General features: G+C 42.3%; 1 protein-coding gene across 1 annotated transcript; it reads right to left on the bottom strand.

The window, feature by feature from the left end:
- Positions 1-8756: 8756 nt before the first annotated feature.
- KCNJ16 (potassium inwardly rectifying channel subfamily J member 16) lies at positions 8757-32525 on the bottom strand. Its single transcript, XM_040530647.1, has 2 exons — positions 31392-32525; positions 8757-13516 (listed from the first exon to the last, which is right to left on the bottom strand). Exon 2 carries the CDS (start codon positions 13438-13440, stop codon positions 12151-12153), a length of 1290 nt encoding a protein of 429 aa, XP_040386581.1. The 5' UTR covers positions 13441-13516; positions 31392-32525; the 3' UTR covers positions 8757-12150.
- Between the last annotated feature and the right edge of the window lie 20057 nt (positions 32526-52582).

The raw sequence follows: 52582 nt of genomic DNA, 5'->3' as shown, positions 1-52582 counted from the left end.
TGGCTATATTTTGAAATATTAAAGTAAATGCTTTCAGTCATTGCTACTGCAGATGGTGGATGTGGGAAGCAAGGTGAAGAAATCTCAAAATAATGAATTACAAACAGTAATCCATACCTAACAGTAACTGTATATAACCAGAAATCCAACAGCAACCCAAGAAGTTCTGCCAAAGAAAACTTATTTCCAGCACCATATTCCATGTGGTTTGATTTGCACTGAATTAAGATGTTTAATTTAAAGGATCTTTAATTTCCAGCTAAACTTTTAGACACAATAAGATACAGCTAAAAAAAAAAGGGGGGGGGGGGGGGGAGGGAAGGACAACACGAGGTGGGGGCAGATCTCCCAGCTTTCAAAAGATGCTTACCACTACAGAGTCAAAAACCCTAAAAATGATTAGGAAAAGTAAATCTGCTATTTAATGTACACCTTGCACGTTCTTTGCTTTCTGGAAGACTTGCTTTAGAAAGACATTTGTATAACCATTTAGTCATCTATTTTCACAGTTTAGGATTATGGATAATTTTTTTGGAAATGCAGTAAACTTGAGGGACATCTAGAATCATTTGTGACATGGCAACGTTGTTTATTATAACTCCTCCAGTCCTCAGTCGGCTGTGGCAATTTGTCCTCAAAGGCAATGAGGAACATATGTTCAGATTAATGAGAATGACCTTAGAATAAGCGGTAAAACTGCCCAAGGATTTGCATATTAATACAGCTAATATTTTCCTATTAATCTCTGTAATCATTTTCCATAGTTCCCATTCTTTGGATATCTCAAGGGAAAGGGAGTTAATGGTTAATAAAACTAGCCAGAGTGGTGAGAACATGCCCATGGAGCTGACATAGGGAACCTGACAATTCCTGGAAGGAAAAGGGTTAAGAGCCAGCAACTTACACATACAACACTGTGTGACTACACTTTCATTCTCTTCCTTACAGCTTCAGTTGTTTAGTGTTACTGGCCTGCCAGATTTTCTAAAATCAGGATAGGCTCACGCTCAGCTGAACAGAACAGGGTAAGAATATCTTTGTTTTTCTCTGGCTTGCAAATTTTTAGTTATGTGAATATTGTATGGAAGCAGGTGGGCTACCAAGGGAGCAGGTATTCACAGGGTTTTCAACGCATACCCTGCTGTGGGCTGGCACCAGTCAAGCCACCTACTCGCTTGGGAGCCCACGTTGTGCTCAGCCACCTTCGAAACATTCACCTGCGGAGCCCTCTGAGCTCAGAGACGCAGCCGGGTCCCTTCCCTGAGGGCAGAAACAAAACATAAATCTCTCTCCCTGGAGGTTCTGAGTCTGATGAGTTGATCCTTGCAAATGGTTGTTAGCCAAGGTGTGAGGGTGGGGAGAGAGCTGCAGGTGAAGATGTGTTTCTGGTCCGCTTCTCCACCCCTGCAGCGTCTTGCCCACCGACCCTTCTGGCACAGCAGCGGAGCACTTAGCAAGCACAGAGGGAGCTTACTTTTAGGTGTTCTGTGCAAGACGAGCAAGGGGCAACGCTACTGGCCCGTGTTTTTCCTAATTCCAGCACTGCTGTAAGAGAAGGGGTGTGGAGATATGCTTTGGCCTTTGTCACTGCATGTGTGCCACCGTAGGTGGAAATGGGGAAAATTTCCAATGGGATAGGGAGTGGTAAGAAAGAATAAAAAGTAAAATGTAATGGAAAGAGATGGAAATTTTTCATCTTTTCTAAGCAAAATTAACACAAAGTATTTCTGTAACTGTCCTGCCAATCTATTTATATTACACAACTCGGTTCACCTAAGTGATTCAGGTGATGCGTGGCAGTTCCTGAGGGAAAGATGATGTGAAGTAGCAGGATTCTAGATCCAGAAGTGACTGAGATTACCTCTGTTAAAATCCTACATGGCCTCCCTGCATTGCAACATGCATATTGTATTTCTGTTGATGGTCATTTTTGTTATGTATCACCGTATTTTACTGCCAATCAGTGTAGCCACCCTAGTTAAAACTGTGCATTGATAAACTCAGAAGCACCTGGTTTGTGTTAACATTGCCCTGTGCATATATTACTGCTCTCCTTACTTTCTTAGATTTTTTAGTCTATTATATTAGCTTAGATGCAAAAGTCCTCAGTGTTTTCTACCAGTTTGTACCAGAACCTCAGAATTGGCCTGGAGTGCGTGGCCACGCGGTAAATGACAACATCAGAGTTTATTTTCTCTCCCGGAAAGCAAATAAACTTTGCTGAAAACAGAGAGTTAGATCATTGGCCATTGTGGAAGGAAAAATACAGAATACAGTAGAAAACAAGCTTGAATTTCCTGAGGAGCCAGCACTGTGCCTATTTACATCACATGCGGAACTCCATCTTGATGGCCGTGGTGCAGACCACTCCCTGATAGGAGACCGGGCGACTGGGCCGGCTGTTCCAAAGCATGTCACCTCCAACTGGGCACAGCAATTCCCTCTTCGACTCCACAGCGGCACCCACGAGGGCCCCAGAACCTCTAAAGCCATGGTCTCGGCATCTTTTCTCCCTGCTGGGGAGCCTGGCCGGGAGCTGCGCAGCCAGGGCAATCAGGGGAGTGGATTGCTGGCACAAAATGGCTGCCCAGCCCCACTCGTAACTCCCGCATGGCTGGGAAGGAGGTAGACGAATTAAATTAGCTGGCACCTTCCTAAATTTCCCTCAAAACTAAAATTGAACAGATGAGTAAAGCCATACCAAGCTCAGATTGTTGGTTAAGCTTCCTGATATTGTTTTTGACTGATTATTTGGACCGGGCCTTCAAGGCCCACCCACTAAAACACCTCTGTCATTTGAAAAATCTGTCGTCAGAGAGGAAATAATCTTCGGCAAGAAAATGCCACAGCTTCCTTTCTTTTCCTATCGTAATCTTGCGCTGCTTATTTGCTTTTCTGATGTCATTTTGTGCCTCCAGGCTAAATTTTGCCTTTCGCTTGTGCAGACGCAGAGGGGAGGGAGGATTCCCCACCCACTCCTGGGCATCCTGCATTAAATTTTGGGCCGAACTGCATGTCCTGTGCTGTTTTGGCCTTTGGAACGGATGGCCCCAGAAGGAGGCTCCCCCAGTTTTGTGCTGGTAGATGTCGTGCCTGAGAAGGAATGAGCCATGCATTTCTTTGTAATCTCCCTAATACTTCAAAAGTTGGCTTTGATCCTCTAATATTATTTGAGCTAATGCCCAAACCTTATTAAGCAACCTTGTGACAGAGACTGGAGGGAAAAGGATTGTGCCATTTCTCATCAAGTATTAAAAAATCAGTACAGAAATTCATGAAACGTCGAAGTTGCTGCAGCCCACAGTGGAGATAAGATCCGGTGACACCATGGCCTGCCGCTGGCGTTGCAGGCCCTGGGACTCCAGAGTTTTCCTGGGCCTGTGCTTGCTCTTCCCATGGGAATGGGTGCTGCAGAGAGTAAGGGGTATAGGGGGGCCAGGCTGGCACAAGTCAGCTTGTTGGTGGCATAAAGCAATCCACAGAAACACACTGTTGTCAGACCTCGGCTCACAAAAAGATGGTCTGATTACAAGAAGGCCACGTTCCTTTGCTGAGTCCTGAGACAGAAACCCGCCTTTATTCACAGCAGCACTTAGATCTGTGTTTCGCTTTGACCTAATCACATGCTTAACTTCAGAGCCGACTGCCTACTGAGGCCACCGGTAAGGGCTCGGGCAGAGGGACCGCTCCGCACTCGGGTTCTGACTATCTTGGTTTGACAAAGGCCAGGGATCACATGTAGAGGCAATCAGTGGCAAAGAGTAAAGAGTGAGAGAGGCAGCCAGAGAGACAAAGAGATAAAGAGAATGAACAGAGGCTCGTCATATCGCTTGTTACAGTACTGGAAGGTGCTTGTGCTCTCTGACAGAAAAGGTGACATAAAAACCTTTGCAAAATAGAGCAGAGCCGGGCACAACGGGATGGCTTTGTTCATCCTTGCTAATGGGATGGCTCCAGTGCTTAGGATCGAGTGCCAACAGCGCCAATCATTCCTGTGTGTTTTGTTAAAAAAAAAAAAAATCCTCCAAATTTTCAGGAGTTAGAAATCACCCACCAGCTCAGCTTTCTTTGTTCACCATCCCCGGTTCTGGCCACCAACGCCACCAGGTAACGCCAGGGTGGGTGCACAATAAAGGTGAGCAGGTCTGGAAACATAAGTGAACACTGCAGAGAGCTGTTTGCTTTGCATTATTCACACTCTTCAAGCTCTGGCAAATTGCTTTTCCTCTGACCATACTCCACTGTAATTTTTTCAAGCTGAACTGGTTTGGATAGAGTAAATATCTGTTCTGAATCCTCATTAGAAATTTCAATTGACTTTGAATCTTTTTGGAAGGTCCAGAGAGAAATAGAAGACTTTCAAGCATCTTTGTGCTTTTGGTGTCTGGAAGTGGCTTCTCTCACAGGAGAGAAAAGAAAAGAAGCAGATCTATTTGAGTAATTTAATCTGTATAAGGTAATTTACCACAAGGCAACACTTCAGTGCTCAGTGCTTTTTATTTTCCAGCACACAAGTATCCCTGACCTTGCTCTTTCCTAACCTCAGTTGGGTTTCAGTTAGCTCTGTAAGAAGAAGCCTCCCTAAGGAACAAATCTACAAGTCAAAGTCATGACTTCCTTTGCTCAAAAAAGGATCCAGAAGACTGGATCAGCTGTATGTATCTCCTCCCTTTATATGGTTAGGCTGTTCCAGCGCTTTCATCATCTCTGGTAAAATTAGCACTATAGTAATTACCCTGGGCCAAATACACAGCTGGTGAAAGTGCACATATTTCAGAGGGACGAAACTTGAGATGGAATTGGCAGGCACTGTCCCACTTATTAAGGCAAATGTAAGGAAAGTGATGGGAGTTGTTTCAGTCCCACATCCACATGTGTAGACATATGCACTCAACATGCAATTCTGCTTTTACCTGCTAGAGCTTTGCACCCAAGTTCCTGAAGACTGTACCAAGGGTAGTCTGTAGGGTTTGGTCTTCTGCGCCATCAGCCATAGGTTTGCTGGAGGGTGCTGGGAGACAGCTTGTGGTGTGTAAAGGTGTGCAGGGCTTATGCCTCATGGGGGATTCAGCTAAAACGGGATGGTGAAGGACTACGTTTGATGGTTTTACCTGGTACTTCTCCAAAAAGAAGGATAAAATGGGAGGAAAGGGAAACAGGACCCAGTGAGGCATGGGTATTGGGCCCTCCAAAAGGAGTGGCCGCCAGTTCAGGAATGACACTGTGCCATACCCTCTTAAATGAAAGAAATGACAAGGGAAAGGTGAATTTTTTGCCTATGGAAAAATGAGATCACTGAATAGAAGAGGTTTTAATCAGTATATGCAATGAGTAATGCAACAACTGCAATAAGGTTACCAGATTTTTTTTCCCTACTCACATCCCACCATGGGTCCCTCTGGAAACTGTGCTGTTGATATTGGTGGGGTCAGCTTTACTCAACATGAGTAAGGCCCTTGACCTGCGTGGGCAAGGAAGCTTCCCCCTAGAGTACACTCACCAGGGTCTTTTCTGATTTTTATTATTTGAAGAACTGAAATAGGACCTACCCATTTATCTGTAAGCCTTATTTTTCACACCCCACTTAGGGCATGCCTATCACAATGAAACACTTATCGGTCAAAATTTGGAAAATTAACAACATGCCCAAAAGGCAACTCCACCCAGACAGTGTGCTGGACACCCAGTATGGGTATTGCCCTGAGGCACAGCATGCAGCGGCGGTACTGGGGAGGCTTCGGGGCTGTCTCCTCTCTACTGCTGTTTTGTGTGATGGTCACATATAGGCTGTCAGCTCATTTTGGCACCTGGGCTAAGCAGGAATCGGGCCGAATGAACGTCAGACCAAAAATAGTTCCTGCCCTGTCAGGCGAGCCTGAGAGACACCCTGTGATCAAAGATGGGGAAACACAAGGAACAAATACAATGCCCAGTAGTCGCAGCGGACCAGCTGCCTGACAGTTGTGGAGCTTCCTACACACGCTGCTGCGAAGGAGGGTTTGAAGAAAGGATGTGAAGGAGAATGATGATATAGATGGTTCAGCAGATGTTTAATTGGAGCTACTCCCATGCGTGAGAGAACGCACGAAGCTGTTCAATGGAAAATGTGCGTTCAGAAGTGGACATGGCACTGAATATGAGATAATTATTAAGGCATTTCTATTTTGGAGTCCTTCTGTGTGTAGCTTTGCATAATAAACGTAGCGTTGCCTTTCTACACGCACACACACTCCCTGGTCCAAACAAACAAGCAGCTCTTTGCTTCTTGTCACTGATACCTCTTGAAGTAAGTATCTTTGGCCACAAATAGATCATTGCCCTATTTGAAAAGTTCCTAGTGGACCGTGGCCAGTTTTGACTGGCTATATATACCTAAGCTGGCAAATCAAGCAACCTCTCAACTTTTGCTTCTATATATAAAGAGGAATGATATAGAATAAATCAGCCGGACGGAGCACATGTCGTATCAGTTTTTGTACCAAAACCATTTACTTTCTGAGTTGGATTTACTCTACTGAGCCTCAGAGGGCAGCTTCGGAAAGCCCGAAAGTCTGGTCCCAGGCTTCCCTAGGATGGTCGGGCAATATCAGGGGCTGGCTGACAACAGGGTAACGCCACCTTTCCTCGCACCCTTAGGAACAGCCGGGACCCCACTGGGGACAGCACACCCGAACCGTTTCCACTCCAGCTGCCGCGACAGCACCGAAAAGCGGCCCCCTGAGACGGATCCCCAGGGCCAGGCCGCGGCTGAACACCCGGACCCCGCCGAGTTCCTGCCCCCCGGCCCCAGGCGCTGAGGCGAGGCCCCGGCAGGGGCCGGGCCGGGACCGGGGGGGCCCTGGCGGCGGCTCCGCAGGCCCCCAGCAGGTGGCGCCCGAGGGCCCCGGCCGGAGCCGCGGAGGGAGCGGGGCCGGGCGGCGCCGGGCGCAGGTGGGCGTCGGGCCCCGGGCCCTGGGTGCTGGGCCGGAGGCAGCGAGCCCGGAGCCAGCCGAGAGGGGCGCAGAACCCCCAGAACCTCGGCCCAGCGCCTGGGCCCTGTAGCTCCTAGGCCCTTCTGGCACCCCGTTTGTGTACCGAAGGAAGCAGAGTGTGAAGCCTGTGTGCTGGCTGATGGGAGGCGATATGACAGCTGCCAACAAAGCCTAGCTTTCTAGGGAGCAACAGGAGGTCAAAAAGGAGTTATCCAACTTGCTACAGTTTTCGTTTTTCCCCCCTGATGTCTGTCTGGTTCCCCCTTAGTCATCTCCTCAGCCCGTTGGACTGACCCCAAGAAACGGTTTAAACTCCCAAAGTTGCCCTGGTGTTGTGATTTTAGGCCCCATGAAAACGTGGACACACATTTTTCAGCCCAGCCTAACCCCCCGAATGATCCTTGTTTCATTTGTGTTCGCTTCTGCCGTGCTCCCTCTCGCCCGCCTGGAAGCGAAGGTGCTGTCAGCTGCCTTCCTGTACAGGCCTCTGATGCCAGCCACAGACACCAACTCTTCCTGTTTGCAGGTTTCCAGCTCAAAACCAGCAAAGATTTAAGAGCTAAAAAAAGCTTACAAACAAATTTTTCTTCCCACACAGGCACTGGTACCTGTTATTTCCTGAACTACGGGTAACTGTGTAAATGTGACACGTCTTTTTAGATGGGCAGCTGGAGTCAGACCTCCTGCACAGTGTTTGAGAAACAAGGGATAAACAAAGGGATATGTATTATGTCCCACATCTGAAAATCAGCCTCACATAAAATATGCACTAAATGATACATGATAATGATACATGATAATGGGGAAGGAAATGCCAGCTGCCTTAATGAATGGTGGTAGGCAAATCTGGAAAAATAAATTATATAATAATCTCTTATTATATTCCCTTTGACATAAACTAATCTTGACCCAGAACAATACTGTTACTCTCCAAGAGAAAATAACTGAGATGCAGCTATAATCACGATACATGAGTCCAATGCAAACTGGTTTGCGTTTTCTCTTTGTTGTTACAATTTTGCTTCATCTGGTAAATTTTGTGGAGAAGACAAGAACAGAGTGAACTACTTCCAGCTACGGAAAGAAAAGCCAATTGCTGCCCTGGGTGGCTGGGAAGCAGTCGCTGAGCTTCCACCCAACGCGTTGCCTTGCTGCTGAAGTCACCGAGTGCACATGCAGAGCTCTGGGCACGCAGGAGGGTGCTCGTGCCTCACCTCAGCACCCAGCTCACCCAGCACGCTGCTTTGGGGTGGGTCGGCAGTTTCACCCCTTGCAATGGGAATGGGTCAGGGGTAAGGTTGTTTCTCTGCCGTGATGACACGTGTTACTACTTTTGATGGGTTTCCGAGAGGCTTGCATGCCTTTTTTTTTTTTTTTTTTACCTTTTTACCATGCTCAGCTCTGCAATGGGAATGACTAAAAGAAAGCCAAACAAAAATCCTTGGAAAACATCCTCATCTAGAAATAGCAGATGGATGAGGAAGATTCTCCCTCCTGCTTGCTCAAAACTGCTGTTCACCAGCATACACTAAGTGTCCCTTCTAGGCCCGCTCCTGGGCAAGGTGGGCTGGCCCTCCCCAGGTGCCAGATACAGGGGCTTTGTGAGGTGGGCTCTGCCTTCCACGCCTCATTCCCGTCTCACCCAGCTGGTGCTCTCAAAGATCCTTTGTCAGGTGAGGAAACTGCCGGCTAGTTTGCAAGCTTGGGACCCAGCTGCCATGGGTGTGTGTATGTCTGCGAGAGGGGCTTTGTGAACTCACACCTAACAGCAGGCTGCGATGGCTTGTGCCTCCATCAGAGCTCATGTTAAGAAGCTGCAACAGAATGTACTTATGACTTTGTGAGTTTGCTCATGATTTGGCATCTTTTAAAGTCAAAAGACTACTCTGTGCCTTATAAATTTTTCCATGACCTCTTAGTGCATAAGATACGGAAACTTAAAACAGTGACTAAATGGAAGATAAGTAAAATGTGCTCTCACAAGGTGTGTGGTAGAGGCATGTTCTTTATTTCTGTGTCTTTATTCATAAAAATGCAATGCATGCTTTACTATATATTATAACACATAGTTTTTATACTCTGATAAATGAAATTAAAATATCAAACAGAGAAACCCAGAAAAAGCCAGACGGGTTGAGACCAGTGGTTCAAATAGTATCCTGTCTCCAGCACGGGCTGGTATCAGATGCTGCAGATAAAAGTAGAAGAAACTGTATCGTAGCCTGTTATGAATTAACATGCCCAGGAGAAAAGTTTCTTCCTGACCCTCATCAGTTAGTGGTTGACTTATACGCCAAAGCATACATTACTATACATACTCACGTATATTTCTATCTATCTATACCAAGAAGCATGTGACCAAATGCTAAATCAGACTCCTGGTACTTTCACTTACAGGAAAGTCATTCCAAGGAAAGAATTTTCTTCCCCGCAAGAGGCTTACACGGTACATAACTGGGAGAGGGAAAGGCAGCTGAAATTCACAGCTTAATAAGGGAAACTACCTTTACGAGCAGCACCTGAAATGTGTACCTTTTGAAGATACTTTGGGAATTCTGATTACATATCTCAGTAATATCTCAGATCTCTGAGTAGCTTTACCTGTGTAATTAAGCAAATACTCACACATGTGTAAGTACTTGTAAAGTGACCTAGTTATGCAGACTTCATATGAAACATTCCCTTTTTCTGAAAATCATAGGATCATACAAAAACGGGGTTTGAAAGTTCAAGGCAAACCTGACCATTCTGTATCACTCCTGACAGCCTTCTAACAAACTCCTGAGAGGTACCAGCACCAAGATTATACACCCCATAGATCTGTCCTCTACTTCACCTTCTTTAAGATAGTTCTGCTAATGTCTAACTTCAATCTCTTTGGCTTCAGTTTAAGCCCATGTCCTCCTGTCCTACCCACCAGATACAGAGAACAGATCATCCCTCTCTCTTGATTTGCAATGTTTGAAAACTCTTTCTCTTTTTCCTAACTCCCTTCTGTCTTCTTTGGACTGAAAGCCCTTCAGTTATTTCCCTACTTCCTTACTGATATGTTTTCAGTATCTTTGGATTCAGTTTTTCCATGTCTTTCCCAAAGTGCAGTGCCCAACATTGAATCAAGTAAGCCAGCCAAGAGCTTTCAAAGACAGAGTGTGGAAGGATGACTTCCAACATCTCAATGGCTATATTCTATTTTATACAACCTGGATGGTATTTTTGCAATACCATATAAATACTGAGAGCCTTACACATTTTCCCACTAAATTTCTTCCCATTGTTTAGACTATTCCCCAATGCTTGCCAGTGCTCAAATCTAGGATACAATGAGATGTTTTCTACTGCAGTTATAGACTGATGGTGATGATGATTCAGCATACAAAATAGGCTAATTAATGAGCTTAGGAATAACTACCTCCCCTCAGGCTTGTTAATATATTTGGTTTTATCTAAAGGGATCACATAGGATCCAGAACACAAGTGCTAGCAAAAAAAGAAATGCAAGATACATTAAAATAATGCAGTGCTACTACTATATGCAGTAAGTTTCACAAAAGAAAAATAAAACAATCAGCATGCTGGTTTTCTTTTCATTAAATGTGATTAGCTCATAAAAAACTTTGAATTAGTCAGCATGATGTGAATGACTCGTCAGACCTAATTTTAGCAGCTTAATGTTAGCCAGCATTTCAGAAACAGTCATCTCATCTCCTTCAACAATAAGCAGAGAGGGATGAGCAGTTCCAGGGTAAGACCATCCTATTGCCTTCAGCTCCCTAAACACCCAGATTAGGATGGGATGAACTCCCCTGTGAAGACAGAGAAAAAGTTGCAACTACAGAGAGCCTTGACCAGCCTTTACACTTCTTGCTGGCTGAGGTCAGGTGAGATAAAATCCATTTAAGGCAACAAAAAATTCGGAGATAATTATTTTTAGGTTAGCATGATAATTAAACATGATGCAAATTAACCGTAATCATCAAGGGGGGGAAGAAAAGCGTGATGAGATAATGACAGCGATGTGCAGAGCATGGAACTTCCATGATGCAGGCAACTTCAAAACATTGACATTTTCCCTGTTTTTCCAAATTGAGCTGACAGCTGAGTATGTTGAATTTCTCTGTAAAGGATCGTTTTTACAGTCATTTCAGATGAATAAAAATATTTCATTTTGACAAAATTATGCTGTTTGGTCTCCAGATTGATCCTTTTCTTTTTAAAGAAACATAATATACTAAAAAGAAAAGCAAAGCTGACATTCTGAAATGAAAAGACTTTTTGATTTAAAAAAAAAATAAAAATTGCTAAGCTCACTCTAAAAACAGGGTGATCTTTTCTCCAAGGCTTAATATGATTTTGGTAATTTTGGTTTCAAACTTGAGGTCCCATGTTGGTTTCTGAATGGTGTAGATGAGCCAGTTTGGCCAGCCCTCCTAGCCATCAGAGCCACATAACAAAATCTCCACGCAGCACCAAGCCAGCTGACGCACTGCATACCTCAAACTGCTGAGGGAGTGGCATTTCTGGGAATGGCTCACGACAAGGAAATGAGAAAAGCTCGCCGGGATCCCACTCACAGCCCTGGGCAGGGTGTCAGCAGGTTTCCAAAACTACCCAGTAGCTCTGGGTTCAGTTATTCTCACCAGTTTGCTCCCTCCCACAAAGAACAGCCCCGCAGACTCACCAGTGTAACCTCAAGACAGGGGCTTCATTTGAACTGCTAGAGAGGTGCAGCTGGCACACCAGAGCAATCATTTGCTGTGATGGTGGGGGCATTTCAGAGCTTTCTGGAGGGATTGGGAACTGGGCTTCCGAATAAATCAGGCAGAATTGAAAAACACGACCTAGAGAGCATGCTTCCTTGTTCTTGTTCTCTGCCTAGATCATTTTCTACCTCTGGGTATCTCCAACATTGGTCCCTGCAGGGTAATAAAGTTTAGAATAAGTTTGCTCAAGTACAGTAGCTGTCTAGTCAACCCAAATGTAAGCTGCTTTCTTGTGCCAGTACTAATCTGTTACTGATACCCACGCTAACCATTGTGAAGCCCAGCACTGTGTTGTAATGTAGGCATGCTGTCAGTACGAGGTTTATAATGTAAATAGTTGTGCATATGAGTTCGTTGTTTACATTCTAAAAGCTGTGCTGGTAGAAGTTGTTGGAAGTGTTTTTAATTGCAGGGAAAATCTAGATTTGTGATTCCAGTGACAGTCTACTTAAGGTCACAGCTGCTTTCTGATAAGAAACTTCTCCAGAAGGCTGACAGACGGTTGTCACTGGGTCTTCTGGATCTTCACAGCTAGTGATGAGGGCAACTGCACTAAATGACTTCTGGTTTGTACTAAGTGACTTGATCTCCAGTGCTGACGTCTCTGCTTCTTTTTCCAATGTCTTCTCTGTTCGGTTCCATTCTTGCTCTTTCCGATCCAGTTGCATGGCACTGCAGTGAGGAGCATAAACTTCTGTGGTTTCTTCAAACTGTAGGCAATCCACTTTATAGTATTTTTTCTTTACATGTAAGACATCATTAAACCTATAGCCCCAAAGAATCTCTCTGGGCACGTATGAGCTTCTGGACTGATGGGAAGTTCCTGTCGAATCACCCGTGTAGACAAATGTGACCAAGATTTCAAAGTTGTCCTTGGCCAAAGCTTTCCGGTCCAGACCATACAAGGGGCTCTCACTATCAATTTCATGTACTACTGTCACTGGTGTAACAAGTATGATCTGGTCATTCAACAGCTTCAAGTCCTTGTACTCCATCGTCATTCTCCCTTCCTTATCTTCCTTGTAGCGCAGCAGCTGAGCTCGTACCGAGCCCTCAACCATGTGGTTTGGCCGGAAATCACCAATGCGCCACATCAGGCAAAATTTGTCATCCCGTAAGCCTACGACAGCATAGTAGCTGAAACGAATGGTTTGAGCTCTTTTTCGAGCTGTGGCCATTTTAGCCAAAGCTGCTCCAATTATGAAGGTGTCGATAATGCAGCTCAGTACTGACTGCAGGATAACCATAAGGATCGCGACAGAGCACTCTTCTGTAACACAGCGGTAACCATACCCAATGGTCGTCTGGGTTTCCAGGGAGAACAGGAATGCTCCTGTGAAGCTACGGACATTTGCGACACAGGGCGTTATTTCTTCGTCATTGAATAAATCTCCGTGTTGGATTGCTATCAGCCAGAAGACCAGTCCAAAGAACAGCCATGAAAGAACATAGGACAGCGAGAATATCACAAACATATGGCGCCACTTGATGTCCACCAGTGTAGTAAATATGTCCACTACGTAGCTCTCCCATTCCCCAAAGATGTGTTTGAAGTACACATTGCAGCTGCCATCTTTGTGAAGAAATCGCTTCTGCAGTCTTTTCATCCCCGTTTCAGGGCTGTCTTTACAAGAGCCTTTGTAACTGATCTTATTTCCCTGTATGTTTACAGGCCTATAGCAACCTCTCTGTTCAGTCATCTTTCTCATGTCTGCCTCGTGGCATCAGTTTAGAGAACACACTTGTGGTCCCAGGGGCTATTTGTTTTCTTTGTTCATTGGAAATCTATGAAATAAAAGAAAAAGTTTATTTTTGTTTTTAATTTCGTATGCCAGAACTCTGTAAAACCAAAACTAAATATACACACTCTGTGGCCATCATGAGCAATTTTCTGAAAAGTACAGACCCTGACATTCATTACACAACATAGCTCGAAAACTTAGAAATTCAGCTAGAAAATCAACAAGCTAGAAACGTCCATATCAATCTTAAAATTTGTTACCTAGATGAAAACAGAAACCAAAACCCTTTTGGGGGACCCCACTGTGAGTATCTCTTCTAATGTTCTGGTGAAGTAGGGTTCAAATCAGGATGGGCTTTCATGAACACTCACAAGAATGGCATGAGCCCTCTTAAAGTTAGCCAAATATTTGAGGTAGTCAATTGTTCCTGTCTGTTGCATGTTTGTTTGTTTTTCTCCATTTGAAGAAGTGCCTAGGAAAACACCCTCATTTATCCATGAGACTTCAGTGGCATGGACAGACGAGTTCAGTGCTAATGTGTTTTCACCAGAAAATGTATCGATCACGCAATCATTCATCATTATTTGCATTTGAGTATTGCCCAGAAAAACCTGGTCATGGAATTGAATTTTACTGAGCTAGTGGTTCAGAGACATATTTGTTCAATTTGTAGAAAAGTATTTACATTTCAAATGAAAAAGAAACCTCTCTGAGGTCCTGGAAACCCTCACAAATAATTCCTTAAAACAAAACAAAACAAAAAATCAATCTGGCAGAAAGTATTTACATTTTTATTAATGAATTTGAAATAAACATGCAGTATGCTAATAAAATTTGTGGATAACACAAATTTAGGAAGCGATGTGAATTAGGAGATTCCTCTGTCAGATCAGAGGAAATAATGGGTGTATTTGCAGATTGCAACCATATGAACTTCAGCAGTATGAAGTGCTAGGCTATACGTTTAGTGACTAATAACAAGAACTTATGTTAGAAACTGAGACCTCATCAATTGAAATCCAATACAAACGCAAAGACTTAGCTGAAGTAACCAGATACAGGATGCTTACGAATTATTTGTAGGATACAGCACAGAGAAAAGTAAATGCCTTTTCCTACAGGTCTCCAACTCAGTCTACTATATCCTAACCCCTAACACACAAAACACTGAAAAATCAGAAGTGATAGAGTATATAGTTAGAGCAATTCAAAATTTTTGCCAAAGGTCTTGCTTTTAACTAATATTTTTGAAGAAAAAAAAAAGGCTTTTTTTTGAGGAAAAGCTGTCATTATTCTCCAAAATTGCAAGCTTTCAATGGAAAAATGACAAGTAGTTTTCCCATTTTTAAGCTGGTTTCATCTGACAGAAGTTCAGATGTAGGTTTACAATGAAGCCAACATATTCATGGAAAATGAATTTACAAAAATGTTTCCCAGTGGTAGTCTTTTTTCTCAGCTCTTCATTCACTTTGCCTCAGTATAAATGACTGCACACAGTTTAAGGCAGAAGAGAGTCAGGCCCATGGAGTGTAATATATATTGGATGGACTAGATTAACAGACCTAGAACTCTTCTCCCATCCAAGGAACAATGACAAGCATGCAAAGACACTATTCCAAAAACACTTAAAAGCCAAACACAGTTTCCATTTCTTTTTTCTTTTCTTTTTTCTTTTTTTTTTTTCAGCACAGAAATGAATGTGACATATGGTGTCGTAGCCTCAGAATGTGGCCTTCATTAAAAAACACAACATTAATGTTTCCAAAAATACTTCTTGGAATACAGTCTTTGGAAACATTCATATGACTTGCTTTACTCATAGCTTTAAACAAACACTGTAGCCTAGTCCATTGACGACTCTTGACCTAACATTTTATAAGTCATATTTAACAACAAACAAAAACTGGAAACTGTTGATTTATTTTTTTAAGAACCTCATAATGTGAGGTGTGAAAATGAAGCAAATTGTAGTCGGGAGCCAATATAATCTTAAACAAAAAACATACTTAGGGTTATGCTGTTTTTCTTATTAACTGATTCAAAATAGAGTTCCTTGAAAATACTCACAAACACCTTGGGACTCTAAAACAGACTAACCAGTTCACAGAAAAAAGGCTACTGAGTTGATTTCACCATCTGCTGTTGCCATCAGCAAATAATCATATTTTAAAAGTGGTGTTTTGCTGGCACCATCTTCAAATTTTGTTGGTGCTGGCAACAATGATAGACTGTCACACATACAACTATGTGGAAAAGTCCATTCTGATTTTATGGCAGTCTGTGACACACTGGAGAGCACTTTTGCATCGGGAACTCTGACCCCACTTAGGGTGTCTGCTAAGTACAGGTCGTAGTAACATATAATCTTGTGAGTGTCTGTGATGGGGACTTGACTGGTGCAAATGAAGCTGTGCAGTTAGATGCTGGACTGGATTTTGCAAAACAGTTAAGAACATATCTATATAACAAAAGGAATGTGATGCTAAGCCTTTTAAAACAGGACCAAATAAGCTAGCCCTGGAGCTGGATGGAGTAGAACAGAATCGGTGCAGAGGAAAACTACCACATATATTGCTCTCAGGATCTGAGTTAATCTTTATCCGTCGTGTCGAAAATTGGCTTGCTCAGAGCCATTTGGCATTGCACAGTGGAGACGTGCCCCAAATGACCTAAAATCCCAAATGTACTTGAAAGTCTTAGGAAATAGCCTCCTCAGTCACTCAAAAACATCTACAAATGTTGCCCAGTATTTTGGGTGTGCTTAAAGGTGAGCCAAATCTGAACTTTTCCAGGCTACCTCTTAAAGTCTCCCGAGTGCAATAATAATCATGCATCATAATTAATAACTCTTTTATATTGTCTAATGTTGCTCAGAACATTTAAGTCTAACAAAATATCCTTCAATGTTTCTGAATTATGTAAGCTTGTATTACGATCAGTACTTCATTCATGGGGACACTTTTTAAAAGGCACGTGATTTTCCTATTTCAAATGAGAAGCAGGGAGGCTGTGGAGCCAGATGTTCATTGCTCACTCTACTGAGACATGCTGCCTTTCACAGAGCCGTCTGAAGACTATTATTATTACCAAATTTTAAAGGGGAGAAGACCACAGACTTGTAACCAGACTTATGAACCTAAATCTTGGAGCCATTTCAAAAATCTTATTTTTTCAAAATGGACAAAACATTTTACACATCCCAAGAAACCCGTACGAATCACTTTAAAGGTCCTACTACCTGGTAAAGATTAACAAAGGGTATGGGGGAGGATTTAAAAACATTCTCTGTTCACTAACACTCATGGATCAGTTGCTGCAAATGATTCTCAGATGTTGCCAGGAAGTGTTTTCACCTTCCTCTTACAATCACAAACCCTTGCCCTTTTTTTTTCTTGCTTTTACTTTCTGTTTTTTTGTGTGTGTGTGTGTGTTTTTTTAGTTTTTTTTTTTCTTTTGTTTCTGGGCATGTTTATACACATCATAAGCCTCCTCTTGCATACTATTCTGTTGTTCAGAGCAGGAAGCATGTTGAAATTTAAAGCAGTTTTAGTAACCATCTTTATAAGCATATTTTCCCCAAAGTACAAACCAATCAGAGATAAAAACAGAGCAGTGAAGCTGTATAGGATAGAAGGAAGACAGAAATAGAGAAATCTCAAAAATTTCATTAGAGTAAATGCCAGAGAAGGTTCAGAAGTTCTTCTATACATACCGGTCTCAGAGTTCAGAAAATCAGCATGTATTCTTGATTACCTGAGCCAAGGGTAGGACCTACTGTGTTGGATACTGAAATACACAACTGCTTTAGAGCCCTGTGTTCATACATACGGATGCCCCAAACTGGTATTATCACAAATATCTCACCCCAGTGAGATATGGGAGAAAAGTAAGTAAATTGCTATATTTAAAAGGCCACAAAGTAGTACAGTGGCAGAACTAGGAACAAACTCAATACCCGATTACACAGTGGAGAGCTACAACAAAGCAAACACCAGCAGAAGCAAGCCTTTTTCATATTTATCGTCTTAGTCTAGTTCCTCTTGAATAGAGCAGCTGTACCACAAGAACTTGAACTCGATTTTCATCAACTGTCAGAACAGCAGTAACTTAAAAGCTTTAAGCATCCAGTTTAGACTTAGAGATTTTTAAGGGCTTTCAGTAAATGTAATTCTCAATTTTGTCGTGAGTTCAGGGTTTAGCGTTTTATGAGGATAATCCCTATACTGCACCTTAACCTAATACCTAACGAGTTGTTGTTACACCCGGTTTATGACCGTATTTTCCCATTATGTAAACAAGTAGGGGCAAATTTTTGTTCGGTGACAACTTCAGTCAACAGCCTGTTTGTAAAACATTAAGCAAAACAATGTGAAGATCTTGGTTCCAGAATAATTCTGTTCTGAGAATGAGATTAAATCAAAAAGAAAACAACTTGAAACCTCAAAATGAAATCGGGTACTCTCACTCTAACTCCACACACATGGACGTGGATGTCTCTCTAGCGTTGGTTTAGCAATCACCTCAGTTTTCTGCTTCATTTTGGAAGTGGCCTGAAAGGTTTCCAGTTTTAGTCATTGTTGTGTAACCCTGGAAGGCTTTCAGCTCAGAGACCAGAAATGTGACAAGTAGAAACCTTTGGAGCTACCTTGGAACTGACTCAAGTACTTGTTCCTTTAAAACAAACAAACAAACAAATAAAACCAAACAGAAACAAACAAACAAACCCCACAAAATCTAAATAAGCCCATTGTAGGACGGCACGTAGGCCCTTCTTTCCTTCCTTCTTTCCTTCCTCCTTCTCTCCCACTCTCCCTTTCCTTCCCTCCTTCCTTTCTTCTTCCTCTCCTCTTCTTTGGAAAGGGACTTAATTTCTAATATGTGAGCCAGTTTTTCTTCAGAAACGTAATCCTCAGAGCAGGCTTTGAATGCCGTGATTCACCAGGTGTGCATCTCACGCCTACCACAGGCCTCTGCCACATCCCTGCAAGCAGTCTCCACCAGGTGTGCTTCAGGACACACCAGAATGTGCTTGTAGATCTGCTGCCTGCATGGCTTGTGAGCCTGATTATCATTAGCCCACAAGATAGATTTATCTCTTTGGTGCAAGCTCTTTCACTCACCTCCTCTGGCAGAGCAAAAAATCTCACTGACACCCACAGTTTCAGAGTGTCCGACACCCACGTTCTCTAACAGCTCAGGCCCAAAGCCTGACAAGCTTCAGGCTTGTAACTTCGTTACAAGTCTCTTCTATATTTAATGTTCTCGAGTCAGATCCCCCACAGATGACAGAAGGGTAACTCAGTGAGAGGAGGGGAAATGCAAAGTCCCCTGCATGGACATGGCACAATCCCAGACCCAGAGCCCTGGGAGGCAGAGCTGCAGGAGGGGGGCTCCCACCGCAGCTCCCGCAGTGCCAGATCAGTTCAGGCTCCTGTGCTGGCTCGACAGGAGGGGAGCACACCCCAGCTGGGGGCTTTGGGCACAAAACTTCCTTATATCCACAGTGGTGTCTATGAAGCCATTGGAGCAATGCTTCTAAGTGGCTCAAATTTCCCTTTAAAATTAAAGTTTCCTTGTTCTGATCACTTTAGATCAGATGACTGAATGCAGCAGAGGTTGTAGGGCCGCAGTTCAACCAGCAATGGGACTCTGCCACATTTCCAATATGCAGTTCTGAGAGCATCATCGTGTAAGTAACACCCTTCCTCTCCGTCATTTGTGAATATGGGTCTTTCAACAGCAAAGATTCCACACACAGAAAGAAAACCAAACTTTAAATAGGCTAGGCTTGGTGCTTGAGAAAAAGGATATTTCTTGGACTTCATATTCAAAACCTCAGTGCAGAGAGAAGACCTAAAGTATCAATACAAAAGTATTTATTAAAAATCTTAAAAGACAGACATAAATAGCACAAAGCAGCAGACACTTGCACACATTTTAAAGTCATGCAATAGTGCTGTAATCTACACTGGAACAACTCACAGTAACAGATATATTGACATTTAATTCATCTAAGTGAAACCAGATCTACTAAAAAAAAAAAAAAAAAAAGAAAGAAATTTGGCCCCTTAAGTTTGAGAAGGCAGACTCTGACAGTTGCTTCTTGATGAAGGCTGGTTACCAGTTTCAGAGCCACAGGACAGGTTTAAAGTGAATGAGCCCCCTGATTACCACTCAGAGCAGCTCCCAAAATCTGTAGAAAGCTGAAAACGTCTATTTTAATTTATTCGCACTGTATGCACTGCTTGGTTTTAGCCAAGAACAAGCAGTGGAAACACTGAAATACCAGGAGAAATGGAAAGTGCTGGCAACTTGAAACTCTTGATTTCAGGCCTCACTGCCATTCTTTGTCTCAGACAATTTGGCAGGGGCGAAACCTATAACTGCTCCCTCTCAGGACTCTCTTCCTCTTTTTAACCCTGCGCTCCCAGCAGCTCCTGCACCAGGATGGTCGGACACGGAGCTCTTGCCAGCAGGACACCCACGGTGGCCTCCGCTATTGCAGCTGTGGGTAGGTGCATGCTGCATGCAGTGTCCCCGTGGGCACAGCGTGGGCCAGGGCTTCCCTGAGAAGCCAAGACCCCGACCACAGCAGGGAAACAGTGGCTCCCGAGGCCGACCCTCAAAGGCAACCCTGGTGTGTGTCCAGGGCAGCCCACACCTGCAGCGGAGCAGCAGGATCCACCCAGGGCCACTGTCATCTGCCTGAAAATGCCTCCGGCCAGTTCTCATCCCATCATGTACGAGCCACGTGCGCTTCAGTACTGGGCTGACAGGACACACCAGAATGTGCTTGTAGATCTGCTGCCTGCATGGCTTGTGAGCCTGATTATCATTAGCCCACAAGATAGATTTATCTCTTTGGTGCAAGCTCTTTCACTCACCTCTATCTTTTCTTTTTTTTTTTTACCTCTTTCACTCAGCCTCTATCTGGGGTCAGGCCCCTGCAGCCTTAGTTCTAAAAAACAGGGCAGCTGGGGCACATCCTAGACCTGAAAATCGACCAGCTATGCAGACATGGAACAGCTGAAAAGATGTATTTTAGGTCCAGTCTTTTTCCGGTGGAATTCAGTAGCCAACCTCTCCGTAACTTCAGCATGCAGAATCCCCTGGGCTTTAATACACGTTAGCTGTGAGGCAATTGAATACAAGTATTAGCACTAATTACGATTTCCTCCTGCCTCCTCCCCTGACACACTGAGCTGACACACGGTGAAGGTTAATTTCAATAGTTCTGCAGCTGTCTGCGGTGGGATTTCTCCACACATTGAGCCTTACGGGTTACGTTCAGCACAGAAAAAACCTTCAAGGAACTTTTCCACCGTATCTCGTTGGCAGGGAACAACAGAATGGTTTGTTGCAGCTCTTAATAGACGTGATGTAATGTGTTCAGCAATAGGTAAGTGGCAGGTCATGAACAATGACAGAATCAGATTAGATAATGCCGACCACTTTCAGCTAACAGGGCCAACACGCTCAACTTTGATATTTGCCACAGCTCAGTGCTGCTATATCTCTTCTCGAAACACAGCAGGCTATTAATTAGATATGAGTCTGGGGGCAGGCCAGAGCTGTATTCTGAAGGGGTTCTCCCACCTGCAGGGACTGCTTCCTTGGCATGGTGCTGTGCAGCACTGCTCCCTGAGACAGAAAGCTTGCTCCTTGTTTTCTGTTTTCTGGGTATGTTGTAAATCAGATACCCAGGGAAGGGTGTGACACAGGTTCAGTGTCTTTCCAGTTGCGCTCTTTACTCAAATATGTCTCTAGCAGAAAGGTGAGGAGGTACAGGGCTGTACCTCTTGTGGCACTAGTTAGATCCTGCAGCCCTATGTACTTCAGTGCTCCCTGCTCCTCTGTACACTTATCAAAAACAACTGAGAAAAGAAAAAGCTATGTGGCTTTAACCAAAGAGTTACTCAAAGATCAGAGAACCCCTTACACTGCCTGTGCAAGTTTTAATCCTGACAATTTAAAAGGTGGCAGCTTTGTCAATGGAAAGCCTTGTGCTGGTGTCAGTGGAGTCTAGATCAGATGCCTTGCCATTGTGTTTCATATATGGAACAGAATAAAAGAGAATCCCAAGTTAGCATCATGAGTGAGCTCTGCTCAATAGATGAGAGAAGACGTGAGTAGGAAGCATGAGGATCTCCAATTTTTTAAAGTCTTTTAAATGCTAGTAAGAAGTTCCCAAAGACATCTTTTGACGCCAGTTATTAACTTCTAATAGCTATCAGGTGCAGAGGGGAACACCTGCAGGTTTCTACTGAAACCAGCTCTGGGCTACTGTCTTCTCAGAAGCTGTCTCATCCCACCTAATAAAATATCTCAAATGCCAATGAAATCACCAAAGCCTATAACATTTTGAAGCTAAAGTATGATCTCATAGTGACCATTTTACATTAATTCAGTGAGCAAATTGTGGGGACAAGGTAAAAAAAAATAAAAATAAAAAGCAAGTAAATAAAATGAATCCTATCCACACCAACTTTTTAGGAAATATCACCAAAAAAATCCATCGCCTCTGTCTGTCTAGTCTTTTCCCAAATTGAAGAGGTTGAGATATATATTGGCTAAGGATCAAGTCAAACAATATATCAGATTCTTTTTAAGATAAGCACCAGAAAATTCTGTAATGGACATTAACACGTGTAGTCATATAAACCAGACAATCAAATACTGTGCCTCAACAAGTCAATTTATCAATCATTTCTAGGGCCAAGAATAACTATTTGCCTTTCTGAGCAGCTTTGTATGAATTTCCTTTCATGTGTGACTATAGATACAGCTGAAGCACACCTCTGCTGTGTCTCCGTACGATTTTTCTCAAGTCTGGTAGAGGCTATCATGTCGCTCAGTTCATAGCCTGTGACTGGAGCTGCTCAGCCAAGGCCCATAGTCCAACGTGGCATCACAAGTTTTAGGTACTTCATCCAAACCAAGACACGCTTCCACATTTTTCAGACTGTATTTGTCACCACTTCTTAAACACTTGTGAAATATACTAAATGGTTTCAGAGATCAGAGACCTGATCCAAACTCTACTGAAGTAAGCAGAGTGGTTCTCTTCGATGTCTCATTTTGGATCGGATCTAGCTCTTGGGTTTCTCAGTATCACCACAGGCAGTATTCATCGTTGCTCTTCAGAATTGGCTCAGTTTGCTGGAATTACAGCAATACTTTCTAAGGAACCAGGGCATTCTTTTGATCTTCATTTTCTTTGGTTCAGTCTTTGGCAGAATGTTGACTTTCCATATTGCTACTTAACTCCACTGGGATCTACATGAAATTTGGGAATGGGAAGCTTCTTCCAGAGATGACTTTCAACACCTTGTAGAGCAGATGGATGAACCTTTGTGCATGCATCCTCATGAGCCCCAACCTCAGCATGGAAGCAAGTGATCTGGAAAGGCAGGTTACTCTGAATTTCAATAGTCTTTTTTTTTGTTTAACATAAACTCAGCATGGTGTTGGCCACTCTTTTTTTCAACTGGCTTTCTCTTCCAGAGTTCAGTACCCTAATATACAGTATGTTGGTGTTTTGCAAGGCAGATAATTAAAATAATGTGGAAGTGGAAAACCACGTGTTTGAGTATGTGGGTGCATTTGGACCGTACATTTAAGAATTTGATTTTTACCTCAGTGTGTGGGTTGCAAAACTTCCTCCTAGGTCTCTTAAGCTATCCCACAGCTTATTCCTGACCACCTGACTGAGGCTTTGAACACGGCAAGTAGTATTTTAAGAAATATGGAGAAAGGCAGAATCTCCTTTTAAATCTTGTCTCATCTCCCCCACCTTTAAAACACTGTTAGATAGGTTACTTATTCCTCTGAAGATGTGAACATCCATCCTGAATCAGAGCTGTGCTTCATTTATGCCAGTGTCTACTCTTTAAAGGTGGCCCACATGAAATATTTAATATTTAAGATAAATAATTTTATTTTATTCATCATTTATGATTCCTTATACAAAGCTTTTCCTCTTCACTCCATCCAAAATCTTGTGTAGTAGATAGATTTAATTCCTAATTCTAAAGTTCCTTTTCGATATTTGCACTGATTAGCTGTGACACCCTGAGGAGTGTCATATCACTCATCGATATCAATTTTTTTTGGATTAATCTATCACCTCTGTATCAGTGTTTCTTAGTTCTCGTCTTTTCCATGTCTTCTCACTGTCCTGCTTCTCAAAGCTGTCTTTTGGGCATCCTATTCTGTGTTCACAAGTGGTCAAGTGAAGACAGCTTTCTTCTTTCTCAGCTCTTGGCTTTGACGCTGTGCATGTCCCATGCATTCCATCAGACACTGAAAGTGGCTTTCAAAACCTGCCTTGCACAGTTTAAAAAAATACTTTCCAGAATGGAGAAAACCTTAAATCTTCACACTTTGCCATAATTTAACCATCTTGACCTTACTGTATTCTTTATTTGATCTATAACGACTACCAAGAGTATTTTTTATGTTATTTCCTAAATATCTTCTTTCATTTTGTACACATTTTAACCACTGTATGTCAAACCTTCACTTGACAGTCTGGTTTGTCAATAAATTCCCAGCAACTTTGACCATTTTCTGTCCAAACAATCAGCCCTTAAATCATAGGCAGTTTCTTCAGCTCCTGAAGGGCTTGAGAGGAATCCCAGGCCAGGCACGTGGGATAAGGACAATCTAAGAGCTATGGCACTGGGTTTAAACCTAAGAAAAGCGTTCACACCTATGCTTAACTACAAGCAATAAAGAAGATGGACTTCTGCCTGCTTTAAATCTTTGTGAGACTGGAGCCAGCGAGGCGAGCCACTCACTGAAGGCTTTATGATGAACAACTGGAGGAAAGCAACAAAATGATTTCTCAGTCCCATTATAATGAATTTATTCAATCAGCAAATCTGTCATCTGTGTCAGCAGAAGTTAATACATTATTTTCTGTTCAAAAAATCAAACTGTTTCCAAAGGTGTCAGTGCTTATTTAAATATATAAATATTACATATAGATACACACAAATGTTGCCTTTAACAATAAATGAATAAATGTGAGTTTAGGGGTTTTTTTCATCAGATTTTTGTCTCTCAGTGATTTGTATAGAGGCTGACTATGTCTTCCTCAGTGCCAAAGGTCTGTGCCTCTGTGGTTGATCTTTGCATGGAAGGTTTTCACTCAGCAGTACTACTGAGTGAATGAGCTACTTACAGAAGGTTCAGTTCATTTCAAGATGTTTGTAATGAACCTGTTCAGTCAGCCGTGTTTTTCCTGTTTTACTTCTCAACTGCAAACACTGTGAACAAGTGAGCAGATCTTATCAAGATGATGTTAACAAAAATACATCAAATAAAAATCTGTTACATTACAAATGTCAACACTCACACAAACACACACACACACAAAAAGATATCTAAACTGAAATTGTGTTGGTTTTATTGCCAAAGCAATCCCCAAGGATTGTTTTGAAAACAACTTTTCTGTTTTACCTCATAGGTGTTACGCCCCCATGACAATAATCTCTCTCATTTCCTACGCATTAACTTTATAGGGCTGCAGTCACCAGAGGCACCAGCATGCTGCTGAACAATTCCTGAAAAAAAAACCTCCCAAATTAGTTGGGAATTAGATGAATAATTACTCAACAAAATTCAACTCAAAAGTGATACACCCAGCATAAGTGACAGATGTTTTGGCCTATATTTTCCCTGGGTCTTATTTTTTTTTCCTCCTGTTTTCACTGATTAAGAGCATCACTTGCTCCCGCCACAAAGCCAGAGTCGCTCAAAAGATCCACAAATCCGTAGGCTATTAAGCAAACCTCAACACACTATCAGGGCCTGACAAGCTGTGAATCATGTGAGCTTGGATTGGTGGCATTCTTCCTTAGGAACATTTTGTATAGTGCTAAGCTGTATTCACTTCATACTGAAAAGATCTTCGGGGAATTAGGTCTGTGAAAAACATAAAGTGGTGTTTCCCACAGAAAAAAGCAAGTCACACCACTTGGGTGTCTTAGTCTGGGAGCAACTGCAGTGCTTATTATGCTCAGGAGAGAAAGTACAGATTAAGGAGACTAAAAAGTAACCTGAAAGGTCCTGGAAAGGAGCCAGCAGAACTGTAACAAAGGCAAAGCAACCTGAAAACAATAATGTCGCAAAACATCCTGCAGGAAGAAACGAGGATGGATCTTCAGGCCATACGAATGCTAGATAGATGAAGTTATCTCCCAGCTAACTGCCAGCACAAACATCATTTACAAAGCTTGACAGCTGCAGAGCAGTTAGGAGAGGAGCTTGTGTTTAAAGGCAGAAGCAGCAAGTGGGTTCCTGCAACGTTGTGACGCGTGTTGGTAATTATGACATTATGACATTGATTTGGTCTTCGACTGTTTTTCAAATCAGGACTTGAGATCTCTTTGTTCTCCTGTGTAAAACCCAGCTTTGAGGTCATTCTTCTCCTTACACACCCTTGGCTGTTTATGAACATCCTTACAAAACTCAAAGCCCATTTCCCATTGAGGAAGACAAGAAACAGGTTTTGTCATTGTCTGGCTCAATTGTTCTTTGTAACTACATAGTAATTCCAAAAAGACGAATACTTACTAGCCTTAGGTTTTATTGTTGTAAAAGCTTCATGTCAACAATGAAAGGATATGCATGGTACAGGCGTATGATTGCAGAGAATCTGCTTTTCATATTAAAGGAAAGTGAATGAGAATGACATTCATCTATTTGAAAGGGAAATTGGCAGAAGGTTCAGTGGGGTACCCATCTATAATGAATATTAAGGACCATTTCAGCGATTTGGCATCAAAATATAGATAGCTCTAGATCTCTCTGTGTGACAGAGGTCCCATACTGACATCCCAGAGGATGCCAAGACAAGCCGTATGCTTTTGGCTTCGGGGTAGAGAGACAGACTTTGGCACCCTAATCTGATGTTTCCTTAAAGCTGCAGCAATGTATTCTCCTTATGCATTGTTGCTCTTAGCAGTGGCTGCATTTTGTTAGTTTAAGAAAGCACTCTGGGATCTTTCAGAATAAAAGGATCATTACTGCGGAAGTTGGAAAAATGTCAGCAGAAGGGATGAAATATTGCCCCATGCCCTTGCTTTACAGAACAGGGAATCTTTTCTTCCAGTGTTGGTTTAGGACTTAATCCCGCAAGGTCCTGTCTGTCAGCAAACACAATCAGGTTTAAGAGCATGAATAACCATCCTAGAAATCACTAGAAACTATTTTGTTAGTGTGAAATTAAGGAAGTGCTGAAGTTCTCCGATAGACTGGGACCAGAGTACTCAGCACCCTGCAGAAATGAGCCTTTAGTTCTTAGAACCATTTATTGTGTCCAGAACAGCCATTCACTAGGGCTTTGTGCAGAGAGGTTGAATTTCACTCACTTGGAAGATATTCTTTCTAACCCCCTGAGACACACAGACTCTTTGGTTGATTTGGAAAACAAAATGATTAATAGCATTTTACAAGTTTTTCCACTAAACAGTTTTCAGTTAAAGGCTGTCACAAGCTGAAGAATTTGTAGGAATAGTGTCAATCTGATGACATAGTGGCAATAAATCCTATTGTACTGGATTACGTTTTTACCCATTAAAATGCTCTGACCTATTATCATCCAAGTAGAACCACATTCCACTGGCTGTTCAAAAGGTTCTGATTTCACTCACGATTGTTACCAGGGCAACTGCACCTCCATCCAAAACTCTGCTGCACCAATCATCTAACTTGATCTGAACAGACTCAAGGAGATAAAACAACGCGCTAATTATCTGTTCCCATTGAAAAAGTCAAAATCATTTTTTTCTGAGATCTGAACAGAAACTCATAGAGGTTATTTCGGGGATATTTGTTGGGGTTTTTTGTTTGCTTGCTTGTTTCGTGAGGCACTAATTGTCTCATTTCTTTGGGGAATAGCTATCTGTGTGAAAAAATGCCATGAAAAGATTAATATTCTTAGTCTGTCCAAAGCAAGAGTGCACTAGAAGCCTCACCACAGACCACTCCTGGAAAGAGTTCTCACTCAGCTGTGGAAGATGAAAAGGATTTTCAGTAATGGTCAAACAGCTGGTTAATGCTCGTGAGTGGAAATAGAAATGTTTGAATTTTCCCACTGAGATTTCTGGTGGAAAGCAGGCTGTGTTTTATGGCACCTACTTTTATATGCATTAAGTTAATATATCAGTTGTCTTGCTTTGAGCTATCATTGAGTGGGAAAATGCCAGTTAGAAGACACACATGCTCTGCTATAGCTGCTAAGGATCAGCACTTACTGGGGAATAAAATGGAGCACCTGGCCATGTCAGAAATCAGCTCTGTAAAGTTAGTTCAGGTCTGATCCCAGCCAGGCTACAGGCCTGCAAAGAAACAACAAGATTGTGCTGGTACTGCAAGACAGAATCAAAGCTGTTAAACTGACGTACACAATATTAGTTTCCATTTTGAAAACAATTTGAGAATTTTAAAAAGAACAGGAGATCCTTTGTGTTCAAAGTTGCCTCACAAATGGAGATACCTTTAGTTCTTACACATGGAAAACTTCCAGCTAGTTTTACTCTGTTATCCAGATGAGTCTTCATTTCACATTCTACAGTCAAGCCCTGCCTTGGTTTTCCTTTGGAGTGCAGGAAAACTTGTCTGAAAAATCATTGTTCACTGAAACTGCCTCTACTCAATTCATTTCCCAGACTCTTGATTTTTATCAAATGTCATTTCTTAGATCTTCCCAGGTTAGTAGTGACCTTCCATCCCCTACCATGTGGACAGCAAAGAGAAACCAAAAATGTAATGCTTCCTCAGCAGAATCCTTCCACAGGAAATTAAGGGCTGAATCTCTCTTTGCTGTTCCAATTCTCCAGTCCAGCGTGTCACCACAAATAATATTTGAGTAGCTGAACCATATTCTCCCCTGTCTGCACTCGCAAAACAGGACTTTTAACTGCTTTAGAAACAGGAACTAGTGTTACTATCATGACTGCAAACTACAAAAAATGAAGTATCTTGCGAAAAGCAGCACAATGAGTTTTTGGGTTACAGCATTCCTTCCTGCCAGACAGAATAGACAAATAGTCTGCTTTCCCAATATGACATGAAAAGTTAAGAATCAGATCACACTCCTGTCCTAATTTAAAAGCAAATAGAAAGAAATCTGAGGTTGTTTTCTCTTTGTTTATTTGTTTGGCTTGTTTGTATTTATCATCTGGCATTTTAATTGCACAGCAAGTTACTGTAAATGGATGTTCTGTTACCAAGAATGGTTTCATGCTCGTAGCAAGAATTTTGGGCAAGAAAGATACCTAATAAAATAAAGAAGGACATGGAATCAGCCAATCTAGAGAACCATACTCTTGCCAGAGAGTACAGAATGAGGTGAATTAGCAGTGTCCTGTTGAAAGGCAGAAACTTTCTCAGTGTGAAGTGTTTTCCAACTGATCTTTCCAAGGACTATTCAGAATGCCTTCTGCCAAAAGGGTGTCTCAAAGATTTCAACCCTCTTGTCTGGTAACACCTCCTTTGCAAAAGTTTGTTTCTTTATAAACAGAGCTTCCTGAACAAATGACTGATACATCAGTCCCAGTTCTTTCTGCCTCCAGAAAGAAAGGATATAGAAATCTTGGTAAGAGCTTGACTTGTATTTCCGATATTAGTTCCCTTCTGTTGTGGCGCTGAGTCATTATTGCTACACTAATGAAATACAGCTAATCTGTGGATTGCTTGGATATTGCCTGAATTTAGCAAGTTTGCTGCCAGTTAACTCTGACTGATCAACTGACATTTGCTAAGCCATGCTAAACCATTTATCAGGATGTACTGGAATTTTTGCTTTTGGCAGTACATATCTCTAGGGAGCTTGCATGACTTAGTGGCACCAAGCTTGTTGCATCAGTCCATTCACACCCTTTCAAAAGTAATAGGGAACAAGTGCACCAGAACGTTTGCCTGCTCCTATTTCAAAAATGTCCATCAGTATTACAGAATGACTGTGTCACGTAAATGATGCAAGCCTTCCTTGCATTGATTTAAATCACCTAAACAAAAGGAGACAAAAGAAGAGAAAGCAAAAGGAAGATGCAAAAGTGCTGGGAGGCCAATTAGTAAAGTCTCTGCAGATGAAAGCTAAAGAACTTTCTCCCTTTCCTTCTTTCAGTGACTAATCTCTGTTACTGTAACAGAATGTTAGGAATGTTTATCCTCACCAAAACTGAAGCATTCACTTCCTCTTCTCCATCTCCTTAAGTCTCTTGAAAAAGCACTTCCCTCTCCATTATGGCTGTGGCAGGAAAGCTTATGATAATACTACAGAAAACACTGTCTGTAAAAGAATTTCTTTTGTGCCCAAGTAAAAGCTTGTAGTCTCATTCTGTAACACCACGAGTGAATGAGTCAGGGGTAAAAAGAAACAACAGCTTGAATGTTCCCAGGAGACCAGAAGAAAGGAAAAGTGATACAACGCAAGGACGCTGCATTTTTTACAGTAATGCCATGAGGACAGACCACATCGCAGACCACCCCTCTCTAAGCTGAACCACCTCTGTCTTCTTTCCAGGTTCAGAGCACCGTGGTGGCTGCTTTCACAGGAGGAGAGCTTCGTTCCAAAACTACTGCACAGGAGCGAGTATTTGAGGAAGTTTAACAGCAAGGAACATGCAGAAGCTAGTATTATGTAATCAACCCCCTGGCAAGTGCATTGCAAACGATGCAGTGAGTAACATAAGGATTGCATTGTCTTTCTCTGCCATCTTTCAATCATGTTCTATCCATTGGGTTAGTATTGCAAGGCAGCTTATCTTCCTCAGGCACACCGTGGCTGTAGGAGTGAAAACCCTAAGTATACAGCAAGGAAAGGAAATCCTATCCACTTTGTTTGCCTTCTATGTGACCTTCCCAGATCCTCAGCCTAGTTAGAAAAGCATCTCCGTTTTCACTGCAGTTTGAATTGTTTGTCCAGGACTTATAAATACAGAAAGCAGGGTTATCTCTAAGGTGGATATCATAATTATTCCTTTCTTACTTTTGTCTGTGGGATCTTATAACAAACCAGGGGTCAGTATCTCTCATCACTCATTACACATACACATTTGTGCACAAGTTCACATTCACACAGCCACTCACACCTAAGAAAACTGAGTCCAATCCTGCAGTTCAGGCCTTTGCTGCTAGGCCCCTCTCTGCTCCAACAGTTCCAACAAACTGGTTGCCCAGACCAGCCTCAGAAGGCAGGCTTTGGGGCAGAACGCTTCTTCTGACTCACACTCAGTTCAGCCAACATTTCTCACAGTCTGTAACCTTCAATTTCCTCTGGTATGAGCTGAAAGTGCCTCTGCTGGTCTGCCCTCCTAACTCAAGAATTCGTGCGGTCAGTTTTGCTGCACCTTAGCTTTGTTCCTCTGGTAATAACAAGTTGGAAAAACCCACCGTACGTGGACAGGCAAGAACAGAGGAATGTAGGAATTGCCAAACTGGATCAGACCCACAGTCTGTCTGGTTTTGTATCCTGTCTCTACCAGTGGCTAATACCAAACACTCCAGGAGAAGGTGTAAGAGCCCTGCAACAGGCAGCTTTGGAAGAATTTCCCTCCTCAAACAAGTTCTTATCCTGATCTTCAGTAATTAGAGGCTGGACTCAGCCCTGCAATTACACAGCTTCCCGAGCATGTATTCGTACCAGCATTATAGGTCTGCCTATTTTTAATATTCAAATGAACACAAAGTCCCCTTCTGAATTTCTGTGTTATAGAGAACTGTGTTGCCAAACAACAACTAACAAGCTGCCAGGTTACAATGCAAAACACACTTCTCGTTGAGCAAGATGAACAATTTATTCCCATACAGGTTGTTTAGTTAGTTTAAAACTCTCTAAGGTAACAGGCTTTCTATTTAAATGTACACACACAAACGCGCATAAGTCAGGAAACAGAAATGGGCTTTACCTTAATATCTGCTGAGATCTGAATCTCTGCTTCACTCCCTCCTTTCTTTTTCTCTCTCTCCCTCTCTTGCATGGCTGGACTGACAGGTTGGCAGGGCTGAGAACGACAGGTTGGGTTTGTTTTTTTAGGCGCAACTCCTCCCCCTCTCAAAGAGAGAAAAAAATTGCAAGACTGCTTGGGAAAAGTTCACAGAAAATCCCATCCTTTCAGCACATTAGAACTGACGAGACATATGCTACATTTGGAAGTCCAGCACTTTTCCTATTTTTTTCTCAAAAAGGCTCAAAGTCTACTTCGCAGTAAGTAAGAAGCAAGCAGAGGATTTACACCGGGATCTGATCTGACTCCCAACCATGTCCCTGATAACTGATCCAACAGATAACTCTAGCCCCTTTCGGGCAGCCTTGACAGCGATTTTTGTAAAAGTGGAAAGTGCTTTTACACACAGCACAAATGCCTTTGGGCCTTGGACTTTATCCGTACATCCCACGGCCTCCGTGTATAACAAAAGCCACCAGCAGATGTCTGAAGTCCTCATTTCTCTCCCAGAGTCCTCCGCCGCTGCCAACCTGCCCGCACTTGCAGCACCAACGGGTTCTTTTCAGCTCCTGCTTTACTCCGTCCTCTGACTCGGCTGCACGGAGACTGGCTAGCCTTCTGTCACTGTCACCTGCAACGCGACAGTGATGCCGCCAGGTCTCTCTGCAAGTGCTGGGAGAAGTGTTTAGCAGGCCACACGGACACACAGGTACAGCCGTGGGCAATATGGGGCAATGCTGTGTGCCCCCGCGGGCCTTCCCAGCTGTTCTGGCTCACCTAGACACGATACGTCCCCGAAAGCTCCTGCCACTGCAGGGGTTTTAAGCCAGCCCTTTAGTGTCACCCCCAAGATGCAGACGGTGATCCTGCAGTGATCCTGCCCCTCTCAGCAGGGCCTTCAGATTAGGGCCATGTCAAATGAACTCAGCCTGCTCCTGCTCCTGCCGTGCCATTGCTGCTTGTGCCTCTGCCCTCCTGGACAAGGAGCTTTGCTTCAGGAGACATCTGCATCAAGTCAAGTGACAAGTGACAAGAAAAGTGACAAGAAAAGTGACGAGATGGTGGCAGGTGATGAAATGGTCTCTACACTGCTGCTCTCCTGTAATCTATCAAAAGAACTGCGACACAAGTCTCTTTTGTCCTCTAATGTTTTCCTTAAGATGGCAGTTTGGGCACAAATCTGCAATTTCCACAGCCTCTTCTCTGCAGAGTTGCTGTATATTCCTTACCCCGCTGTCTCAAGCAAACATACAGTAGACTAATGACAGTCATCTGCATAAATTTGCATCATAGACTCCTTGAATAGAATCCATATCTCCTCTGGGTCAGATTTGCAGCTGGTTTATAACAATGAAGTCTCATAGACTTCATTTACCTGCGTCACTACGGCTGGCATCACAGTGCTCAGTATGCTGATAAGCAACAGCTCCACGAAGCCAGAAGCGTTCCAAAACTTTTGGAAAAAAAAAAAAAAAACAGACAGTTTAACTAACATTACGGTGCACTAGCTTATGGGTGAATTCAATGAGTTTCACACAAAGTCAGCATAGCATCATATACAAAAATGCCCAGTTCCACGTCTCACCAGCTAAGCTGCTACGGTATTTCCTATGCCAGGGGAGCGCTGTGCCCGTCTGTACCAGGGCCAGCTTCCATTCCTCCCCTCAGTCTCCTGCAGTATGCATTTGCTTTCTGCCTCTTCTATCAGGCAAGTGTTCTCAATTGTGTTCAGATCCCTGCTGAAGATTTCCAGGGAGATAACACAAATGCTAAGAAATTTTTCCGCACACTGGAACGGGCTAACTGAATCCAGACAGCACTGGTCATGGCCAGCACCAAAGTTCAGCAATAATGAATCAGCGCTGAACGCACCAGTGCCTGCTGAGTGCCTCTATGAGGTGAGAAACTCTTCTTAAGGTTACAGCATGGTAATGGGCTTCGTGTTTCTGCCTTAATTTCTAATACAGATGGGATGGGGATAAGAATGTACTAGTATTAGGTGCATACCAGGCTCAGCATTACGGTATCAAAGGCAGATTTACCAGCAGAGATATCAAGCTGTAGCTTGCTGTGGCACTGGTGCATGACAGCCTTCTCCCTCCTCAGCATTATGAGGCTGGAGATCCAGCTCCTTCTAAAGATTTTCAGCTTGAGGAATCCTTAAGGAAGCAGGGTAGACCCAAGGGGGGTTATTTTGACTGACCATTTCCTGCCCCAACACCATGTGCCAGGAACTTGAACGTGGCCATCACAGAACTCCTGCTTACCTCTGGCCTATCAACTCCACGCGGCCCGTGGGCTTCTGGAGGAGGTGGAGAGAAGCAGAGCAGCAATGCAACAAGAAAGTGTGCCAACATCCAGCTATAGCCTCCTGCTCAGATCCAGTCCAACCCTGTGATGCAAGCCTGGAGGGTGATGGGTTTATGTGGAGCGTTTACACAGCTTCTCTACCCCTTTTTTATGAGGCTATGTCTACCCCAGGAGCTAAGGGTCCACACAAGCCAAGAGCTCATCGTTCTCAGCAAGCAGAGTTGCCATTAGAGCTTCAAATCTGTCAATAAATGCACTTCAATTAACTACTGAAGTGAAGTTAGATTTCTTGTTTTTCCTGTTTAATTACCCAGTTTCAAGACAGTCTAATAATGAACCCTTAGAACACAGCTTATTACGGCAACAGAAAGGCTGCAAAATTGCATACAACATTGGATCATTATAGTCAATTAGTTACACTCCCTTTAAAAAATAAAAGAGGAAGGAACATGTTTCATAATACAGGAATCTAATCCAAAATCTCTTGATGCCAATGACAAGATTCCCATGGCTTTCAATTGACAATGATCAATACAACCAATATAGTAAACCTGGAATTTTCATATATTGCTATTGATGTTAGAGTACTGTTTCCCGCTGATTTTCAATTGGGTTCTATACACCCTGCTGCTCTGTGATGCTTTCAAAACATCTTCCTTGATGCATGCAAATAGTCCTTTGTTTTTGCAAATTCTTTGGGTATGGCTGAGCAGATACCAATCACACTGGAGCCATCTAAGTTTTGCCAAGGAGGAAAGGGAAAAAAATAATAATAATTCCAGTTCCCAGCTTTTAGCCTTGGGGAAAGTGGATCACACAAGCAACAGTGCAGGGGACACAGATCCATGTCCATTACCTCAAACCCCAGTAACAACATTCATAATCCAGGCTGCTTTTTTTAGACTTTGTGAGTCTGTTGCTCCAAATTTCTACCCATTCAAAGATCAAACTCTCTTTCTACTACCTATAAACTGCAGGTGCTTAAAGTTTGATAGGAAGATGAGAAGTTTCCAGCAAAGAAGAGCAGCAAACGGGACCAGGTATGCTATCTTCAATGCTTGCTGACTGGTGGTCTTAGGAAAATCATTACAAAAGTTCCTGTCAATGTAGAGAGCATAGATGAGCCGTGTGGATGTCACAGCCCCTCTAGCAACTCTGTATGTCAATGGACATACAGACCATTGGGAGCTAGAGAAGCACTTTAGCCCTTTCTCATGTGTTATTGCACAGGGAGAATATTTCAGTCTAGGGACTGAATAATTCACCAAGAAATCAGCTGGCCAGTGTGGAAATAATTTTAAATGAACTGAGCCCTTAGGTATTAAATTAACTGGATCTCTAGGGAAGGATGTGGATTATTGCAGCTGAATGGAGCCCTTATTTATCAGATGGAAAAGGTTAATGTCATTTCCTTTCCTTTCCTCCATGGTTTTTCTTACCACATCACCATTTATGGATAGCATGAGGTGCAGACAGTGTAAGAACATGTGCTTGATTGTTTAAATGACCAGAGCTGTTACTTTAATAGGGGGAGGGGGACAAGAAATTAAGAGTTCTTCTGGTTTCCTGGGAGGAATTACAGGGCTGGGAAACATAAAACACTGAAGAAAGGAAATGGGCTTGTGGAGCACCTGGTCTTTGATTTGACATCCAAGAGTACCTAACTGAATGAGGGAATTTTTGCATTCTCATCTACTGTGTGCACATAATAACAACCAGGATCAAACTAATCTAATATCCTTATTTCATACTTTATAAAGAAAGAGTACATTAAGAAATGTCATTTTTTTTCCTCCTTAATTAAGTTTAAATACAGTTAAATTAAGTTCTACTAATAAAGAGTCTATGTTTTTTTTCTAATTTGCCTCTGGAATCTCAATAGCTGTTGACCTAAAGATAAATATCAGAGCTGCCCAGCTATCTATTATATGCTTTACTAATGATGTCAACAAGGTAATTCTAATACCAGCTATGGAGACAATTTCCATGGCAGTAAGACTGAGAGAAGTGAAAGCCAAGGTTAAGAGAAGGAAAATCTTTTTGTGGTAAAAGACTTAAGAGACACGGGTTGATTTCCTCATCTCTAGCATTGTATAACCTTAGGCAAGCCACTTAAGGGTATCCTCCAACCTGTTAGCATAGTAACAGAATGGACCTACAACACCCTTTCTGGTGTTAAGGATGAGCACATCCGACCTCTTGGGAATTCAGGGATGCCAGTTCCTGGTTCCCTGTTCAAGCCCACAGAGACAGGTATGGCATTTGAGCCAGGCTTCTAAGTACAGCCCTTCCTTCTTCTCAGTATTTAGAGGGGCTGTATACATAGGTGTCATGCATATTTCTCTTTGCCATGCCATGGATAATAAATGGTTTGAGTTCCTCACCACCCTCTTGTTTCCAGAGCCATCAGCAGAACATAACTCATGCTAATTCCATTAGAAGACGTCTGAATACAGCTCTTGGTCTCTCTGACTACGCAGAACTACAAGATGTGAAACTGGTTCGCTAGCTCCCAGATCCAGCCGCTTCCGTACCCCAGATTCAACTCCATGTTGGATCAAAACTCAGGCATACACCTTTCCTCTCTCCACAACCCATTATCCATCAAAGGAAATCCAGACTGAGGGTCAGAAAATCTCTGTATTTGCTGGATGATTCAGAGGAAAACTTTCTGGCCCAGCTTCACATCTGTGAAACTGAATCAGTAGCATTCCCTACCTTTAGAGGTGTCTTAAGGACAAAAAATTAATATTTGGTGGCACTGCAATGGGGATAGCTAATTCCAGCTCTGAATGAAATGAGGAGAAAGATGCCCATTGACTTATATGGGATTTAGAATGAACTCTTATTCATTTTACATTAGCCACCAAACAGCCATTTGAGGATAACAGTGAATAACTATTAATACTTGTGCAGTTAAACAATCAGCATCTAAGTTATAATGGAGTAAATTAATGTATGTATCTAAGGCAACCACAATGTGACTATTGAGTTGGCCTCATAAGGTGAGTATTTGCAGAATAAGAAAAGAAGCACATGTAAAAGCTGAGTGCATCTGGTCTGATTTTTGTCCTGCCCACAAAGGAACAGCTTTTCTGGACAACCAAGCAGCAAGATATTACAGCAAATAGTCTTTCACATAAAGCCAGACTTGACTTTGTAATAATTGCTATGTAAATATAATCCCACTCATCAATTAAAAGCTGCTCTCCTGGGCTGGAACATTATACATGTTCATTGAGATGGAATCCCTGTCAATTCAGTTTGCTAACTCAGTATTCATGTGCATTAACCTTGGAAAAGAGAATGTGATTGCTTGAATAAATTCAGCCACTACCTTCTGCATCCCTGTATCAGTTGACACGCGTCAGTCTGACTGTAATAGGGGTTCAGAAATATGTTGCCATGGAAATCCTAAATATTCAGTTCTTGGCAGGGGAATTCAAATGGGATACCTGATAAATAGAAATAGCACAGACCTTTGCCGACCGCATAGCTAATGCCTAAGATCTTAAGATGTTACTGAGGATCATTATGCAATTTTTTTCCAAAGTAGTTGAGGAAGCAAAAATCTTGATTTTCGCTAACATTTGTAGATTTTCAGATCCCAGATTCCTTAGTGAGTCAGGAAATCTCTCCCAGAGCTTCCCGTTGCATAAGCACAGTCTCTCCACTGGGGCTATATTATTTCTGAGCTGTCTGGATCCAGCCAGTTCCTCAGGCCAGAGGGTAATTGTTAATGGTCTCTGACCGCTTAGGTATTGCTGCTCAGCAGTAGCCCTTGCCCTCCGGACAACCTGTGCTTTCCGTCCCCGTACACCACCCACATGGGGCCAGCCAGTGTCTGACCCCTTTTTTATGGTTATTGTTCTGTGTGACTGAACACTCTTAATAATTCAGCATGGTTCTTCGACGTTGCTGTTTCCTAAGCATGGCTGCAAACTTTACAACCCAAAACACAACCCATAAATAGATTTCCCTCTCGGGCAGCATCCAGCAGCTGTTTAACAACACACAGCATCCCCCTGCAGCAGTTTAGCACAAGAAGTAATGTGTGTCATACCTAATTAAGCTGTAGGCAATTCAGGCTGGAGACCCACTCATTGCGCTGTGTCGGTAAAGTAGCACAACAGGCTATTACCGAGGGCATCAACTACTACCATAACATTTAAAAACGTCCATAGTTCTTACTAGGTAGGAGAAAACAAGTTCCACAGAGCATGCTAAACCAAGCTTTGGGGCATGAGTAGTGCTTTTAGCAACTTTCCTTCCAGAAAGTGCTGGGAAAGGCCTTTCCTAGCATCACAGAATCATTTGGGGCAGGAATGGTGCCTGTGGCAGCCCTTGTGCCAGGACGTGCTGGGTCAGGCCTTTGGGGCAGGAGCAGTGCCTGTAGCTAACAACTTTCTATCCAGAAAGCGCTGGGGAAGGTCTTTGGGGCAGGAGTGGTGCTTTTAAATAACAACTTTCATTCTAGAAAGAGCTGGGGCAGGCCTTTGGGTCAGGAGCAGTGCCTGTGGCAGCCCGCCAGCCGGGAGGCGCTGGGGCAGGCCTTTGGGGTAGGAGCAGTGCTTTTAGCTAAAAACTTTCATTCTAGAAAGTGCTGGGGAAAGCCTTTGTGGCAGGAGCAGTGCTTTTAGCTAACAACTTTTATTCTGCGAAGAGCTGGGGCAGGCCTTTGGGGCAGGCCTTTGGGGCAGGAGCGGTGCCTGTGGCAGCCCTCCAGCCTGGAGGCGCCGGGGGAAGGCCTTTGCCCCCGGCGGCGGCCCGAGGGCCGGGCGGGCGGGTGGGCGCTATCCCTTCAGCACCACGCGCCGCCCGCCGCCAGCGCCCCGGCACCGCTCGGGGCCTCCTGCCCCCGCGGAGGAGGAGGAGGAGGAGGAGGAGAAGGAGGAAGGGGAACCGCCGGCGTGGGCCGCCCAGCGGGCGTCCCTGCTCCCCCGTGGTGCCGGGGGCCGGCCCGAGAAGCCGCCCTGTGCTGGAGGCCTTGACGCAGATCTCTGTCCTGAGACACAGATCTCTACCCTGAGGTGCTGGTCTCTGTCCTGAGGCACAGATTTCTGTCCTGAGGTTCGGATCTCTGTCCTGAGGCACAGACCTCGGTCCTGAGGCACAGATCTCTGCCCTGAGGCCTGCAGCTGAGGCCGGGTCTGCCCCAGGCTGCCTGCTCACCCAGAGTGGGGTTATCTCGTACTTCTGAGGTGGAGAGGAGACGAGGAGAGTGCCTTTCTCTCCACTTAAGTTTCACATGATTCCGTGCTGGGAACAAAATTAAACTAAGAGGATTTTGTGAATTTGAGCTGGGAGCAAAAGACAAGGTGAAAGTGTATGAATTTTGGAAATAAGCCACAGTCCCAAACCAGCAAATTCTTTTTCCAAATGTTGTTTGACTAAGGCCTTTCATCAGCATTAAAAGAATACAGAGAAAATTTTTTGTCATTTTGTTCTTTTTTTTTTTTCTTTTTGAGTTAAAGATTGTCTGCAAACTATTTTCAGTAAAATATTGATTGTGCTTTCTCCTCTTATCAAAAAAATGTTTCCATACATAGAATTATCCCTGAAGAAAACCAAGCAACCATCCAATCTCTGGACCTGATCTGGTAATTTAGATAAAACCGCCATTTGGGTTAATGAAAGTTAGAACTTGATATGTCAATGACAAATGTCTGCCTTTCTCTTGAACATTAGTAATTTCATTTTTGGCTGACTCTGTTTCAAACTCCACCACTGCAAATAATCTGCCTACCAAATAAATAAGCTTAGCTGATCACATGCTCAATTCACTGCTTAAAGTTGGTTTTGGAGGGAGGAAACAGAGCTGTCCTTAGAACTGAACAAATATCTGGGAATCAAGTAGCCTCCTATGACTCCAAAAATATTGGATACACATTTTCAGGTGAGAAATTTTCCATCAGAGATGGAGAATTTTAAGCTTCCGTTCAAAATCAGAACCTCGCAGTACCCAGTTTTCTGTGTTATATATTTAAAACATATTCATAGCTGGTCAGAAGAACCACTGAAAAGAAATGCTTCTGCTTCTATTGAGAGAAAATTTCTACACACTGGTGGAAAAGTTTACTTAAAGGACTGGATTTCTCTTCCTCCAATAGAGTTTGTGAATTATATTTGGCAACTTCCATGCCTTTGTGCTGAACAAAGCAGAGAATTGCGCAGAGCAGATTATTATTAATAATAACAACAATAATAAATCTGCATCAAGAAGGACTGTGAAACATAAGTAGAAAAATATTCTTGTCATTCAAACCACTCACATCATGTAAACATATGAGCTAAACATTTTGTATGAAACCATCCAATCTTCCTGCACATTATGAAGTATAATTTTGAAGATCTATCACGTATGATACTGCGGAACATGGACTGTGACAGTGTGTAATACTCAGTAAAGTGGAGTGGCTTTCAAAAGCGTGTGAAATAACCTTATCTACAGCTCACTGTTTTGAAAGTTATTTGTGCTTCTTAATATAAGAATAATATCACGCTTTGTTGGCTTAGTGGTAGAAATTGATTTGGGTTATCAAATGAGATATCATAAAACTCCAAGGTGCAGTTACTGAATGCTCCGCATGTTTGAACCAGAAATACTATCTTCTTGACCATGTGTTGTCAAGCACACTCTGTATGCTTGGCTGTGATTGCTATAAAATGTAAACAGATACCATTCAGACTGCAGAATCTACTTGTCATTCCCTGTCATCTATTCAGTTTTCCTGCTTCCCACTGCCCCAGGGTTTTCTTAGGTGTTTCATGTTTTGGATCAAATACAGAGTGCTCCTGTATGACTTCTTAAAAGATTTTTCTGAAAAGCTCAGAGATCCTATGCAGCTCTGACAGCACAGCAAGAACTGAATTGCCAGCAGAGGGGGAGAGTTAGAGAGACATTGTGATTTGATCCAACATCCACTGAAGTCAGTGGAGGTATTCTCACTGACCAGGTCAATAAAAAGAAGGAAAAACCTTGCACTAGAGAAGTTTGTGTAATATTTTCTCCAGTTCACATTTCTAGATGCTATCCTACTGTCTATCTATAGCATCAGTTTTCCTTGCTGTTTATATTGAAGAGTGTTCATCACTTTTTCTGTGCAATAATAAAAAAAGCTCTGGAAAATGCAAGGCCACATATGGTCTCAGAAATAATAATTAAGATGAAAAAAATCTCAATTTACCAGAACGAAAAGGCACTGAGCAGCTTTAAGCAGAGAATGCCTTATGCCAACCCCTCATGCCCCTAATAAATCTGCATTTGATCGTGCGCTGTAAGTCTTTAAGCACATTGTAGAAATGGGGCAAATCCTCTTTTAGAATTTACTGACTTAAAAAAATGAAAAGCAATGTAATTCCATTTATTCTAACATCATTAGTTTCTGAAAAAGGAACCCTGATCATATCTTAGAATAGCATTATTGTTATTTCTATGATTATCACTATTTTTAACACATGATACTGTACTTTGCTCCTAGCCAATTGATTCTTTTGCTCTGGAGTTATACAGGAGGTGAGAAGCATGTTAAGAGCTGGAACAAAGCACAGAAATGAGTTATGGCTTTGCCCTTTTTTCCCAAGAATTTGTAATCTATTTATTGTCAGAATAATGCCACTGAGCCTGGATGGGGCAGTGGTGCCAGTGAAGGGTATTTTTCTGTTCATATGTGTTTTAAACAAGATAAGGTATCCCATCTTATCAGTTAATATCACCAGAATGGTTTTGGAATTGTTAGCATTACATTAAAAAACAAACAAACAAACAAAAAAGCAAACAAAACAACCAAACAAAAACAACCAAACAAAAAACCACTAAACAACATTCCCCTCCTTCCCCCTTTCCCAATAAAAAAATAAAAATAAACAATAATAATAAATATAGAAATAAATAAATAAATAACAGGACCAAAACCCTGTTGGGCTGGGATTCTTGCTGCTTGTTCTGTTACAACAGCAGAGTGAAAAGTTAACTCAGGCACAGTGAGCTTGTCTGCTCTTAGTACAGATAATATAGAATTTAGCCATTTTTAATTTCCCATCTTCTTCTCTGGAACAGCCCTCAAATAAGTTGCCTTTCACTAAAAGTCCACCTTTTTTTTGTATAACTGAAGCCGGGCTGAGATGGTTCTATTGGCCTAAGTAATTAATCAGGAGAAAGCACTGAGGAGCTCCCCCAGTTCCTTTCTTGTGTGCGTTTGCTTTCACCAACACGTAGTGTCCTCCTGGTCCTATGAGAATTCCAGTTCTCAGGGGTCCATTGGCTCCTTGGCTCCCTGTCAAGCCCTTCATCTTCAAAGCACTCCATCCCCTTTTGATGCCAGCATCTTTATTTGCATTTCGTAGCACCCAGAACAGGCTAGGCAAATACGTTTAAAGTTCAACATATGCTTTGTAGAATTGCCAGATTGAAAAAAAAAAAATTAATAACAACAACATTCAGGAAATAGAGAAATCCATGGACCCTTAACAAACGTTGAACTCCTGACAAAGAAGAAGGCATACTCGTCCTCTGCTGACCTAGGTCACCTTTGAACAGACGCAAGGTTCTTTATCAACTTGCCAATTCTCCCATTCTTTTAGAGAACAGGTTTGTGTTTTGTTGTGTTTTCTTTGCTTGTTTATCTCTTGATCTTTGAGTAAATTACAAAGTCTGAATTCAGCCATTGTGGAAACAGGTTCAGAGCTTCACAACTGACTTCCTGCTTATTTTGTAACCAAGGTGCCAGTCTCTTGAAATTAATGCAACTCTTCATTTATGTTTTCTGTCTTATGATTCAGGTTTTCATAGTCACTTGGGCCTACATTCTAACATCCTTTCAATACATACTGATTTTTCCACTTTTTTTTTTTTTTTGTACTTTCATTCATTTCGATATACTTCAGTGGGAGTAAAGTGACTAGATTCTGTCATTCTGTGATTAACATCCCTGCATTATCCCTTGTGTATGGTGCCAAAGATCTTCAGGGATAAATGCCCAGATGTATTTGGTCAAAAAAGAGAATAGTAGACTACTACTTAGTCTAATAGGCTTACAAGAATCATAGATGTGTGAACTACTTCCAAACAGCTATATGTACTTTTTTTTTTTTTTTTGAGGAAGTGTGAAGACAGCATGTCTTCACATTGCTTACTGATCACGCACTTTCACATTTTATAATGTGCCTGCAAGCTTTTCCTCACAGATTCCTAAGTATTTACAGGCCAAATGCTTTCATTGCCCACATTCCCAAAACAGCTCAGAGATAATGTGTAGGAACTGTTTTACTCTGAGGGCAGCGTATACCATGTTGCAAATGTTACTGAATATAAACCAAAATGCAAACAGCATAGCTGCAGGGTCTGTAGAAATTTCCTCTCCAGTGGCAGTCGGTAGTTTGGGACATGCTTATCTTCACAAGGCTTCGTATAAGCACAAGGAGGAGACTGCACCTGGATCTTAAAGAATATATCAGGGCTGAGATATTGTCTGCTCAGATGGAGCTTACACTTCACTTGCAGGATTTATTCATGAACTAAAATGGTATTCTGAGCTCTTGGAAATAGGAACAAATTAGGTTTTTCTTTTACTTAAATTTTTAAAATCCATTTGTTTTAAAATATTGTTTCTAAAAATGTTATATTTATCTGATTATATATATAATATGTATGTATCTAATACAACACAAGAAACAGCAACTGTTTGAATGTCTTCAACTACTTGTTTTAATTGCCACTTGTTTGATCTTCAATCTAATTTCCTTTGATACATTACTGCAGATAAAGCTCAGTTGCATCATTTCCATGTAAATTTATGTCACAGCAAATAAAAGAAGAGTTGGGCAAGTGAATCCTTCTCACTGCAAACCAATTTTGAGCCACCGCATAGCATACATAGATATTTAACATTATTTTGAAGCAAGTATTCATTCTATTGACACAGAACAATTGTGGGACTAGTGTCCTAGTCATTTCTGAACAGTCGAGAGAAGAGAAAAAAATCAACAAGGGTGCCAAATGCATGCAAAACAAATGGAACATCTGGTTTGTGTGAGCTTAGTGAAAGGACTGATGTAAATTCAGATCTTGATAGTGCAGTCATGCCTCTCCATGGGGAGAAGAGGCAGACCTTTTCGGACTTGAGCAGTACAGAAAACAATTAAGAGGAAAACAATAGTTACAAAGATAAAGCTAGTAGCATGAAGAGCAAAGCAATGGAAAGGAGTGTGCATGTATTTGTGAAAACATGAATGTCTGAATGAATTCACTGTGTATACTCTTACACTATGTGTACAGATACATTTTCATTTTCAGTCAAAATAGGATGAAATCAGCTGGATCTATCCAGTAATTTAATTTTAAAATAGGCACAATAAAGCAATGCTTGTCATTGTCTGGTTGTTTTGCCCTAAAAAAAAAGGCAAACACAGAAATGTGCAGCCGCTCTCCAGTGTATAGGTATGGAAACAACATAAAAGGTACTTTACCTTTGCTCATGCCTCCGTGAGGAAGTTATGTCAAGGGTCCTTTGTTTCTTGTGTGCCAGCAGCCGTGCGACTGTAAAGAAAAACAGGGCTTGGGTTAATAATAAAGAAAGGTACAAGCCATAGACTCCAAAGACTCAAGTTAAACATTTACCCCAGCTTGTTCCTGTGAGCAAACTCAGAGGGTCTGCTTTGATAACTGCTGGCATCTTGAGAAAAGTCTGAGAGCCAATCTGCTGCTTGCCCCGCTACTTCCCGGTCCGCAGCTCAGACATGCACAGCAGAAAGCTAAAGTCACCTGTGCACATCTCAGTTAGGATTTCAAAAACAAGAAGCAGGAAATTCTCCCATGTCAGAAAAGCTCTTCACAATTCAAATGCTACTTCAAATATTTACACATAGGATTGGATTCTGAATTACCCACTGAAATACCACTTAGGATAAACAGATTCAAGTTCATACTTACATTCTGTTTTATTTAGTCAGATTTTTTCTTCAGAAAGTCTTTTGTTTCTATATTAGCATGAGGCTAAGGTAAAGACTTCCAGTCTATACAAGTGCAATCTCCTTTTCTGCCCGAGACGCAGGGCAGGGAGTGTTGCATGTCAGTTCCTGCTAGGCAGATACCTGGAAACAGGTGAGAGCCAGGGTGGAGCGCAGCCCTTGTTCCTCAGAAGCCCTGCTGCTTCAAGACCTTTCAGAAGATGGACCTGCTACTGCTTTCCACTTTTCACAGCATCATGTTCAGGCTATTCATTTAGGCACCTGAAGATGAATGTAGGCACTTAAAGATGAATTTAGGTCATCTGAATTTCTAAATATGGTTCTGGACGATGCAAGGTCAGGAGCAGACCAGACTGCAGTCCCCCCACAGAGACCCTGTGCACTTCCGAAACTTATATATGAAATGAACCTGGAATAGAAATCCAAAACCACAGCAAACTGTAAGAACTAAATCAAGGGATGAGTTGCTGCATGGTGGTATGAGCTCTCTCCAGCTCAACGGGGCAGTTAGGCTAACTGATGTTAACCTTGCACTTGCTGTAGCTGAGAGCACAGACTCAAATGCCCAGTATATATTACTGAATGGATGGTAATTTTTTGTCACTAAGATACTTTTTCATGTGCCAAGGTGACTTTTAGCAACATTACAGGATCTTCAAAAGGTTCAGCATAATTTCAGTTCTCTCTCCCTCGCTTTCAGGCTCTTTAGTATTTATTTTTATTCAGAGCCCTGAGGACAGGATCTACAAAAGCACCTATGTAGGGTAGGCTCCTAAAGCTCTTTAAACACTCTTTGTGATTTCAGAGGAGCTGGCCTAGACAAGAGTTTACCAGAGGCTGAGGCCAGCTTGGAAAAAAATTAAAAATAAAAAAAAATCCAACACCACTGTATTGATTTTTTACCTCTAACTTTTTCCTCTGAAATCCCAGAGATATGACACAGGGAAGTATACTTCTCCAATCTAAAGTAGCTGCACAAACCATTGCCTGCATGATCACAAAGATGGTTAAAGGAACTCATGACCACTCTCCCCCTACCTTGTGTTTGGATTCAAGAAGGCAGGCTCATTTCTTTTAATGACAGTTCTGTTCCCCAGAACTGTACTCCGGTAGCTGAGGTACTAGGTTATGACTTGGAGGAGATAAGTATAATTTCCAGCTCAACAGCTAAACAGCCATACAACTTAGGGTAAAATGCCCTTTGTCTGTCTGGTCCATTCAGACTACGGGCTCTTTGAGGTAAGACCAGCCTCTGACGGGATATTTGTACAGCAGCTAATACAATGGAAAGCCAGTCTCAGTTTGGTAGTTCTGTGATACAAATTAATAACAATAACTAGACTTGACTGCTTGACAGAAAGCAAATAGTTTGGAAAAAGCTGTCTTAAATCTTTCTATCCCACTTCCCCAGACCAAAAAAAATCTACAAATGTTATTTCTTTTGGCAGCTGAAACCTAATCCTACCTTGGTTAGCATAACAGAGAGAACAGGAAGCACTGTGAAGGAATTTTTCATTCCCTGGGACGTCTTTGATCCCCTTCCCCTCCCTTTTCCTATCAGGTAATTTTCAAATCTTGATGTTTCCAGTTAGTCTACGTATCTTCTTGTTTTGTCTACTTCAGTCAAGTGTTATTTAACTTCCATTTCATGGATGAAAAACTGGTCTGCGTTTAGAGTTTGCTGTTGTGTAAGCCGGAACCTGAGAACTTCAGAATCCCAAATGGGAATACAGCTAAAATTCACAGCCTTTGCTGGTGGAAAACCTATCATTACTTTACTTTAACATAGACAAGGTGCATTCATACATTACATAAATGCTAAACAAATCATTTAATCACTTTCTGTTGCAGCCACCACTTTTTGTCACTTAGCGTTAGTGTCTCAGTTCAACTTTCAAACATATGGAGGAAATTTTTTCTCCATTATACATCTTGATTTATGCTCATCTAAAATGTGCAAAGCTCAAAACAAATTAATGTCTGTTTAATATTTGGGGTTCTGAAGGAATGTGTTGACCCTTATTTCAGTCCCACATGGAATGCAAGACTGCATCTCATGTGGGCAAGCTTTCGACAATAAAACAAGTAATAATTAAAATATGCATGACCCTCAAAGGGCTTAATTACCACACACTGCTGAGTGCAGCCTCATGCTTGTAGCATAGACAAGTCTGTAGCACTACAAAGCAGGAGATGACAACACACGCAAGATAAAAATGAAAACAAGATCATCTTAGAGTAGATAATATAACACCCCCTTTGCCTGCAGATGACTGTTTCTGTCACACAAGCTGGAGCTTCAGTAGCATGTGCAAAGCACACCACTTGGAACTGAAGCAGCTGCATATGTACTCTTTTTGTGTCTCGTCTCCTGCTTTGAACCAATCACCATTTGCCCTGCCTGATGACTGTGGGATGCTGTATTTTTAGCTTTGATTTGGTCAGATGGTCCTTCTTTTTCTACTTAGTATCTTCTTTATTTCAGTTGCCACCAATGTCCTCTGCACCTTCAGGCCACCAGTCAAAAGTTCCTTAGAAGTCAATAGGAGTGAAGGCAATAGCCTGCTGTAGAAATTACTCTGTTCAAACAGTGCCAGGACCATCTTAGTGCTTCTCCTGGTCAAAGTGGCAGTGGCGGGGTTACCTGCAGCAAAGACAAAGCGTCTGTCCCCCATCAAACTGAAGGTGTCATCTGCCATTTACTTCAAAGTAGGCTCAAAAAATATCTGTGACCTAAGAGGGATTTAGCTCTTGACTAGCGGAGTATCTTACAGTCCCACAATCTCATGTATTCTACCTTGCAGTAAGAGCAGTTAGTCCCATTTTATGCTGAGTAAACTGGGCTGCAAAGATCACAAATGACTTCAATAATATAGTTCTACTTGACTCAAAAAAATCAAGCAAAACGTCCAACAGGGAAAAATCAATTTTTTATTCACACATATACAAATACTTGTTTCAGGAGACTACTGTTGTGATAGTCCTCAATGGAACAGAATAACATATATCCATAAATCCTTGTACCCAGTCCCATACTAAATACGGCTCCATTATATCTTCCCCACCCCGGCCTTATTATATTGAACTACTAACTATTATACATGGTTCAGATTTTCTGATAGAATGACTCACTGTAATTCTGCTTAGTAGTAATGAAGAAACATGGCTTGCTCTGGCGAATAATGCATGATAATCAACAGTGGTTTTGTCACTGATTCCTTTATTTGCAATACTGTCTATAATTGGAAGCCACTGAAAAAGATACTGACTTGCTTAAATGATTATTACTGTTGACTGCAGCACTGTTAAACCTGAAAGATGACAACAGAACTGAAGTTAGACTCAAGTCTTTTGTGTCTTTTTTCTCCTCTTCTGTCCTTTTTCTTCTTTATCCAGAGATGACCAACATTGCTTCTTCCTTCTCTTCTCAGAGAAAAGTTCCAATAAAAGCTACAAAAAGTGACTGGAAGGCAGAGTAAATATATAATTTCCCTCCTCTTTATGACTTGAACTTGTGAAAATCCAGAAACACTTTTATTGTTATTCCATGTTATAATAACCTGCACATGGAGGTAGATTCTAGGCCATTATTGACTTCACTGGTCCTGAAACCAGGACATTGCTCAGAGCTCCGTTTACAAAATGTATATAGCACTGTTCCGCACTCTTGCTCCCAGCTATTTATAACTCCCAGTGCCTGGAGCAAACAGCTGGGGAATGAGTTAGGGACTCAATGGCACTCTGTGGACTCAATGGCACTATGCTTTTCTTTTCCATTTTTTCCCTTTTAAAATTGAAATCTTTTCAGCATTAGCAGCATAAAACAGGCACAGAATGAGACAGTACAAAGGCAGTCGATATCACCAGCCTGATGGAACTTATTTGTCACTGCCTGCAAGTACAGATGCTGTGGAGATGCGTGGCCTAAATAGGAGCTCATGCCTCAAGGATCAATGTGCACCGACTATACACCAACCTTTAAGTGTGTGTAATGGGCTATGCCTGGCCACGACCCACGTTTTTTTCAGGCCCCTCTGGGTTAGTGTTTGCTAAAGGGACTTACACAGGTTGGAATGGCTCTTAGCTTCATGAGGGTATCTCCCTCATCCACCTGTGCAAGAGCCAAGGACGTGTTAGCTTCATTTATACTTATCTAGCAGGATGGCAAAGGAAATCACAGACTGCGACTTCCATTGATGTAATAGGAGAACAATGGACTTATCTTGTTGCAAACAGAGGAAATTAAATGGAGATTGTCTCTATCTCTTTTTTTCATATTAAAGAGTTCATTTGCAACCATCTCAGAAACATTTGCTCCCATTCTCAGAGACCTCTCCTTGCGCTTTCCAGGTTGTGAGAGAAAGGGAGGACATCAGAAAGATGAGTTTGAAGTTTCTTAATATATTTAAGTGAAGTAACAAGTCTGTCAAATATAAACACTCAGTTCCTTTACTCTGAAGCATTTCTTGGATAAAATGGCAGACCCTTTGTATGTACGGTACCGCAGTCCTGCCGATCCCACTGTTTCATGGGAACTTACACGTACCTGCCTGTGTTTCTGGGCTAGTATTGCCCTTAACTAGGAGATACAAATTGAAATCAGGGTGATCTGGAAGGGGCAGCTCTGGAACCTGCTGTGATGGGAACCCAGGTAGACTAAAATGTTAAAAAATAATAATAAAACACCACAAGAAGAAATGTAATTGTTCTCTGTGAATGCTTTCTGAAGGGGACACAGCCCCTCAGGGGCTTGGTAAGCCCTGGAGCAGGTTGCCGGTGGGCACAGGCTTTATGACGGGATATTTTCCACACAGGTTACCACGCGCCCTTCAGGAATTCCTCACACCAGGCCCATTCTGACACAGAAGGGATTCGTTTATTTTGTGTTTTACACCTTGTTATTCTCTAGCTTGACGACAGACAGCCTGCACTTGCCCTTGAGTCTCACCTCCCTCACCAAGATAGCTCCCCATCTCCTCCTGAGCTCCCCAAAACCCCTCGGGCCTGCCTGCAGCCCCTCAACCCCAAGGGCCCGGCCCGGGCAACGCTGCCCGGAGCAACTGGGAAAAGGCGGGCGGGAAGGGCCTGCTGCTGAGGGGACAATGGCAGCACAGGCAGCACATAGGGGAAAGACAGCGGAACAGTGAAGGCAAAGAGTGTGTGAGAGAGGCAAAGCAGCCCTCAGACAGCCTGACAGGGCTTCAAAGGGAGGCCTGAGGTAGCAGCTGGGAGCCATCTGGGTGCCGCAGCCTTCCGTTAGTGACAGCGCCGCATGGTTGCCTCCAGCCTGTGTTCGGGGTTCTGTAGAGTTCAGTCAGGGGCCAAAAGTGACTGACTGAGTTATGCAGAGTTCAACTTTCCTGTGGCAGGGCCTACTTGGTAGAAAAATATAAAAATGAAGGATGGGGAAAGGCTTGTGTTGGTAGGTGGCCAGGAAAGAGCCAAACGTCTGCACCGAGACTTAGGGCACCAGTGTTAGGTCACCGAGTCTCTTCAGAAACCACTTTGCTTCCATAACCTGAGATAGAAGCCATTGCGGGGAGCTCTGGCATCCAAAGGAAAAGCAAATTCCTGCCCAGATTCTGATAGATTTTCTTTGGAGTTTTTGGAAGTCAAAAAGTGAGGGGGCTCAGTGCAAACACCGTGCTGCTGGTGATTGTTTCCAGCAGCTGAACCTGTGTAGGAATGACTGACAATGCTGAAAATGGTCAGCTTCCTGTTATTGCAACACCACAGAGTATGGTGGCTTGACCACTTCCTTTTATCTTTTTTCCCTCTTTTCCCGCAGAATTTAAGAGAGCACAACTGACATAGAAACATAGAAAATGGAAATTGAGAAGGTCATTGGAAAAGAAAAAGTTGGTGTGGCTGTACAGATAATAAGACTTAATGATTTTATTTCCAATTTCATCTTTGTGCTTTCTTATGGAAAGAGTCTATTTTGGGGTGATAGTTCTTCATTTAAAAAAAAAAAAAAAAAAAAAAAAAAAGAACAATTAGTGGAATGAAACCGGAATGACAAACTGCACTGCATTGTCAGATCCGTTTATGCAACTATTTTCGTAGCCTTAATGAGTTGTAGGCATGTTTTTTCTTGCCTGTGTGCCTTCCTGGCTTTCAAAGTGCTAGTATAGGAATTGTTATTTTGAAAAGCAATGCAATAAAATTTTATTAGACAGAACAGGCTGGTTCTGTCCTGGTTTGGACCAATTGCTGTGTAGGACGGAGGAAACGACATGCCAAGCACAATAAGGACTGAAGCACTGGAATGTGACATTGGTATTTTTCTCCAATTGATTCTTCACCTTGGAGGAAAGATTTTACTCCACAGGAAACACTTTCCTCATATTCATTGACAGCTGGGAAATAATAGAGTCGTTCATCAAACAGTTGTCTTAAAAGACAAAAATAGCTCTGAACCCCTACAGCAGCCCCTCTGCAACCCTAGGAAAGACCTCTGCTAATCCTGTCCGCTCCCCTGCCAAGCCAGGATTGTTCTCTGTGCTGCAGTTTCTGGTGCTTTGGCTAAGCTAGTTTCAACTGTTCCAAGAGATGTAGCCTCAATCACTTCTCCTTGCAGGCTGTTGCAGCCTAAGAGACAGCAGTGTCAGAAAGTTTCCCTCCTATCTAGGGCACTTGTTCCCTTGACTTCATCCCAATAATTCTAGCTATGTTTCATATACCCCACTAAACCATCCCTTTCCAATGCTGTTGTTATGTTTGGTAAAACAAGAAGAACAAACTAACACTGTTATTTTACTTTTATGAATCAGTTCTTCCAACTCAAAATCATTGTTGGTCACTTCTGAAAGCTGTCTAATCTGTTGATACCATTTTGGTATGACATTACCCAGAACTAAATACTCTCACGTCTTTACAAATAGTTGTGAGATACTATTTCTTTCATGAGCATTCTTTTAACTTTTTTTTCTAATTGTTTGGCACATATATTTGATAGAAAATGCTATATATTAGCAAATTCCTTTTCTTCATGGAGTAAATGCTACACGGAGAAAGCCTGGGGTCAGTTCCAGTCACATGTCTGTGGCTAATTCTCTTGTTCACCTGCATATAAAATTCACATTTTATTTACCTGCTGTGAAGAAGTAACTTTGAGTAACTAAATTCATTTTTATAAGCACTCATAAATGCTGTTTACATAATACACCGTGATCATCAGATTTTTAGCTGTGATTGTAATACAACCATATAAATTGACAGTTATCTCAAATTTGTTGTGGTTGTTTTTGCGTTTAAACAAGGATACAACCCAGCCCAGTAACTGCTCTGGCTGGCAGGTGGCTGGAGAACAGCACAGCACTGCGGCAGCGCTACCACCCCTTCACAAGCTGGCTTTCTGCAGCAGTCCCTCTCTTGGTGCCTTTCTCTGTAGTGAATTCTGACTTCTCTGTGCAAAGAGTTCAGGCACTACTCTCAGGCCAGAAAATTTCAGTAGGTGAGAGTCACATTTGTCAGAGATACCACGTGGAAGTATTTATACAAGCCCAGCTTGATTCCATCGTGTTTCACATAAAGGGTACTGGGACTCTTCAGACCTTTAAGTGGCAGCTACAAAATGCAAAAACTGCATTGATGAATGAACGTGCAAGAATTTCTTGCAGAAACTTGAAGAAGCTGTTTTCTAAATTTAACACGACTTTAGTCATTGTGTTTATAATGAAAGTAATTGAAAACAACCCAAAACAAGATGCTGAAGTCCAAAAGAGCATAGCCGTAGCATATCATATATAATACCCACCACTTTCATAGAAGTCGTGGTTGACAAACAAGAATAAGTCCTCGTTTATTTTTTTCATATGGGCTTGAGGAGATTATTCAACTGTATTGTGGGAATAAACATGACCTGAGTTTCC

The sequence above is a fragment of the Cygnus olor genome, chromosome 18 (assembly GCF_009769625.2).
Source record: "Cygnus olor isolate bCygOlo1 chromosome 18, bCygOlo1.pri.v2, whole genome shotgun sequence".
Lineage (NCBI taxonomy): Eukaryota > Metazoa > Chordata > Aves > Anseriformes > Anatidae > Cygnus > Cygnus olor.
This window is presented reverse-complemented; position numbering and strand designations above follow the sequence as displayed.

Bases quoted from the DNA above. Each gene is read 5' to 3' on its own strand.
- KCNJ16 (XM_040530647.1), bottom strand. From the start codon at position 13,440: ATGAGAAAGATGACTGAACAGAGAGGTTGCTATAGGCCTGTAAACATA.